The 72,089-nt window shown below is 41.4% G+C and overlaps 1 protein-coding gene across 1 annotated transcript; it reads right to left on the bottom strand.

Moving 5' to 3' along the window:
• Positions 1-35,693: 35,693 nt before the first annotated feature.
• TIMM44 (translocase of inner mitochondrial membrane 44) lies at positions 35,694-55,587 on the bottom strand. The gene is made up of 13 exons (XM_053463801.1): positions 55,507-55,587; positions 53,769-53,876; positions 52,166-52,336; positions 50,802-50,882; positions 48,223-48,372; positions 44,960-45,099; positions 42,612-42,697; positions 42,221-42,313; positions 41,804-41,928; positions 39,908-39,958; positions 39,118-39,207; positions 37,692-37,802; positions 35,694-36,258 (listed from the first exon to the last, which is right to left on the bottom strand). Exons 1-13 carry the CDS (start codon positions 55,534-55,536, stop codon positions 36,139-36,141), a joined length of 1,356 nt encoding a protein of 451 aa, XP_053319776.1. The 5' UTR covers positions 55,537-55,587; the 3' UTR covers positions 35,694-36,138.
• Between the last annotated feature and the right edge of the window lie 16,502 nt (positions 55,588-72,089).

Here is a 72,089-nt window from a genome sequence, read left to right as displayed (position 1 = left end):
GTACACTTGTGCTTCAGAAGATACCTCTTTAATAAATAATACCATCATAACATTTATACACATACACCCTGGTTCCACCAAAAGTATTCCATGGGTCATGGCAAACCAAAAAATAAAAACTACCAAGGGAGTAAAGCAAAATATAAAGCAATACATTTGATATAAGATACTTTATGTGTGGCTGTTACAAATTGTTGTTTCTTAGGATTTTGAAGAAAAATAATATTCCTTTCTGCACGGCATCTAATGTTCCTTATCTGCTGCTTGTCTTCTTTTTTACTAATAATAATTCCAGCACAGTTTTTTTAATTACTTGTATTGCTTAAAAACACCTACATCTTCACTTACAATGGTGAACTTCATATCTGCAGATAAAAAAAAGTTTATTGGAACAATATGAAACAAAATCAACTTTTTGTCAGTGCTTCACTACGTTACTGTATTTGCTCGATTAGAAGACGACCCCCCAAAATTTTAATATTAATTTTTAGAAAAAAAGAAAAAGCCTGAATATACTACTACTATACTACCCTACAGGAAAAACCTTTACTAGTAAATATTAATTCACATGTAAGCTATTTTTTCATATTTAATAAAAACTTTGATGGAGAGAAATGCATTTCTTGTTTTTATTTCCTTTTATTTGCCAACCTGCCCCATAGTTATGCACATCTGCCCCTCGGCTTGCTACTCTGTTCCCCAGATATGCCTTATACCCGCATATGCCACTATGCCCTCCAGACTTTCCAATGCATACCTATACTTGCCCCCGTGCTCCAGACTCCCTGATGTCTAGTGGGGGCAGCCAGTCAACGTCTGCGTGCATTGCACAGACATTCACCAGCTGCCAGAGAGGAGGATCTAGGTCCCCTGCAGCACTGCGGGGGATCTGAATCTTAGTTTTAAAGTCAGACCTCTATTTGAGGTTGAATTATAAGACAGCCTCGAATATAAGACAAGGGGTATTTTTCAGAGCATTTGCTCTATAAAAACAACAAACAAACAAAAACTTTGTCCTATATTCAAGCAAATAGGGTAATAGTATATTGAATGGTCAAAGATAATTATATTTTTTCATAGTGCTTCTTATTTTAAAAAGGCTTTTGATAAAATATTATCTATACTACTTGGCAGCAGGTTGTTTGGAACTTTACTCAAGCGGTCTTGTACATTTATAGCTTCAGGATTTCTACCCATACAAAGAAAAAAGGGTAATTTTCATCAAGCCAAATTGTAAAACAGCAAACAGGATCAGGATAAACCGGGGTTAAAGGGAATAAATATCAAAATAATACAGGAACAACACAAGAGTGTTACATCAAGTGAGAGCAGTCCAGCACGAAAATGAAGCTGGAGTCAGTGACATCATGCTCGTGTGCGTAGATTCGCAATCACATGGTCGTGCACAGCCAGAGAGGCTGAGGAGGGCCTACTGCAATATCAATTGCTTGTGCAAGGTAGCGGGGATGTGGTACAGTAGCCTACTACCTCGGAAGAGCCTCTGGCAGGGGAACGCTGTGGGAAAGTCTTGGGTGACATCCCCACTGCCATGGAAGTGTGTGTGTGTGTGTCTGGGTGTCGGTGTGACAGAGCCTGTCCTGGTGTGTGTGTTTGGATGTGGGTGTGGCAGAGCCTGTCCTGATGTGTGTGTTTGGGTGTCAATGTGGCAGAGCCTGTCCTGGTGTGTGTGTGTTTGAGCATCTGTGTGGCAGAGTCTGTCCTGGTGTGTGTGCTTGGGCATCTGTGTGGCAGAGCCTGTCCTGGTGTGTCTCTAGGTGTGGGTGTGACAGATCCTGTACTGGTGTGTGTGTGTTGGCTGTCGGTGTGGCTGAGCCTGTCCTGGGGTGTGTGTTTGGGTGTCGGTGTGGCAGAGCCTGTCCTGGGGAGTGTGTTTGGGTGTCGGTGTGGTAGAGCCTGTCCTGGTGTGTGTGTGTTTGGTCATCTGTTTCCTGGCACTTTACTTACTGTAGGAATAAGTAGAACTATTTAATTCTTACTTATCCAGAGATAAAACGCTCTCCTGAAATTGTAGTCACTTCAGAGGATAAAACTTTCTAGGCCCAGAAATCAGTTAGAGGAAAAGTAAAGGTTTTGTGTTACTTATTCTATTTCAATCTGCATATTTTATTGAAAAGGATTAGTGGCACTAAATTGTGGCGTCAGGTGTATCATGACATTTTTTAGTATACGGATGTACTCCCAATCCCATCACATAAAATTCTATCTCATACATCTGCTCAGCTCTGATGTCATCTTTATCCATTCCCAGGAATTTATTTGGGCTTTTAACACTTTTGGTTCCTAGGAATAAAGAATGAAAAAAGATTGATTTATAGCTATTTGGATGGTAAATAGTGTGGCTCAGATAGTGTGCCGTGTTCGCACAAGAGCTCGACCACGTGATACAATACATGGGGCTGGTGTCCAAATATTTCCAGGGCTGCTTTTCATTCCCAGTCTGGCCTTGCCGCCAGGGCCGTCTTTAACACAGGGCAAAAGGGACAGCTGCCCTTTGAGGAGCCGAGGAGTTAAGATTCTGTCTGTCCTGCCTATTTTATTTATTTCCATAAAAAGGCCCACCAAAATCCTCAGCGCCAGGCCCATGCTCTTAATCCAGCCCTGGCTGGTGGGCGTGTGGGACATTACTGAACACGAGGCCCGTCACCACTTCCTAATTTTGCACTATGCAAGGCATGGCCCTGAATTAGCCTCAAGGTCTAGCTTAGGTGTACAGTGGCTATATGTGAATTTGCCAGAAAACACAAAGAAAGACATATTCAAAATGCTCTCCTGCTAGACTAGCTGTTGGTACATAAGGGCAGTTTGCATATACTGTACTATTTGCAGAAAAAAAACATCAGTTACCAAAATATGCATGACCGTTTATTTAAAGACTGGATTAAAGCAATGTGATAACACTTTTTACTTTTATGGCTAAGGAAAAAAAATATGAAGCTTATTAATGTCAAAAAGAATCTCAGACCTTAAATCAGAATACAGCTCAGATATAAAAATAGCATTTTAAGAAAAACAGACCAGCTTTCTGGTCTTTTTAATCAATAAAGCATAAAATTATACGTATGGCCTTTCAATTTGGCTGTTGTGCCTGTTGCTAAAAATAACATTTATTAGACATAATCAAGGTAATCTAAAAGGTATGTCAGGACCAGTATGCACATATGTGAATTCCAGCATTGTGTTAAAAAAGACAAGCTCCTTTCTCTTGCTGGCCCTAAGCGATTTTAAGGGCCTGGCTATATGGTTACTGTAGACATCAGATAATGTAAAGATATATATAGATAAATGTGTGAACGCCTACAAAACAACAGAAGAAAGAGAATATACACTGCCCTCCATGAATATTGGCACCCTTAAAGTAAATATGAGCAAAGAATCCTGTAAAGAAAATCTTTTGTTTAACTCTGATTTTTTTCTACAAAAAATACACAAAACTTCTCTGCTCTCATGGATTTTAAACAATTGCACATACTACAAAGGTTTATCCAAAAAAATTAAATATATGTGTGGCACAATTATTGGTACCCCTATGATTTCATATGAAAAAAATATATTTGAAGTATGTCCCCCATGGATTTTTGTTTGGAAATGGAGTGTCTAAATTGTATTAATGTACCGTAATAAATCTCAAGGGATCACAACTAAAGAATTGCAGAAGTTAGTTGCCACTTGGGGTCAGAAAGTCCCCAAAACTACAATCCGACAACACCTACATCACTTACAAATTGTTTGGAAGACGATTATTCTCGGCAGTTTTTTTAAAAAACTTTAGGCATTTTGCAGGCAGATATATTTTGGCCATCAATATATCGGTGCATCCCCCTTTTCTGATGTGGCTATGTGATGGTGTGGGGCCAGCCCCGGACTGGGAAAAAAATAGGTCCGGGCATTTCAGACTGAGCAGCCCATTTTTATGAAAAAACATGAAACGTACACATACATAATACTTGCTCATTCAACATGGGAAGCCTGAAGCCACAATTTAGTGCGACTAATCCTTGAAATAAATATTATAAATAGTAAATAACACAATACCTTTTTTTCCACTAAATGATTTCAGGGCCTTGAATGTTTTGTCCCCTGAAGTCACTACAAATTCAGGAGGGCATTTATCTCTGGATAAGTAAAAATGAAATAGTTCCTACTGTAAATTAACCCCTTCGTGACAAAGGCTGATTTTACTTTTTGTACCCTTCGTGACAATGGCCGTTTTAACATTTCTGCGCTGCTCGTGTTTAGCTGTAATTTTCTTCTTTCCCGTTTACTGAACCCACACACATTATATATTGTTTTTTTTCAGGACAAGAAGGGCTTTCTTTAGATGACATTGTTTTGATTGTATCATTTACTATTAAAAAAAAGTATAAAATATGGTGAAAAATTTAGGAAAAAATGACTTTCTAACTTTTAGTTGAAAAATCTTTTACTCATCTATAAAACGTAATGAAAAAACCTGCTAAATAGATTCTACTATTTGTCCTGAGTTTAGAAATACCCAATGTTTTTATGTTTTTTTGCTTTTTTCTACACATTATGGGGCAATAAGTACAGGTAGCGTTTTGCTATTTCAAAGCCATTTTTTCCAAATCTGGTAATTCTTCCCCCCATGTGCCATTTCGGGTATCTTCGAAGCCGGCCAATGCAATTTACCCCATCAAGTCATTTTTTTTGAAAACTAGACAGCCCAGGGTATTCCAAATGCTAGTATTTTAACCCTTTCCAAGCACCAATTCTACCATCAGTCTTTGTCAAACTTTATGGTAGTATTTTTTTTTTTGCATTTGTTTGTTCACACACATTTTACTTCAGATATGAATAAACAGGTTCTGGTATATGTCACTATCATAAAACACCCCAATATGTGTTTAGCAACATCTCCTGAGTACAGCGATACCTCACATGAATGATTTTGCCTGGCTGTTTGGGGGCAAAAGGGCCACATTTGGAGAATGCGCATTTTCAATGTTGAACTTTGGCGTTTGGCGATCAGCTGCCCATGCCCTATTTGGTACATCTTTGAGCCGGGCCATTTCAGTATGCCCAATAAAGCCATATATTTTTGAAAACTAGACACGCCAGGGTATTTCAAATGCTAGTATTTTAACTCTTTCCATGCACCATATCTACCACCAGTCTTTGTCAAACTTTGTGGTAGTCATTTTTTTGCATTTGTTTTGTCACACACATTTTACTTCAGGTATGAATTAAAAGGTTCTCGTATATGTCACTATCACAAAACACCCCAATATGTGTTCGGCAACATCTCCTGAGTACAGCGATACCTCACATGAATGATTTTGCCTGGCTGTTTGGGGGCAAAAGGGCCACATTTGGGACATACGCAAAAAAAAAAGCAACGTTTCAGCCAAACAGGGCCTTTTGAGCTTGACAAAGGCCCTGTTTGGCCGAAACGTTGCTTTTTTTGTTTTGCTTTCTCTGAATAAAGTAACCTAAGGATTGGAAGCTGATTGGAGTGCTGGGGTTCTTTTCTGTGTTCACACACACACACACTAGGACAGGCTCAGCCACACCAACGCTCAAACACACACCCCAGGACAGGCTCTGCCACACTGACACCCGAACACACACACTAGGACAGGCTCTGCCTAAGGATTGCTGAACCATTTCTTATGACACCCAGACACACACATCAGGACATGCTCTGCCACACTGACACCCAGACACACACACCAGGACGGGCTCTGCCACACCGACACCCAAACACATACACCAGGACAGGCTCTGTCACACCAACACCCATACACCCACACACACACACACCAGGACAGGCTCTGCCACACCGACACCCAAACACACACACACCAGGACAGGCTCTGCCACACCGACACCCACACACACACCAGGACAGGCCCTGCCACACCGACACCCAAACACACACACCAGGACATGCTCTGCCACACTGACACCCGCATCTCAAGGGTTTCCACGGACGGTTTCACTTTGGTATTGATTTATGTGATGGTCGCTGCCACCAAAACAGCCTGCCTGTGACATCTTTGCCACCAAAACAGCTTGCCTGTGACATCTTTGCCACCAAAACAGACTGCCTGTGGCATATTTGCCATCAAAACAGCCTGCCTGTGGTATCTTTGCCACCAAAACAGCCTGCCTGTGGCATCTTTGCCACCAAAACAGCCTGCCTGTGGCATCTTTGCCACCAAAACAGCCTGCCTGTGGCATCTTTGCCACCAAAACAGACTGCGTGTGGCATCTTTGCCACCAAAACAGACTGCGTGTGGCATCTTTGCCCCCGCTTACACACCCGTGCTATCAGACACACATATTCATTCACTAATTCACAGATAATCATTCACTCATTCAGATATTCATTCATACATTGATACTCATTAATTCCCTCATTCAGATACTCATTTACATATACTCATTCACAAACATTCATTCACTCACTCCTTCACAGATACTCATTAATTCACTCACTCAATCTCACATACCCCTTCGTACGGCTTCCTTCCCTCCCCTTACCTGAACTGATGATGTACGCGCCGCTCACAGACTTCCGCGGACAACCGGTTCTACTGCACAGGGGAAGCAGACGTGCAGCAGGGTCATGTGACGTAGGTAACGTGACTCCGTTGGATTCCTGCGGCCCCCTGGCGGTAGAAGAGACGCTGCTCGCGCGCGTCTGCCAGGTAAGTAGCGGGCCCGCTAGTAGAGTGGCGGGTTCGGTCACAGTTGCTGCGGGCTTAAGGGGCAGGTGTCCCTTTTGCCCTGCGTTAAGGACGGCCACATAGGCCCAGTCAGTCCGGTCCTGACTGGGCCTATTTTAAGGTAGGGGCCTGGAGCTGCAGCTCCATCAGCCCCTATGTCAATCCGGCCCTGCCGCCGCCCGGCCCATCGGGTAAATGCCCGGTGTGCCCGATGGCCAGTCCGGGCCTGTGTGGGGCTAACCACAAACAAGGGCAGGGCTAGCTGCATAAGCAACATGGCTAGCCATATGGTGATTGATGTTAGCTGCGACAAGTGCGTGGCTACCCCAGATACCATTACATGGGATGGTTAGTGGGGCGTGACTAAACACTGCTCCTTTGCCAAAGAAAAGGACAGTGACCCGGAGACCCAAGGTATAGGCTCATTAAGCTATTTTTAATAGGCAGACATCTCTTTTAGAAACTACTGCCTGCTGAGAGTGTACCAATGAGTGCGCAACTCAGCAACAGTCACGTAACTGGGTCCTTCGTGCCGAGCCTAAAAGACCAAATCATCAATGATTTTTTATGGGATACAGCAGACGTTTCCTGTATGCTCTCTTAAAGTGCTTGGTGCTTTTCCAAGTGCAGTAGCCAATGTTTTTTTTTGTATAGAACGTATTTGATCAATTATAAGACGACCCCCCAAAATTTTAATATTTAGGAAAAAAAGAAAAACCCTGAATATAAGACTACACTATAAGAAAAAAACTAGTAAATATTAACTGACATGAAAACCATTTTTTTCATTTTTAATAAAAACTATGATTGAGAAAAATGCATTTTTGTTTTTATTTCCTTTTATTTGCCAACCTGCCCCAGTTATGCACATCTGTCCCCCAGATATGCTGTATACCCCCTTATATGCCACTCTGCCCCAGATATGCCTTATATAACCCTATATGCCACTCTGCCCCAGATATGCCTTATCTACCCCTATATGCCACTCTGTCTCCAGAAAGCCCTTATACCCCCCTATATGCCACTTTTACCCTCCCTGACTTACCATTGCATCCCTAGACTTTTCCCCATGCTTCAGATGTCTAGTGTCTCGTGGGGCAGCCGGTGGAGGTCTGTGTGATGCGTGCAGACAACCTCCGCTGTGACTACCGGCACTTCTGGAGAGGAGGATCCAGGTCCCCTGTAGCGCTGTGGGGATCTGGATCTTAGTCTTGTAGTCAAACCTCTATTTTAGATCTGATAAGAAGACAACCTCGAATATAAGACAATAGTTGTTTTTTTTCCAGAGCATTTGCTCTGAAAAAAATCTTGTATTAAAATCGAGCAAATAAAGGTATAGTGGTGTGGAAAAGAAAGTACACACTCTTTGAATTCTATGAAGTCTCATTCCATGTCTGACTTTCTGCACTATAAATTAATGCTACGTTCCTACTACTCTACGCTCAACCTTGCTAAAGAAACCTACTTCACCTCCCTGTCTCACACCCCTAAATGACTCTTTAATACTTGCTTCAACCGATCCTTACTACCCCTTCCACTAACCTTAATGCATCTGACTTTGCCACATTCTTCAATAATAAAATTCAAACTATCAGAGATGACATATCTGCACAGTCACCGCCCTGCCCTCACCCTCCCTCTGACGATGCGTCCCCCTACCCACTGACCTCTTCTCCCTTCGCTACATTAACTAATTTCTCTGCTGTCACTGAAGAGGATGTACATGTTCTTCTTCTTTCCTCTTGCCCATCCACATGCCCCCTTGACCCGATCCCTTCCCATCTCACCCAGTTCCTTTCATCTACCCTTGTCCCTACTTTAACTCATATCTTCAACCTTTTCCTCACTACTGGATCTGTCGCATCCTCCTTCAAGCATGCTAACATTACTCCTATCTTAAAAAAAAGTCCTCCCTCAACCCGACGGATCTCTCCAATTACCGTCCCATCTCTCTGCTTCCTTTCACCTCCAAGTTTCTTGAAAGAATTGTTTATATTCAATTAAGTACGTTTCTAGAGTCCAACTTCCTGCTTGACCCTCTTCAATCTGGTTTTCGCCCTCCACTCTACTGAGACAGCCCTTACTAAAGTTACTGATGTGTAATATAGGTATCAGGTAAGGAACCCAGTATGCATGGATCAGTGGACGAGAAACAGGGCAGGCACAACTGGAAAGTGATAGCGATCAGACTTTAATCAGCAAGCGAATCCAAACAGAAATACTGAGCCTTACTTAGGCAATAAGGCACGGGAGCAAACAAAGTACATATAGTAACAGGAACTGAAATGCTGAGTCTCGTTTAGGCAATACGGTACTGGAGCAGGCAAAGTTCATATAATAACAGGAGCAGGATTGCAGGACTCACTTAGGCGATAAGGCACTGGAACAGGCAAAGTCCGTATGTTAAAAGGAACAGAATTGCAGGATTCACTTAGGCGATAAGGAACTGGCTACTGTATCCTCCTGCAGGTACTGAGCAGCAGGCAGACACGACAACCGAGCACCGAATGAGAGTCAGTGCTCGGTTTTAAACGTACCACGCTCTCATGTCCCGCCACCAGCCTCTGACGTCACTCCGTGAGCGTCCCTCTGTCAGCATGGATGCAGAGGATAAGAGGGCGTGGTGAGCGTGCGTGTGTGTGCCGCCCTCCCTCTGGAGGACGGGGGAGGTATCGTGAGCCCCCGCTACACGCGGGCGCTCAATAGCGGGTACTCAGGAGAGGAGTTGCATTGTGGCTCGTGACATAATGACTTACTCACTGCTAAATCCAAGGGCCACTACTCCATGCTAATCCTACTGGACCTTTCTGCTGCTTTTTGGACCACCCTCTTCTCCTTCAAATGCTTCATGATCTTGGCCTCCGAGACACTGCTCTCTCCTGGCTCACTTCCTACCTCTCTGATCGTACCCTTCAGCGTCTCTGTCTCCAGTAACACTTCCCCTCCCTCTCTCAGTTGGGGTACCCCAAGGCTCAGTTTTAGGACCCCTTCTGTTCTCTCTTTACACTTCCTCACTTGGTAAACTGATCTCATCCTTTGGCTTTCAATACCACCTGTATGCTGATGACACCCAGATCTATCTATCCTCCAATGATCTCTCTCCCTCTGTCTTAGATCATGTAACTAACTGCCTTGCATCTATCTCTACCTGGACTCTGTCTGACCTTTCGTTTCCATCTTAAAAACATTGCCCGCACCCATCCCTTCCTAACACAGGATGCCACTAAGGCGCTCGTCCATGCCCTGATTATCTCCCTCTCACATTGCTTTACTAACGTCTCTCCCCTTCTGTCAGTCTCTTCACTGGCTGCCTGTGCGCTTCAGGATTAATTTCAAAATCCTCACTCTTACTTTCAAAGTCCTTCACAGTGGTTCCCCTCCCTACATCTCCTCACTCATCTCTAAATACACTCCTAACCGGTCTCTCCACTCATCCAATGATCTCCTTCTATCCTCTCCTCTGATTTCTAGCTCTCATGCAAGATTTCTCAAGGGTTGCCCCTATCCTCTGGAATGCTCTCTCTCGGCCTATCTGTCTTTCTCCATGCCTTTATTCCTTCAAAAAATCCTTCTTTAAGGACGCTTACAACAAGTGTGGCTGGTCCCTAACAGCGGCACTTTTACCTAATGTGTAATACACCCTATTGTAAGCTTGTTTGAGCAGGGACCTCCTCAACTTTTGTCTCTGTTGGTCAATTTGTTATGTTACATACTACTTGTTATGTCCTGTCTACCCATTGTACAGCGCTATGGAATTTGATGGCCCTATATAAAACAAAACAAAAATAATAATAATAATTATAGAGTCAAACGTGAGGCCATCTGACAGCTAAAGCTTGGATGAAATAGGTCATGCAACAGGACAATGATCCCAAGCATGCCTGCTAATCTACAACAAAATGGCTGAAAAAGGTGGTGTAATGACCCAGTCCAAGTCCAGAACTCAACCCGATTGAAATGCTATGGCGGGATCTTAAGAGAGCTGTATATAAACAAATGTCTGCAAACATCAATGAACTGAAGCAACATTGTAGAGTGGGACAAAATTTCTCCACAACGATGTGAGAGGCTGATAAAGTCATACAGAAAATGATTACTTTAAGTTATTACTGCTAAAGGTGATTCTACAAGCTATTGAATCATAAAGCGTACTTAGTTTTTTACACATTGCTTCTCTATTTTGGCTTTTTTTTTTGTTAAATCATGACACTGTAATATGTCATGTGTTGGTGTTTTTCTGAGGTTGCATTTACCTTTTCTTGAGACCTGCTAACGAACGGATGATTGTTATTATGTCCTGATATGTAAAACCATAGAATTCAAAGAGGGTGTACTGTCATGGACCATAAACTCTCACTGTACATTAGCCAAAATAGCTAAAACTCTGAGTGCGAGTACATTACATTTTATTGTACATTTATCTTGCTTACTAGGCAGTGTAATTGTTTTGGTGACATTTAACTGTTTAGGGAATGTAAGGTATATGGCAGAACCTGAAATGTAAAAACAATTTGTGCGCTTAAGTATTAATCTCCACAATTACAAAGTCTGTTGCGACTGATCAACAACAAACAGCAATTTAACTGTAAGGCTTAGATTTCTGTTTGGTAAAACACACTGATATCCTCAATAATCGGCCTTGAATGCTTTTTTTCTCCTGTTACAAGTCCATGCTCCTAATTTGTCAAGTGTTAAATCACAGCAGTATGACAAATATCCTGGATCAATTTTAGTTATTGCATTGAAGATATTTAATGAACCATAACTTCCTTTTATATGATATTACTATGAGACCACATTAGCTAGTCTGTCCTGTATCCATGCTGATAACAATCACATGTGATGTACTATCCTGCAGTAAGAGAGAAGAGTATCAGATTCTTAGTTGCACACCACATATATTGTAGGGTAGCACCTCACCTGGGTTGACCAGCAACAAGTTGAGAGCATGTGTGTCCCAGAAAAAATGGCTGATGCAGTGGCACTACAGGATGTGCATTGAGGATGCAGAACAAATATTTTTTGCACATAAGTGGTTACATTAATGGAAATTTTAGTTCCGTTAAGAACTGCCATCCACAACAAAAAATTTGATCTTTAAAACACATGGATTTTCATCTCAAAGTAGGTTTATCCTCTCTCTCTCTCTCTACTCTTTAAGAAGAGAAGTAAAATTGTAATATGTAAGAAAAGCCATAATAGCACAAAGCTGATAATTTGGCTGCTGATTTTGTGCAGATGCTTAAAACTCTGTAACGATAATGTATTGTACCGTTATACAGTGATTTTCTGTGTTTGAAATAAATAATCAAAGTGGGGCTATCCTTCTCAGATGTGACATAACCCAAGCTGGTAGTCTCGCCATATGTACCACACATTATTTCCTTCTAGCATGTCTCCACAATATTCACAGTTTCACAATATTAACATTGAGTACTATTGCTCAATGTAAAAACAGCCTTTTTATCTTTTAACAGTGCTCTTCTTAATACTTTTTGTATTAGTTTTTTGTTCAAATCTATGTTTCTTATATACATCACTATTTAAGCAACCCTTTCTAATTATACACTGTGATGGGAAATAAATCCGATTAAGCATTCTACATTGTTAAAACCACTCCCTATAGACAAATGCATTACACATAAACTTCAAACAGGCACTATATTACAGTACTGACCATCTTAAGAGTTACAAATGGGGTCTTTGCTGAAATTTTATTTACATGTTTTCAAAGTAACAAATATTGTACTGGGCTTCCTTTTTTATGGTATTAATACCAAATATGATTGTATACACATGAACGTTACACTGAAGCATTTTTATTTTAAATAATATAATTAAGTAGATTAATGAGGAACATGGAAAAAAATAGTAAAAAAAAAAAAAAGGAAACTATAAGGGAACATATAATTGGCTTTATAGGGTTTGTGTTTCACAAGAGTTTTATAGCTGCCCAAAGCGGAGTGTGATTTTGATCACAAAGGGTTATCATAGTAAATACACGACTAATCAAAAACCAAACAAGAAATAATTATGTTAAGTCATGCATCACTAAGGTCAAATAGTGTTGGATATGTGATAAGCCAGATACAAGCATGATTTACTAGCAGAAATCTACTTATGTTATTTCAGTTCACTACTTACCAGATGTCGAAGCTTTAATATAGGTGCAATATAGGTATTCAGTTTGTCCACAACTTGTTTATGAAAGGGGAGGAATAGCCAACTCCCTTATTACAGAAGCCGCGATCCACCACAGCAGATTCATTTTGGCCAGTCATCTGTTACACAGTCAGATAGTCTGCTCCCAGCCCTTTAAAGAAACACGCGCATTCAACCAACCGCAAATATCAATTCAACTAAAAGAAAATGTAAAAAAAAAAACAAAACAAAAAAACTACAAAATCCACAAAATATAACAATTCGAAAATTAGTCTGAGGAAACATCCTGACATATCTTCCTCATCTCATCTGGCAGTCAACTTTTTCAGAAATGTGTTTTCTATCCGGTGCATAACGAGTTAATCGCGTTATTATGAGCATAACAAATGCATCTTTTTTTTATCAAAGAGATCAATCTATAGCGATAGAATGATTTATTGCACGAAATGGAGCAAGACAAATACAAAAAAAAACTTTGCATAGATACACCATTTAACTCAACCGTTCAATTTAGTTGTCAATTGTGAAGATCTGCTGTTGTGCTGAATTATACATAGGAAAATATATCAGCAAGCATCTCTGAATCAGTGGATTATGCCAAAAAATAATAATAATAAAAACAAATATATATATATATATATATTGGACCACCCTACAGCATTGGATTAAGGTGACCATGTAGGCTGTATTTTCCAGGAAACATAAGTATCACAGATTTCTCACCAGCACAGGAAAAGTGCTGCTCTGCAGTATGTGGAATGGATAAACTTGTGGAAGGGAATCAGCTAATCAGGTATACATCTCACACACTGAAGGGCAGTACTTTACATGTGTTTGTTAGCTAAGCGTGTCCTGAGAAACATAGTTGATGTGGTCACTTAATAGATGGCGAACACAATGGATAGGTAAAAATACTCTTTTTGTAACACACAACAACTGGATTTAATAACCTGATGTCTATTAAGCTCAGGTAACTAGATGTCAGTTCCCACATTAAATGTGATAGGGAATTTTGAACTAGCAACAAGAAACAGCTTATAAAAATCAATAAATAAGGACAGAATTATAGATGTACAGGCCAACATCCAGTATGAATATTTAAAAAAAATATTAAGAAAAAATAATTAATAGACATACCTCAAAGTATATTAAGTGTCCTTATTTCAGAGATATTTTACAGAATGCCAGATTAGCCCATTCATGACAATTGCTGATTTTATTTTTTGTACCCTTTCTGAAAATGGCTGTTTTAACATTTCTGCTTGCAGGACAAGGAGGGCTTTCTTTAGATGTAATTATCTTGATTGTATCATATCATGTACTATAAAAAAAGTATAAAATATGGTGAAAAATTTAGAAAATAAGGACTCTGACTTTTACTTGAAAAATCTTTTACTCAAATATAAAAGCTAATGAAATAGATTCTACTATTTGTCCTGAGTTTAGAAATACCCAATGTTTTTATGTTTTTTTTGCTTTTTTTCTGCACGTTATGGAGCAATAAGTGCAAGTAGCATTTTGCTATTTCAAAACCATTTTTCCAAATCTGGTAGTTCTTCCCCATGTGCTATTTCGGGTATCTTTGAAGCTGGCCAATGCAATTTACCCCATCAAAATTTACCCCATATTTTGAAGACTAGACACCCCAGGGTATTTCAAATGCTAGTATTTTATCTCCTTCCATGTACTAATTCTACCACCAGTGTTTGTCTAACTTTGTCGTAGTCACTGCCACACAACATCCCAATATTTTATTAGTAACATCTTCTGAGTACAGTGATACCACCCATGAATGGGTTTGCCTGGGTGTTTGGGGGTAAAAGGGCCACATTTGAGGCATGCACATTTTTCAGTGTTGAACTTTGACATTTAGTGATCCACTGTCCATGCCCTATTTAGTACATCTTTGAGCCTGGTATGACCAATAAAACCATATATTTTTGAAAACTAGACATCCCAGGGTATTTCAAATGCTGATATTTTATCTCTTTGCATGCACACTTTTTACCACCAGCCTTTGTCAAAGTTTGCAGTAGTATTTTTTGTATATATTTTTACGACACACATTGTACTTTAGGTATGAATTTACAGCTCCTGGTATATGTCACACAACACAACAATATGTATTCAGCAACATCTCCCGAGTACAGTGATACCCCACATGCATGGGGTTATTGGGTTATTTGGGGGCTAAAAGGCCACATTTGGGCCGTAGTTAGGGTGAGGTAAGTGAGGCACTTGCCTCGGGCTCAGCTGCGAGGGGGTGCACAGCCGCCCGATCAGCAGCTGCAGCCTCCAGGACTGGTTGGGGAAATCACAGTGTTTCCTGGGGTGGGGTCACAGTGTTTCCTGGGGTGGATGTTCGGTGTCGCTGAATGCCTCGCTATAAATCTGAGCAAAAATGTTCACAGTGCTTACTAGGATATTGGTAACAGAGGACATACAAAAATACATACAACATAGCATTAACGTAAACAAGGATCAAACACAGAAAACTTACACAAAACACAGTCTCAGTGATAAAAAAAATAAATATAACTTCCAAATGTTAATCTAAAAGACTGTCCATCTGCTCTCGCAATGCTCCTAGTAAGTTTTGTCATAAAAACCTGACAGGGAACTCCTGTCTGATACTTTGAAATGCCATATTTTATTGTTATGGCACCTTAAACACGTGATCATGTTCCCCCTGTTATAACAAATGTGTTATCTTCTCCTCTACAAGAAATAAGACATTTGGGTGTCAAACTGTGGAAGAGAGGAGGCTGTGAGCCTTGTGCCCAGAGACCTTATAGACAGTACTGTGTGAAAACCTCTTGTAATATTTACCATGTTTTCTAACTGAGAACCGGAGTAGCCAGTCAGTGTACCTGAGAGGACAATTTCCGTTTGGTTAGACTCCAAGCTGGAGTAGGATTTGATTTTTTTTCTGTATAATTGGGAAGCCTAGTTTAACCCCTTAAGGACAGAGCTTTTTTTTGTGCCCTTCATGATAATGCCCGTACACATTATATATATATATTTTTTTTTAAGTACAAGAAGCGCTTTCTTGAGATACCATTATTTTGTTCATATTATCTAATTTACGATATATATGCAAAAAGTTACAAAAGTATAAAATATGGTGAAAAAGCACTTTTTCTGACTTTTATTTGAATAATCTTTTACTCATCTGCAAAAGCTAATGAAAATACCCAATGTTTTTATGTCCAAAATAAGCCATGGGGCAGAATGATGCCAATTCCAAGTTACAATACAGAGTAAGTATCAAACAGGTTTTCACACAATACTGTCTATAGGGTCCTCTCTTCCACAGTCAGACATCCAAATCACTTTAGAGCTGTCTTTTTTTTCTTGTAGTGGAGGAGACCATTACATGCATCTGAGAAGGGCTGTATTTACAGTATTAACCCCTTCAGGCAGGGAATAGAGAGAGCTCCAGACTTTGGCTTACATAAAAATGTCTGTCCCATTGCCACGTATCCTCCCCCCAGTGCAGTACAGGAGTTTGAATCAGTCTTCACGGAGAGGCAGTGCACTCTAGACAAAGTATCAGTATTAGCATGTAACAAACCTGTCCTATGTCTGAAGGGCTGAAAACCTGAAAGCAGGGCCGGCCCTACAATGGAGCCGACTGGTGCAATTGCCCCAGGCGGCACTTTTGAAGGGGCGGCACTTTGCCGCCCCAAGCGCTTTAGCGTTTTTTTTTTAAGCGGAGGAGAGAGAGGGGCGCCGAGTGGTTTTCGCTTACCCGCTCGGCGCCTCTCTCTCCTCTGCGGCGAGTCTCCCTGTTCGGTCTCGGTGCCGGCTTGTAATGCCGAGCGCCGGAAGTGACGTCAATTTGCTTGACGTCAAAGTGACTTGCGTTTTTACCAATCCCTTCCCTACAATATAAACAAGACACACTTGATGGACAAAAGTATTCAATGTAGGTGATTCAGCCACACCCATTACTAACAGGTGTATAATATCAAGCATATACGCAGCCATATCCATAGACAAACATTGGCAGTAGAATGGGTTATACTGAAGAGCTCAGTGACTTTAAACATGACAGTGTCATATGATCCCACCTCTACCACAAGTCAGTTTGTGAAATTTCTGCACTGCTAGATCTGCCCCTGGTCCACCGTAAGTGCTATTATGGTGAAGTGGAAATGTCTAGTTGTAGTAACAGCTGAGCCAAGTGCTGAAGACCATAGTGCATAAAATTAATCTGTGCTCTGTAGCATCACTCACTACAAAGTTCCAAACTGCCTCTGGGAACAACATAAGCACAAGCACTGTGTGTCAGGAGCTTCATGAAATGTGTTTCCATGGCTGAGTAGCTGCATGCAAGGTTTGGAGCACTAATCTGGGTTTGGCAGATGCCAGAAGAATGTTCCCTATTGGAATGCATTACTGCAGACTTTGGTGGAGGAAGGATAATGGCATGGGGCTGTATTTCAGGGTTTTGGTTAGGCGCCTTAGTAAAGGATAATGGTAATGCTACAGTATACAAAAGAAATTAGAAAATTGTATGCTTCCGACTTTGTTGGAAATGTTTGGGGAAGGCCCTTTTCTATTCCAGCATGACTGTGCCCCTGTGTACAAAGCAAGGTCCATAAAGACATGGTTGGATGAGTTTGGTGTGGAAGAACTTGACTGCCCCACACAGCCTAACCTCAACCCCATGAAACACCTTTAGGATGAATTGGAAATTGTAAGCCAGACCTTCTTATCCCACATCAGTGCCTGACCTCACAAATGCTTTTCTGGATGAATGGGCTAAAATGCCCACAGAAATACTCCAAAATCTTGTTGAAAGCCTTCCCAGAAGAGTGGAAGCTGTTATAGCATTTATTGAGAATGCAATGTCATAAAATTCTCATTTGATGTTATGGTCAGGTGTCCCAATACTTTTTTCTTAGTGTATTTTGTATAGGGTATTTTGCTTCCATGCGACCAATAGTGCATTTTGCAGGATTAGCAGTAATGACAGCTTTCCTTTATCTGTTTAGTATTGCATCTACCTTTCCCAAGTGACAGTCCCATTCTTGGCTATGGATGACTACATGTTCAAGGTCTAGCGTACAAGAGGCAGAAAGAGCAGCCCCACCTATAAAATATGTGTGTGTATATATAGTATATATATATATATATATATATATATATATATAAAGCACTCTCAAAGGATGGTCAGCACTTCAGTCATTTATGACTTTCATCAGGACATGGTTGAACCCCGGGTTGCCTTCATTCTTCGTGGCATACTTTCTACAAGGTGCTGGAAATATTCCTCAGAGATTTTGGTCCATATGGACTGTTACTGTCAGGGCTGCAGAAGACCGTTTACCCCGTTTGTAGTTGTTTCCCCCTGTTTCTTCAATTTCCCCTAGTAGTACAATCACGCCCTGATGTTAAAAACCCAGCGGATCATCATTTCCTGTGCACTGCGATACCCGCCGAAAATTGAGACTGTGTCACTACGGACACCCGTTGTTCCACCACATCGCTCTTTCGGGGTAATGCTGTGTTCGTGGTGGGCAACAATTGGTTACATAGAGGAAGCTCGTTTGAGAACCCTAGATTTATCACTAATCATTAGGACTGGCTTCCACGCAGACTATTCCTGGGGAAGTTTCTGACGCTGACGTTTAGGGTCCCGACGTCGGATCACGTAGCTTTTTGGAACATAACATCCTCGGACCCTGAGCTATTGTACCCTGGGATTGACGCTGCTTCCTCTGGATCACCTCAAAATAGTGACTCTTTGTCGGATGGGTATTGTTGGCCATAGAAATACATGGAGGCGCCAGGCTTTTGTATGGCAGGGTAATGTTTGGTTGATGTGATTATGCCGCTTATCTGATAGAGTTCGGTGTATATAAGGCTGTGTGTTAGGGTGAGCTGCTATGATAACTTATTGTCCTTTTTAGGACAATAGCAACACTGTGTATCTCAGCTTCAGCTAGCCATTGGTCCTGCTCCATCTAGTCAGCGCTAGACCTGTCCAGCGCTGAAAGGGTTAACCACGGAGTCTCGGGTCGTGGGAAGCATGTTTTGGCAGGTGTACCCTGTCGGGGTACAGGTCGTCCCATCACATGAAAATAATGGCATCACGCAGTTGCTGCAGATTTATCGGCTGCACATCCATGATGCAAATCTCCTGTTCCACCACATCCCAAAGGTGCTTTGGGTGACTGTGGACAGTGGGAGTCTCCAGCTTTCATATTAAGGGGGGCATATGGGGGGACAGGGATCAAAAGTAGGGGGGGCAATTATAAAATTATTTTGACTTCATGTATAAGTGACTAGTGTTGTGAGGACAGCATAGCCAACTCAGGCCTGGGAAAACTACTTATCACATTAGTAAAAGATAGAATTGATGAATAGAAGTAATCCATAATTTAATACAAAACCATTTTCTCAATAAATTGCATAAGCTCATATTTACTATAGAATTTGTTTCTTTGGTGTATTTCACAACACCATGTGATCCTGTTGAATTCCACTAATATTAACTTCCACCAACCAAACAGTTACTTTCGCACACATTAGAAAAATGGGTGGGAATTTAATGGTGTATAATGTCAACCAAAGGAGAAATACTTGAGTAACTTTGAGTGATGAAGATCACTAGCTTTGCTCAACAGTGGACAGCGTTGTTGTACTGGTTTTGTATCAAGGTAGAGCGTACAGTATTTCTGTACTAAAAAGCTTTTTTTTCCATACAGAAAAGCAAATGAACATCTAAATCAAAATATTCTTGTTCATTTTGTACTTTTGCCTTGCGTAGGAAAGAGAAATAAAAGGTTTTTTACTTATGTGCTTTGGCAAATGTTTGTCAGTTGGAAGCTACAGAGAATGAAATAGCAGCAATTAATTACAGCCACCGTGTGTCATCTCTCCAAATAGCTGTTTCAAATGTTTTTGTCAGGAGTATTCTGTTACTGACAGAAAACATTTCGGTTAAACTAATATTAAAAAGAGCCCAAAACCAGCAGCAGAATACCAGTGACATTTGTAATTGATTAGAGTAGAGATGTTCAGTGTGGATGTAATGGGCTCACAGGATATCAATGAATACAATCACTATAATACACATCTGACACAATAATACCAATGTGCCCTAGAAGGCAAATAGTACAGGCCATCTGGGGCATACCGGCTTCTCTTCTTCCCTCAATTCTAGTAGATAGTGATAACTGATATGTGTGGGGCTCATTAGACTCAATAGCACATTCTGGCCTAAACTCACTAGGGGCACTTACATAATGGACTTTTACAGAGACCAAAGATCTCCCATATAACCAGAAAAGATAACATTCAGCTAAATTTAGGACCTACTGGGACAGTAGCTGGGGGAGCTGCTCTGGGTCAGGCCTAAGGCAGTCAACTCTTATCAGACCCTCTGGAAATCTGTTCCGCCTATCCCCTGGTTGGTTGGTGCGCACAGCCGCCCGATCAGCAGCAGCAGACTAGCTGGGAGATGGCAATCTCCCTCTAGTCGGCTCAACATTAGGGAGTGCGAGGTCTGTCACTTCAGACCTCGCTTTACTACTCCCTCACCACTAAGCGCCGGCTATTGCTGCAGAGTGGGATACAGGATGAAGGCAGGGTACATGTATATGTGTGTGTAAGGACAGTGTACATGTATGTGTGTGTGTAAGGGCAGTGTACGTGTATATGTGTGTGTGTAAGGGCAGTGTATATGTGTGTGTGTGTGTGTGTGTAAGGGCAGTGTATGTGTATATGTGTGTGTAAGGGCAGTGTACGTGTGTGTGTGTGTGTGTAAGGGCAGTGTACATGTATATGTGTGTGTGTGTGTGTGAGGGCAGTGTACATGTATATGTTGCCGTCATTCACAGGATGGCATTAACAATAGATCTGAGGTCAGAGGGTCTATCCAGACCCTCTTGTGAACTCTCGAGCTCCTCCTGCAGGTTGAATGCAGGTACTGCATCCAACCATGCAAGGTCAATGGAGCCCAGCTCACTAATGAGTGATTAGTAAAAAAAAAATAAAAAAAAATTTAAAAAAAATTTAAAATTTTTTTTTAAAAAAATGTTTAAAAAAATAAAAATAATATGGTAACATATAAAAATCCCCACTGTCACCAAAAAAAAAAAAAAAAATTAATAAGCAAGTCCTAAAATTCTTTATCTTTACAAAAATTCCAGCATGGAAAGAGTTAAAATATTGGCATTACAAATGCCCATAGGGTGTCTCGTATTAAAAAATCCATGAGTGGATGGGGTAAATTGAATTGGCCGGGTTCAAAGGTGTCCCAAATATGGGACATGGGGGCAGTAGGATCAGATGTCTAAATGGCCAAAAAATACACACCTCACAAAGGCGGCCTTTTACCTCCCAAATAACCCAACAAACCCATGCATGTGGGGTATCACTGCGCTCAGGAGATGTTACTGAACACATATTGGGGTGTTGTTTGACACGGACATATACCAGGAGCGATAATTTTATACCTGAAGTACAACGTGTGTGGAAAAAAATACAAAAAAATTTACTACCATAAAGTTTCACAAAGGCTGGTGGTAAAATTAGTGCATGGAAAGGGTTAAATTACCAGCATGTGAAATACCTTGGGGTGTCTAGTTTTTAAAAATATATGACTTGATGGGGTAAATTGCATTGGCCGGCTTCAAAGATACCCGAAATGGCACATGGGGGGAAGAATTACCAGATTTGGAAAAAAAGGTTTTGAAATAGCAAAACACTACCTGTACTTATTGCCCCATAACGTGCAGAAAAAAGCAAAAAAACATAAAAACATTGGGTATTTCTAAACTCAGGACAAATAGTAGAATCTATTTAGCAGGTTTTTTCATTCGTTTTTGCAGATGAGTAAAAGTTTTTTGTTTAAAAAGTGAGAAAAAGTAATTTTTTAACAAAAAATCCCCATATTTTATCATTTTTTTTATAGTAAATTAGATGATATGATAAAATTAATGGTATCTAAAGAAAGCCCTGTTTGTCCTGAAAAAAACAATATATAATATGTGTGGGAGCACGAAATGAGAAAGAAGAAAATCACAGCTAAACAGGAACACCGAAAAATGTTAAAATAGCCATTGTCCCACAATATACTACGAGGAATAACCCCTATTGTCCTTAAGGGGTTAAGTGGCGATGCAAGCACGACGTTGTAAAGTGCAATTGCTTGTATTGCACTTTAGTTCCGCGAGATTTTAAAAAAAAGTGTCCTTTCACATTTTGAAATGTTGGGAGGTATGCCCTCCTCATGCTGCCCTGCATAAAGGGAAAAACTGCCCTCTCTCATGATTGCAGTGTGAACTCCAGAGTCTGTGTATCAATGATCATTGGCCTAAATGTTTCAATTCAAAGTGATTTGATTGCAATTACAGACTTTGTAATTTAAAATATTTATTTTATTTTTAAAATCGGATGACTGGTTAATGACTCTTTAGGTCACTGACTATTGATCAGTTTCACCAATCAGAAACCAGTGATCTAATCATTCCTATGACTAACAATGTCCAATAACTCTAACTTAACCCTAAAATCTAACTCTACTTATCTATAAACAGTGCCCCAACAATACCTCTTATGTTATCTCCTAACCTTTAATCAAACTGCTAAAGATAAGCACTAAGGTGTTTTGGAAATTATTTGTGTGCAAGGTGGTTTATGGATGCCAAAACATAATTAATTAATTACCCCCAAAGCCAGAGAAGGATTTCTGGCAAAAAACATGCCATATGTGCAAAAAAGGTGGGACTCCAGTGTGCACCATTAATCCTGAAATGTGCATAAACTGTGAAAAGGTAGAGGAAAAAAAACCTCAAAACCCTGGGTTCCCGTTTGTGGCTGTGTTAGTTTACCTAGATAGGTAGGTTTGCTGACTTTGAGATCCCTCAGGTAAAATGCTCTTACCGAATGTATAGATTGTCGGATTGTATGGGTAGACCTTCCCCTCCAAACAAAACAGGGACCACATTCCTGGTTCAAGTGTAAAACAAAATGAAAACCACTTTGTTTGATTTGGGGGCTTCTTGTGATCTATGTGCTCAGGAGAAGAGAGAAATTAACATATTTTGCTTTACTCATTGTTCCAGAAAGCTCAGCATGTATCATTCTTTCCAAAACGTGCCTGATACGTGAAAAGGTAAAGAAAATATCCTGAAATTGCGTGTTCTCATTAGATTTGTGTTTGTGGTGGGCACCTAGAAAGGCAAGTAAGGTGCTACCTCCACAGGGCATTTTTGGCTCATCTATGCAAATTCTTCAGCTACAAATGTGGCGTAATCAGAGATTTATAGAATAAGGGTCACTGCTCCGTACTTCTCACATTCTAAAACACTTGATACAAAATCATGAAGATGCAGGGGTGTAGACAAAACCCATATGATTTAACATAAGCATATATTTATGTGCATTAAATCTTTGTGTTTGAGAAGCCCCTTCTTTGATGTACAAGTATGTTGATGTTCTGAAAGTGGCCTATTGCATGCATTCATGAGTGCTGGAGCCAAGGAATTATTCCAAAAAGAGATACTGAGATGGTGGAACATTTATACCCTCCACAATGTTGGGTGTCCTGAGTATTTGTAGGTCATAATCTGCAGTAGTGTCAGGAATAGTTGAAGTTTGATTTACATGGCATGTTAAATCTGAGAGGTTTTTTTTAACTATATGATATTTGTATTGAGAGATAATTTTGAACCTTTCATAACTTCATACAAGCGAACCAAAATTGTATGGGGTGCAGGTACATCCTACCTTTTGGTGGACTTTTATCCCAAACGCCTGCATATGCACTTTTGTGCTTGAAAAATTGTGAGTGCATTTTTATTGGTATACTTGTATTTTACCTTGAGATACTGCACCATTTTAAGTTTGTTTTTTAGATTTTCATATGAAGAATTTTAAAGATTTTACATAGTCCATGCTGATGGGTTGGAATCACCTCCTTTATTTGTGAGTGCAATATACCACTTGACCACTATATTGGACATACCATCTACACTATATTGTGTTGTTTCTTTTTTCCCTTTATATGTACCTGCGCCCCATACAATTTTGGTTTGCTTATACTTTTACACTTTGAGGAAGAGTGTCCTTTGGGTAGCTGCGGTCCATACTTGGGAAGTATTATTTAGCTTATTACTTTACTTATTATTCACCACATCTCACCATAGTAGCACGTAATTTTGTTTTTTTCACGGTGTCATTTATAACTTCATACAAGAATACATATTTACCTTTCAAATATTTAGAGCTTCCTTGTTAACCAAGCAATCAAGCAGCTACACAATGTGTTTCTGTATGAAACTGCCAAATAGGCAGGATGGACTGATGCAAAATGTACAAGTCAGCTTAAAACAGGATATCAATCCACAGAAAATTAATATTAAATGGGACTAGATGTTAAGAATCAGTACTCTTTTTTGAGGAACTACTTGGATTCTGGGATTTGTCCATACCATGTCATTAATCCATTCTGTAAATGCAAAAGCATAAATTACAGATACACTTGCACTAATGTATATTAATATTGAAATGCTGTGATTATAGTTAAACACTATTTATTGCACCTCATTTTTTGTTTTAATACTAATATAGAAAAGTCAAGAAACAAAAATGGTGAAACCTATGTTATATAACATGTCATTGTAACATTGAGCTTTGCTGTCTTTTTTGCGATACTAGTCATGTAAATAAAATGCTAATAATAATACTAAAAAAGAAATATTCTTCTATTCCCAGAACAATAAAACACAGTGAGAAAGCGAAATATACAGAGGGTCCTTCACCGTCATCCCAGGTCTGTTCTCTGCCAGTTCTAAACGTGAGCAGTTTAAATTAAAGAAATTAGTGTTCTCTTCCTATATATTCTCACATTTAGCAAGGGTATCAGGCCACTCAAGCATCCATACCCACTTAATTACTGTGATTATGCAGTTTCTCATTCCAGAAGCAGACATGCCTCTGAAAGGTCATTCTGACTTTTATTGGCTTTTCAGAAGATTATTTTTTTCTGTTTAGAAGTTTCAGCTGCAAAATAGTCGATGCACCACAAGGTTAGTATCTAACTTTGACCCCCATGTATAAGTACTTGCATATTGAGTGCATATTATTTGTACACCAGATGAACCCTAGGCTAACTATATCAGCAACAACTTGAAACTGGTAGCACATAAATGAATGTTAAACCAGATGTGGAAAAGTAAGGGTAAGCACTGGCACAAGCTAAACCAGACTCCAGCTCAGTTTGCAGTGCCCGAAAGGAGCCTGATAAAGTCATTCTTAGCCAACATAGGTGGCTATGCATGCCAACAAGGACCCTGGAAGGGCTGTCCACCAGAAAATAGTTTGAAGTTATTGTCAGATCAAGGATGAAGGTAGAGGGGAAGGAGATTGAGTGACCCCTAACAGTAGCTAGGATATAAGTAGGGAAATGGAAGGGGATAAATGTGGATGAGGTTGTGGGCAGATGGAAGTAGTTTGCCAGGACAGAACAGACCTCTTCTGGGCCCCTGCTCTCTCTCATTCCGAAGGTAGGGTCTGCTAACTAATTCGAACAAAATGATGCTGCCAGGCAAACAACATCAATAATGTGACAAACCTCTCCAAATTCCTATTGGGAGCTCTTTTGGGGGCATTACCACCTCCAAGCACTCAGCTGCAGCCTCTCTCTCAGCGTTGCAAGGAAAGAACCAACCTGGCCCTGGAGCCATCCTTCACCTTGCTGCAGAGCAATATACTTCAGCCATCTCAAAAAAAGAGCTGAGTCTTATTGTGCAGCTCCCGTGCTATCACAAACTCCCCAATACCCCACCCTGTAAGTGGAACCACGTAATGACTTCTTCTGTTTCATCTGTACTGCCTTATTCTGTCATGCTGTCTTTTGTGCACAAACACAAGTAGTTTTATTTTTAAAAGATGCTTTATGTCTCTATTTTCCAGGAGAGGGCAAGGTTCAACAGGCTCACGTAACGTCTCATTATGTAACGGTGCTGTAGTACCACAGCACCTAGCACTGTGTACCAGCTGCATTGAACACAAGCTGGGGCTTCATAGAGTAAGATTGGGTATGTTAGTGTGTCTGTTTGCCTTTGTTAGTTTGGGAGTACCCCTCCCAAGTTCAGGCTCTGGGTACTGCATACTAGACTCGCGCATTTGTTTTGTACGAATGCGTCTTCGTTACGAATGTTACAGTTTCATCCATCTGTCGAATAACGAACCAACAAATGCAACATCGGACGAAAGAAACTGAAAAACAAATGTGCGCAATATGAAAATGTGTGTTCATTCATTCCGTCGCTGTGGTGCCATTTTAACTACACTAAGAGGAAGAGAATCTGGCCATTTTGCCTGCACTAAGAGGAGCAGGGCCGGACTGGCCTACCAGCAGACCCACCTTCAAAACAGCCGCTGAACGGCTGCGAGCGGGATTGAAAGCGGCACCTGTCCTCCCGCCGCTGGCGCCATATGAAGTTAAAGGGGCCGACCTACACAGCCGTGTCTCAGCAATTCGTCACATGTCTTAAAAGGGGTGGGACGAAGAGCTGAGGCACGGCCATTGGGCGTCATGGTGCGTGCACCGGCCCCTTTATAATGCCAATATTTTAATTCTTTCCATGCAGGAATTTTTGTGAAGATATAGCGTGAATTGTAGGACTTGCTCATAAAAAAAACTTTTTTTTTTTGGTGATAGTGGGGAATTTTTACATATTACCATATTTTGTAATTTTTGTAGAAAACATTTAATATAAAATACCAGCATTTGAAATAATTTGGGGTGCCTAGTTTTAAAAAATATACGGTTTGATGGTGTACACTGAATTAGCCGGCTTCAAAGATCGTCCACTTAGGACATGGAGGCAGTAGGACCAGATGTCAAACTTCCAAGTTAAAAAATGCACATTTCCCAAACATGGCATTTAACATTTAACCTCCCCAACGAGCAGCATCACTGTACTCGGGAGATGTTGTTGAACACATATTTGGCTGTTGTTTGACAGTGACATTTACCAGGAGCTGTAAATCCATACTTGAAGTACAATTTGTTTGATTAAAAAAACACAAAATTATTTACTACCACAAACAGGGGCCCCCGGGTCACCCTGAATCTTATGTAAATGGCCGCATGACCACTGGGTGTGTGTGGGTATGTTTGGGTTTCGGTGTGGCAGAGCCTGCCCTGGTATCTGTGTTTTTTGGTGTTGGTGTGACAGAGCCTGTCCTGGTGTGTGTGTGTGTTTGGTGTGGCAGAGCCTGTTCTGTTGTGTGTTTGGGGGTCGTTATGGCACAGCCTGTCCTGGTGTGTGTGTGTGTTTGGGGGTCGGTGTGACACAGCCTGTCCTGGTGTGTATTTGGTCATCTGTTTCCTGGCACTTTACTTACTGTAGGGATAAATTGAACTAGTTAATTTTTACCTATCCAGTGATAAAACGCCCTCCTGAATTTGTAGCCACTTCAGAGGACAAAACTTTCTAGGCCCAGAAATCAGTGAGAGGAAAAGTAAAGGTTTTGTGTTATTTCAATCTGAATATTTTATTAAAAAGGATTAGTGGCACTAAATTGTGGCTTCAGGCGTCCCGTGTATGATTACTTTTTTTTAGTGTACTGGGGAACTCCCAATACCATTACATTAACGTCAATATGCGTTAGAAAATTAGGAAAAGATTGGCATGGATGGTGGGCTGATTCGGTGGCGCAACGGACCACTTGATTAGGCCTGCCCCCCAGGCCTTAGGCTGTCAGCCCTCCCCTGACCACAAAGTATGACAAAAGGTGGTAGTAGAATTAGTCCATGGAAAGAGTTAAAATACCAGCATTTGAAATACCTTGGGGTGTCTAGTTTATGGTTTGATGGGGTAAATTGCATTGGCTAGCTTCAAAGATGCCCGAAATAGCACATGGGGCAGAATTACCAGATTTGGAAAAAAAATGGTTTTGAAATAGCAAAACGCTACTTATACTTATTGCCCAATAACTTGCAGAAAAAAGTTTTAAAAAAAAACATAAAAACATTTCTAAACTCAGGACAAATAGGTTTTTTTATTAGCTATTTTAGATCATTAAAAGATTTTTTAACCCCTTCAGCACCGGGACGTACCTGGTACTTCCTGGTTACTGGTCACCGGTAGACCGGGACGTACCAGGTACGTCTCCTCCAAAAAACGCCCCCACATCACCACGATCGCGGTGATCGTGGAGGCGCTGCTGCTGCTGTCTGCCCAGGAGTCCTGGGCAGACAGCACAGCCTCTCTAAACCCGCCCCCAAGCCTACGATCACTCCCACGGAGTGATTTTGTAGGCAGAAACAGCAATTGCAGAAAAATCTGCAATCGCGGTTTCAGCTGCCACAGGCAGCTTCAGGGAAGGGGGGGGTGTTGAATGGGTCCCCACACAAGTGTGGGGGCCTGATCCAACACCCCCCTGCTGCCTGATCGCTCCATGAGAGCGTCAGTGCAGTGTTAACCCCTGGCATTGAAGGGGTTAATTCCCGTTTTGTAGGGGGCTCTGCTGCTGGTGGTCTGCCTGGGAACCCAGGCAGACCAGCAACAGCAAAAACGAGCCCCCAGAAGTCCTCTGATCAGTCCTGTAGGACTGATCAGAGAGACTCCTCCCCTACAATCTCCAGTCTGTTGGAGATTGTGTCCCAGCTGCCAGAGGCAGCTTCAGGGACAGGGAGACAGGGTTCTTTGGTCTCCACATGAGTGTGGAGACCAGCCCCCCCACCCTCACCCTTCCTCAGTTAACCCCTACCCCCCTCTTCCTCAATTAACCCCTTCAATGCTGCGATTGTGTATGACCCCCATCGCAGCATTGCAAGGGTTAATATTAGTCCCCACAAGCTTGTGGGGACTAAATACCAGTCAATGCTGTGCTTCAATGGAGCATCAGCATTGAAAGAGTTAAAAAAAAATGTAAAAAATAATAATAATAAAAAAAAATTAAAAAATAAATTAATTTAAAAAAATTAATAAAATAATAATAATAATAAAAAAATAACAGCACTGGCCTGAAAGTCCAGGGTGCTTCCAGGTCAAATGCTGGGCTGATCAGATCGCTCCTGGCCAATAGGAGTGATCGGATCATTATGGCAGCCCACGGATGACCCTGCTCTACAAAGAGAGAGGGGTCATCTAGGGTAATTATGAAAAAACACAAATTGAAAAATCATAATTATTACCTGATCACTTGTCGGTGACATTTTAAGTCGCTGAGTATTGATCGGTCTCCCTGATTGATGTCAGCGGCCTAAACCTGTCACTTACAAGTAATCTGATAAAAAAAAATATTTAAAAAAATGTAAATGCACATGTTCCAGTTTTGCCCTCATAGCTTCCTCAAAAAAGGCATGAACCATGCATGTGAGGCCTTGTTGGACTCATGGGATGTTGGTGAACAAAATGTGGTGCTTTCTTCCACTGTTGCACTTATGCTGTGCAAGAAATTCAGTGCAACATTGAAATGTATGCGTTAAAAACGCAATAAAATAATTTCCCTGTGAAGTTTGGCAGACATCAGTGAAGAAATGGCTAACTGAAAACTGTCAAAACTACCCTAGTTGAACACCTTGACTTGTCTACTGTTCATAAATATATACTTTTATGGGGTAATTTACAGTGGGGGGCTTCCAAAATGTCCCAAATGGGATATGGGCCCAGGAAACCAATTTCTGAAAATTCCAAATGTGAAAAAGAAAATGCGCATGTTCCAGTTTTGCCCTCATAGCTTCCTCAAAAATTGCATGAACCATGCATGTGAGGCCTTGTTGGAACCGGGGGATGTTGGTGAACACAATTTGGTGTTTTTTTCTGCAGTTGCACATATTCTATACAAAATATAATATAAAATCTAAAGCAACATTGCAACATATGCAAAAAAAACAAAAAAATATAAAAATACCTCAAAATTTGGCAGCAATTGGCGATAAAATCCCTGTTTGAAAAGTGTCAAAATGACCCTAGTTGTACACCTTGACTTATCTATTGTTCATAAACATATAATTTTGGGGGGATAATCAGTATCTGTGACAACTATTGCAGTTATTAGCCTACCATGCCAAATTTGAAAAAAATTGCATTTCAAAAACGTAATGCATGCCTTGCAATATTTGCCTTATACTGGTCAAAATAGATAAAAATCCTGGCCGTGTTGGGTGGTTTCCAAATCAGGACAACTTAATGAATATATTTGGGATAATTTTTTCCCATTGGTTCAATGTGTGTACAATTTGTATGTATACAAAACTGTAAAAAAATGCGTTTTTTTATTTTTTCCCCACTTTTTCCAGTTTATTTCAAATAAAACAATGTACTACCCAGCTTAATATGGTTTCAAATGAAAGCCCTACTTGTGCTGAAAAAAACAATATATGATTTGTGTGGGTGCACCAATTGATAAGAGAGAAATTACAGTTGAAGAAAGACATGGCAAAAACACAAAAACGGCTCCGGTCCTTTAGCGACACCCTAGCTTAAAAATCCCGGTCCTGAAGGGGTTAAATAAAAGTGAGAAAGTGTTTATCATTTATTATTATTATTTTTTTTAAATAGTAAATCAGATGATATATCACAAACGCCCGTCTTGTCCTGAAAAAAAACAATATATAACTAAATATACACTAAATGGGAGTGGAGAAAATTACAGCTAAACACGAGCACCACGAAAGCGTTAAAACATCCTGGGTCACAAAGGGTACAAAAATAAAAAACAACCTGGTCCTTAAGTGGTTAATGTCCAGCTCATGATCTAAATCTACTAAGCAACAGTATTTCAACAATTAAAACACAGTCACACCCTGACCAATGCCTAATTTTGTCACTAATATTTATCAATGAGTATAATAATAATCATGTTGTCCACAAACTAGGTTTTGCTGGTAGCGTAAATGGACACCTGTCTTAATAAATTCTACTCAGGAACAGTATTTCAACAATCCAAGTTATTGTTTTGTGTTCTCTAAAAACTAGAGGTTTTGCATACGTAAATTTTTACATGAAAAAGGTCTGCTGTAGTCCCTGTACCTCAATAATAAACTAATATGCAGTACACTAGAGCTTCTCAGATAGCACTACAGTGTTGAATTTACTTGCAGTATGGTAAATGAGCAATGATTGAGGATCAGTCTCTACACTGTCGCGGACTGTCTCACACTCCCACTCTTATCTGTCTGCCACTGACAAGTTAAAATGGCATCAGCAAACTTATATATCTAATACTTCCCTTATCCTTGTAAATGCCAGTTGCCCAAAGTTGAAAAAAGTAAGTGAAGAACCCCACAGGCTGTTGGGCCTGTCAATCACAACCATAGCCATCAATGACACCCCCTGGTGACTTTTGGCTACCTCTACCCTATTTATATGTACGCTCCTACACACAGTCCCTTCCCACTTTACTTCATTAAAAAGCACCAAATGGTGCACAACCAGCTTGTAATAGGCGGCAAAACATGGCAAATGAATGGATAAAAAATTACAGAAAATTCTGCGATTTTGTAATTCTTTTTTGTTTCATGGGGAACCTCCTCGCTATCAGAAATTCGTATCAATGCACAAAACAGGCAAATTTTATTAAAAATCAAAGTTCATATGGATCCAAATGCACAAGTCTAGTACTTATCAGTTAGTCTGGATTTGCCGGGTCCATTGCTCATACATTTGAACAGCGAAGTAATCTTGAGATACCTGTTTACTACTATGTCTAAAAATGCTTTAATGAGCTGGCTGCTGTTCATTATTATATGCACTCATTTTGTATTGGAGCTGTTCCATGATAAAGGCTATAGCGAGTTGGAAAGTTGGATGATTGTACATGTTTTCCGCTTAGAGGAAGTCCCATGATGCACTAGGTTCATTGAAAATAAGAGTGTAGTTTTGATGGGGTGTTTGGGTGTTTCTAATAAAGAGAAAAAAAGAGGGGTTGCTATGCTGCTGTAGATATATTTATATAGGTTTTATTAAACTGAGCAAGTGAAACAGCACACTTAATAGGAAAAATACCCTGAAACTGAAAATAAGCTCCCTGAAGACCAACAGATGCTTAAGCACTGTATAAAATATAAAACAAAGGGGTCTATTCATTAAAAGGAGAGATGAGGAGAGTTTGCAGTAGGAGTTGGGGTTTCAACTGCTTCATACGCATTATTCAAATGACAACTCTCACTTTAATTAATAGGCCCCGAAGTGTGGAGGGTCTAAATAGTTATCGCATACCCATGCAATTTTAAGTGAGGATCCAGCCATAGACCTCATTAATACACCAGAATCCACACCCTTTGAAACTGCAAAAGTTTCATAACACAAAGGCTAATGCTGAGGTTTTTAATACTTTTCCTTGCTATAGCTTCATTTTTTTTATGGAGGCTAAGATCAGCAGTTTTGAAATCATAAGTTGTGAACACCAGGTAGGCCACAATAACATATCATACTTCAGTTACACTTTAAGTCCAATGGCGGAAAAAAGGTCATAATAGCGAGGTTAAAATCAGTTAAACCGCGTATATATTTTGTCTTCTGCCACAGAGAGCCACAGACCCCATACTTATCCCCCTCCCTGTCCTTTGATAATACCTCTTGTTTCACAGACGATTACTAAAATACAAAATAATTCCTTTATGATATCCGGTCTGGATTACTGCAACTCTCTACCTACTACCTCATCCTCTCCAGCCTTCCACCATTCCAATCCACTCTGACTACTGCCAGAATAATCTTCTAATCACAATATTCTCTCACTGTGACAGCCCCTTCACCATTGGTCCAAAGAAGATGAACCAGCAGAAGAGTCACGGGCGGTTGTGGAAGTAATGGGGCACAACCCCTGAAAAGCAGCCCCAAACCATTATGCCTCCTCCACCAAACTTTACAGTTGGCACAATGTAGTCTGACAGGTAACGTTCTTCTGGCATCCCCCAAACCCAGACTTGTCCATCAGACTGCCAAATATAGAAGTGTGATCCATCAATTCACAGAACAAGATTCCACTAATTTAGGTCCAGTAGCAGTGTGCTTCACACAACTCGATTCAGCGCTTGGCATTGTGAGGCTTGCATGCAGCTGCCCGGTAATAGAAACCCATTCCACGAAGCTATTGCCGCACAGTTTTTGTGCATATAATAAGGGCATTGGTAGTTCAGAACTCTTCACCTATGGAATCAGCAGGGCATTGACGACTTTTAGTCATCAGGCCCCCAGCATGACCGTGACTTTACATGGTCTTCGGCTTCGTGGCTGAGTTGCTGCTGTACTTAATCGTTCCCACTTAAGCCATCAGTGCATACAAATTACATTTGTTTGAATCACAATTTATAATAGTAATTGTCATTGTGATAAATAATTGATAAACCTTTTTAACACTTGCTAATGTTTTACTTACCATTTGCAATTGGGGACTAAGCAGCTGTTTACAAACTCACAAACAAAGGCCACTAAACCCAAGTTAAGTTTCAATAAAAGGATACACTGTGGAAACTAACTCCCTAGTGATCGTTCAAAAACAAAATAACAAAAATGAGAAAAAAAACCTTAAAATCTCTGTTTATTCTAAATTCAATAAAACTGAAATAAATATATAAAGTAGCGGGGGAAATCTAATCATCCCTAGTATGAGCTGTAATAAGTGAAAGAGGGGAAATCACTACCCTCAGCCAAACACATTCAACCAGAACCCTAACACCGTAAAATATCAGATCACATGCAAGATTCATTAGGCTACATCTTAATCTGACCTCTCTAAAATTAGGGAGCGTCGGCCCAAAGAGCTAGTACGGAATCATCCCATTGATGTTATGGCTAAGATCCCATAATGAATCAATGGAATTACATATAGTAAATTGATACAAAATAGAGTGGCTATTTTCCCACTACTTTCTATATTTATTTTTATTGAATTTAGAATAAATGGAAATGTTAAGTTTTTTTTTTAATGCTTGTTTAAGACTGCCACCTTTTAGAACTTGCATTTATCATACGGATGGATGACAATACACCGCTTGACAGACTGTTCAAATAAAGTCAGAAATCATTTAACCATGGAAGAATTACCATCTTAGTAAGGCTGAACATCATACTGCCAACATAGTACCGTATTTGCTCGTTTATAAGACGACCCTCCAAAATCTGAATATTAATTTATGAAAAAAAGAAAAAGCCTGAATGTAAGATGAACCTATATGAAAAAAGTTTTACCAGTAAATGTTAATTCATGTAAACCATGTGAACAATTTTTTTAAATAAAAGCTATGATTGAGAAAAATATTTTGTTTTTATTTCCTTTTTTTTTTTTCAACCTGCCCCCTCAGTTATGCACATCTGCCCCCTGGCTTGCCACTCTGCCCCAGAAATGCCTTATACCCCCTATATGCCACTGTGCCCCATGATATGCCTTTTAACCCTCTAAATGCCACTGTGGCCCATGATATGCTTTATGACCCCCTATGTGCCACTCTGCCTCCAGAATTGCCTTATACCCCTATATGCCACTCTGGCATTTAGGGGGTTAAAAGGCATATTACGGGGCAGAGTGGCATATAGGGAGGTATAAGGCATTCCAGGAGGCAGAGTGGCGTATAGAGGGTTAAAAGGCATTTCTGGATGCAGAGTGGCATTAAGGGGGTTAAAAGGCATTTCACAGAGCACTCTGCCTCCAGAAATGCTTTATGCCCCCCATTTAACACTCCCTCCCTCCTCCAAACTTACCGGAGCTTCTGAGTCCCCGGTGCGTAGTCCGGGCAGCGTGTAGAGCTCTAGGCGATTCACGTACACAACTTCCGCTGCAGCCGGGAGGAGGTGCGGCTAGCAGTGTGGGGTTGTCTGCGTCCATCGCTTAGAACTTCTGCAGATCTTCATCACACACATCCCTCGCTGCTAACCGCACCTCCTCCCGGCTGTAGCGGAAGTTGTGTACGCGAATCGTGTAGAGCTCAACACGCTGCCTGGACTAAGCACCGGGGACTCAGAAGTACCGGTAAGTTGGGGGGGGGAGACAGGAGGATCCAGGTCCCCTGCATCGCTGCGGGGGATCTGGATCTTAGTCTCATAGTCAGACCTCGTTGAGGTCTGATTATAAGACGCCACCGATTATAAGACGAGGGGTATTTTTCAGAGCATTTGCTCTGGAAAAAACCTCATCTTATAATCGAGCAAATACGGTATACTACTAAAATGTGAAGCAGCATGCATTAAACATTTATAATTACAGGTTTTTGAGGCAAATCATACCAAAGCAATCATTGAGATCATTACTTTACCTGAAAATATGAGTTGTTCTGTGGGTCTTATGTACCAGAGATCACTTTGTGATTTGTTTACCCTCAACAAAGCAGAAATGAGATGGTATGGTTTTGAGAACAATAAACTCCTCCAGATAATAATTCATTAACCAGTATGATATCAGATTATCTATTAATTTATATAGCACGATCATATTCTGAAGTTCTGTACGCTGGGTATTCTCCAGAGTTTAATTCACATTTTGAAAATATTTGTTGTTTAAGGTCTATCTAAATCATTGAGCTTTACATGTCAGAAGAAGATATTAGTCCATCCATTTAGAATTCATCATCTTTGTCCATGTATATATGAATGTGTCTGTGTACCTTTTTGTTTCCATTAATCTAAATTATGCAATGTACTACTTGTTATGTCCTTATTATACAAAACTACAGAATATGACAGCAAAATAATAAAATATTTATATATATATATATATATATATATATATATATAATATTGGCCTTGACTAGTAATATTTTCTTTACTTAAAGGTGTGTATATAATATAAAGTTGCCTGGATACTGCAGGGATGAGCACATATACTAGATATGAAATCAAATTCACATATATGTTTAAGTTTAAGTCAACATTTAAAGTTTAGGAATTATTTATCAACAAAGTAATTAGTCTTTAAACATGTCTCAGTAAATAAACATAGTTTAGTTCTAGGGAGCATTCATCCTTCAAACACATCGCCAATATTAGTAGATTTTGGTCCTTGGAGATGGACATCCATATACATGGCACTGACATCAATTTATTGAGCTTAGGAACAATTACTTTATGGACTAGTCAGACAATAAATGAATAACATGTGTTTCTTCACATTGATGCAGTCTGTTCTAACCAATATGGCAATAAACGGTACTCTCTCACGAAAGGAGAAAGTTTTAGCGTCTTTGAGTAACTAGCATTATAGAAGGGTGAATCTGAATATCAGTACCCCTTCAGACTCCCTGATTTTCTGTGGCATGAGGGAGAGGCACAGAAGCTAGTTCCAGAATGATTGTCAGCTCTCAAAGGATTTGTTCAGAGGCAGATGAGGATATATCTAAAAGTCTCCAGGCTGCATATGGATTAAGTTCATCTTGATCTCGGCACAGAGCCCATACATACAGCATCCGTAACACTTTGTCCTAGAAGCAGAAACAGCCCAATGTAAAACACTTAAACAAGATAATTACAGGTAAATACACAAAAAAGAGATTAGACAAAAAGGCCATGTTTGGTTCTGGTATATAGAATGTAAGGAATATTATGTGTCAAAAGGAAAACTGTATCCTAAATGTGAGTTAACTGCAAGACTTGTTAATTAAATACTGCATTACAATAGTGTTCCTAACAGAGATTTATACTTTTAAATTATTTTATGGTGTTTTTTTCCTAGAATGGAATTACCACAATAAAATGCCATTTAATTAGTAATTACCGTATTTGCTCGATTATAAGACGAGGTTTTTTTCAGAGCAAATGCTCTGAAAAATACCCCTCGTCTTATAATCGAGGTCGTCTTCTAATTCGACCTCAAAAAAATGTCTGCTGGGGCCAGGCTGCTTACCGGTGCTTTGGTCCCGAGCAGCGTCTCTTCTATTAGCAGCAGGAAGCTAGCAGAGTGTCACATAATTCTGCCTCCCCCTCCTTCCTCTGGGGGCGGGGCCAGAGAAGTTGCTCGCACAGCCGGGCCCCTGCAGAAGTCTGCGAGTGGGAGATCTGCAGTTCAGGTAAGGGGGTGGGGGGTTTGAGTGTGTGTGTGTGTATGTGTGATTAATGGAATGAATGGGTATTTAAATGTGTGTGAATGAGTGTGTGTGTGATAGCATGGATGTGTAAGGGAGGGTGGTGGTAGCATGGCATAGGGAGGCTGTACTCAAATTCCTATCATCCCCAGGTTCCAGCATGTAGCAGTTTGATTGCTGTTAGCAGTTATATATATATAGAAATGCCTTTTAACCCCCTAAAAGGCATATCATGGGGCAGAGTGGCATATAGGAGGGTATAAGACATTTCTGGAGGCAGAGTGGCATATAGAGGGTTAAAAGGCACATCATGGGGCAGAGTGGCAAATAAAGGGGGATTAAGGCATTTCTGGGGGCAAATGTGCATAACTGGGGGGGCAGGTTGGCAAATAAAAGGAAATAAAAAAATATATATTTTTCTCAATCATAGCTTTTATTAAATATGAAAAATTGTTTACATGAATTAATATTTACTAGTAAAACTTTTTTTTCCTATAGGGTAGTCTTATATTCAGGCTTTTTGTTTTTTTCCTAAATTAATATTTAGATTTTGGGGGGGTCGTCTTATAATCGAGCAAATACGGTACCTATGTTCATAGACAGTATACAACAGTAACAGAAGAACCTTTTCAGTTCTGACATTTTCTGACAAAGACAAACTAGGCTAGGCCTGCAGATTAGGGGAAAATGGCAGCCCCCTAGAACTCTGTAGTAACGTTTGACATCATATCCTAGCACTCTACATAGTGCAGATGGGGATTCTGCCTTGGGTCACCACTGCATACATACACACAGGATAAATGTATACACATAAATATATATGTTATACTTACAGGGTCTCCTTCTATGACTTCACCCTTCTGATTCCTGATTACCATAACAAGCTGCGCCTGGAATGTTATAATGAGAACAGGTCCTTGCTCCATCATCTTTCCCATAGCCAGCTAAAAATATAAAAACGTGTTGTATCAGTCTCATTGGCTTTTATAAATCTGAATTCTAGTTCAAACAGATTGAGATTTTGTTGTTTTATGTCTGACAAAAATGGTTTAGATTTGCTGGAATAATTAAAGAAATGAATGTCTGGAAGATGAATGAACTATTTGGAAAAAGGATAAATGTGTTTTGTTTTCCCATGATGCCTCTCTACAAATTACAACAGACGTCAGCTGCAGTGCAAGTCGGTTGAAAGATCTACTTGAAAATGTGCTTATAAAATATATATTAATTGTACTTTTAAGTAAGTCTTAGCATAACAATTTTATTCTGGATGTTTAAGCACATAAAAACAACTGTGTGTTAATTAAGCGTTTCTGGCAAAAATGACACTTTTTACTTAAATAATTATTTCAGGCAAGGGTTATAAGGTGTAAAAATCAGAAGAGGGGCAACAATGCTTACGTTATAAGGATCAGAAAGTACACAGATCTACTGGGTATCTATGCACACAGGACAAACAATGGAATGACACATTTGAGGCTGACGATGCATGGATTAGGAAAGGAGTTTAGGCACAAGAATGAGTCTTCTTGGTTACAACAAAAAACATCACTATTTTAATATAAAACCAAGATAAATAATATGCTTGACTTTCCCATAAAATAACCAAAGGCAAACCTGGAACCTGCCATTGTTACACAGTCATGATATTTTGTGTGAGTTTCCTTGCTTAAATACCACACTGAGCTTATTGTTGACGGTAACGCTAATTAAGTATGTTCCTCCACAGTCTTTTATCCAAGTGTCTGGCTGGGTGATTTAGACAGAGATATTCCATTGTTCCACAAGCAGTATGATAGAGTCAGGCTATCTAATAGACTTAAGGTTAAAATAGCAGAGCTAGGACACATACACCTTTCAAGTTTTTGCATGATATAATAACTATTATTTTTACAAACTTATTTTTAATCTGAAACTAGTGATGATTTTATTGAGAGTAAGCTTTATAGTCACAGGTTTTCTCTGGCCAGTATAGGACCATGCTCTCCTTGTGGCTAGAGTCTTACGAATGGCAAAGAGTGGGAACAAGTCTACTGCAGCTGTAGGTATCCTAAACAAACCTTTTGTGGTCCCACAATGCAGTGCACAAAATACTTTTCCAGCTCAAATTATGTATAAAAGTAAATGTTTTTATTTGGGCACATGCTAATTTCTCATAGTCCTCTAGGCTTTACTGAAGCAAGATTAACAAAACAAGGCAAAATGTATGTGAATGACAGCACGACGTTTGGTTAAAAATAAGAGAAAAGATAAACTTACGTCAATATTGTCTATATCCAGAACCTTAGAATGGAATAGTAGGCCCATAGTTTTGGCTTGTTGGATAGGGTGAGCCAACTGACTATATGTCTAAAATGAGAGAAAGCAATGAAAGATGTACAGTGATGCTGAAACACAATCCATCGTTACTAGAAATTAAACTACATTTGCATAAACACATCTTCAGATATGACTCCTGAGATCCTGAATGCTTATGTGACTCTACATCTTTTTCTGTATTAGCTCAATGAGAGGTATGACCTAATGGTCTTCCCTTGGGCAGGTACATCAATTTTACTTATACAAGGATGAGTCAAACATATAGAAATAACATCATCCTCGCATCACTGGTTAGACAATTTAGGAGTTCTACATTCAAAGATTTTGACAAGGTCTTTTCCAAGGTGAAAAATACTTAACATTTCAGAATATATTCTTTAGGGTCTTATCCCTTGAGCTCACCAGCTTCATTGTACTTTATGAAGGGCCAGGCCCCTTTGAGCTTCTCATAAAAGATGGGCTGAGTTGGCCATGTATAATGCATAGTGAAATTACAGATTTTATGACCACCACAATTTTTAATACAGATTCAGCTCAGTCCTTTGTGCATGAAAGACTTGCTGCTGGTATTCCTATGTAGTGCACAGTGAAGTTATCACAACTGTTCTGTAAATTCTTGCATTAGTAAATAATCCCACAAAATGGTCCGTCGACACAATCACCAATGTTATTATGTAATAATAATACATAAAAGGTGTACATCATAAATACATTTATTGTGACGACTTACTGCTTCATAACACCAGTCTTTAAGGACATCAAGATCACCTCTAATCATGGCCTACAAAGCAAACAAAGATCATTAACAGTTCATTGCACACATAAAACTATAAACAAGTCGGTTAAGTAATTACAACATGCTTATATAATGAAATTCTACATTTACTGTGTAGCATAGTGTTCAATGTAGTACTCTAAAAGAAAGAGATATGTTTCTTGCGCATATGTGGAATATAGTTCTCTTTGTGACACTATTTACAATCGGTATCTCCCTTTCCTTTCATGACTCACATTAACTTAATTTTAAATTACACAACACAGACAGTAAACAAATTGTAAATTAAAGGTCTGCGAATACCACGCAAGCTACTCAGCAACTGTATATTTTGGATGCGTTGATACACCCTGCTTTGTTTACTAAACCATAAGCTCAGACATGTTAAAAATTTAACCACATCTTTAAGTTTCGACCATGGAAACAAAGAAACTGACACTGCAAAAAACTGTTAAAGGTATGAGATTACTCAAATAACCAGTGCACTATACAAGGCTAAGCCAGTCATTCATAATGCACAGGCATCTCTGATCTCTGGAAAAACGTATGATTTGTCAGATAAAAACAAGCATTTGTAAAAAAAAAAAAAAAAAAAAAAAAAAAAAAAAGTAAATAAAGAAGGAATTGTTTGCAGGATAAAAAAAATGATTAGGAATGACCAAGGGATCTCAATATGTATAGTTTGGAGAAAAGAAGAAAGAGGGGAGGTATGATAGAAACATTTAAATACAGTGAGGGAATTTAAAGATGCATGGGATAGGCATAAATGTATAATGACTGATTAAGATTCTTCACATCAGGAAAAGTGTGCAGACTAGATTGACTGAGTGTTTTTTTATCTGTTGTCAAATTCTTTTTTTTCTGTGTAAGTCCCATCTCAACAGACAAGAGAATATTATAACAAAATAATACTGTTTACCTTAAAACAGGGCAAAATGTCTTTACTTTGTAAATGCTATGATCAATTTAAATTTACATTCTTCTCTCACTCATTCACATCTTCCTTTTTCCTACCAGTTTTTTTTTTCTCACAAACCTCCTGATGTAATAATCTTTTTATAATAATTTTATTATAATTCATTTATAATAGAACAATAAATCATGCTTTTTAGCATGCACCTTGTGTAACATCCTGGGGATTGTGAAATTTTGAGTTTAGTGGTGGCCTTGAAATTTGGAAGCACATGTAAAAATACCTCATTTAAAAAAAATCACATCTAGCTCAATTAGTCCAAATTTAGTAAAATAATTTTTGTTTAAAATTACTCAAAAATATTTTTTCCAAAGGAAAAAATATCTAAATGCTTACATCTAAATGTAAAACGGCAAGTAAGAGCGTTATGATGTGTCTTGGAACACTTAAGCCTAGAACTGTCGGTTCTCTAGCATTGTTTATACCTAAGGACATACAGTAACTTAAACTTTATTTTAAAATAGTCAATAAATTATGCTAAAATGTATTTTGTCCAGAATACATCTTTGTGTAGCATTTAGAGGACACAAAATGGTTCTGCCTGTAATTACTGGTTAAATAAAGTGAATCAAATGTCACACAAAAAACTCTTAGCATTTGCCTAAAGCCACCCTGTGCAGAGCATATGGATTCCTGTACACTTAATGCCCTAAGACATTATTTTGATAAAACAGTCTGAAATCCAATTACCTGTGTGATTAAACTGAAGTGGTACATGACACCACTGGTAATGTGCTAACTGGGATTGCCATCAATTGCTACATGCACCTACATACAGGGTAAACTATGGACTCTCCTAGTCAGTATACAGGATACCTTCTAATGAAAATCCCCCTGTAAGAAAATAGAAGATAAAGACCATACAAGCTGAACAGTACCTCCAGTATGTTGGGGATAATGTCTCTCTCGCACAGTTTTAGGAACTTATCCTTGTCGAAGCTCGGGTCAACTTTCAGGATCTCTGTCAGGACTTCAGACATTTCTGTCTTGGAAAACAGCCCACCTAAAAAATATGAATTTTATCAAATAATTATGAGACACCCATAAAATTACATGTTGTTTATCTGACAAGTTAACATTATGGTTTCTCAACTTGCTTTGTATGCAAAACATCGGTTCATTAGTTCAGAAGCATCTTAATTTCAAACGTTAATGCTACTGCATTCACCTTTATGATTTACGCAGCTTGTGCCCCAACATTCAGTACCACTGCAATGATAAACCTTTCTCCTCAAAGCACCATCACCAATGGTAGTAATCTCACTCACCAAAGATAGTCAAATACCTTTATTTACCTATAAGGTCGCTGACTTTGTCTGTAATTGTGCGTGATGCTCTAATGAAGGCATTATCACTTTCGTCGTATTTCATTTTCATCTCAAAAAATCCTATTTTTTTTAAAGAGAAAAATAAGTATAGGATCAGTCTTCTCGCGCTGAAAAAATACAGGTAAAACTACTAGTTTAAACTGCTATGATATGATGGTATACCATAGAAATAAGACCCAAGCAGGAAAATTACTCACAAGGCAATACATCAAAATAGTGATCTGTAATTACCTTCAGGAACAGTTGCTGGAATCTATCAAAAATATAAGAAATGTACAAGAGGGTTTTGTTTCCTATAGCACAGGAACTTTATTCATCTTCTGAATTAGTTATCTGTTATTAATTTGATTTTACTTACTATTAAATACCACATTGTTGTCCTTGAAATCTTTCCACTGTTGGTACCACTTGGAATCCTTATGCAACACAACACCCATAGCTTCTCTGTTAAAGTAAACAAAACCAGGAGCAATTATAAAAGTTCCAACATATACATATACAGAATATGTTCTATATTCCACATATACATGAAAATATTGTAAACTGAGGTACTTGGTTGTACAAGCACTATACTTAAGGTACTCAGCTGAGAAACATCCCAAATCACTTTTTACTATAAAAAAAAAACCACATTATCCTTCATATTTGTAAAATAGCTCAACTGTCTTAAAGGAAGGACCCTAAATTCAGAATCTAAAAAGTGTATGTAGATAAACTTCCTTGTCACACCATAGCTTTAAAATATGCTCAAAGTTACTTTCATACACCCCCTAATTTGGGATTTAACTGGATGGGCTTATGCTTGTGACACAATGATATTCAAACAGATTAAATCGTTAATAATCGATAATGAAAATCGTTGCCAACGAATTTCATTATCGATTAGTTGAATCGATTTTTATCGATTATAAAATGAGGGTTTTTTCAGAGCAAACGCTCTGAAAATACCCCTCATTATATAATCCGTTTAGTCTGACTCACAGCTGGCCCCGCCCCCTTCCTTCTCCCAGAAGGCCAGAACCACATGGCTGTGACACTCATCTAACAGTAAGTATAAAATTAATATTTGGGCTGCTGAAAGTTAGGGGAGGTGGGGGTTAATTTAGGGGCAGTTATGGTTAATGGGGTGTTTAGGGTTAATTTAGGGGCAGTTATGGTTAATGGGGTGTTTAGGGGCAGTTATGGTTAATGGGGTGTTTAGGGGCAGCTATGGTTAATGGGGTGTTTAGGGTTAATTTAGGGACAGCTATGGTTAATGGGGTGTTTGGGGTTAATTTGAGGCAGTTGTGGTTAATGGGGTGTTTAGGGTTAATTTAGGGGCTGTTGTGGTTGATGGGGGTCTTTAGGGTTAATTTAGGGGATGCTGTGGTTAGTGGTGTGTTTAGGGTTAATTTAGGGTAGTTGTGTTTGATGGGGTATTTAGAGTTAATTTAGGAGTAGTTATGGTTAATGGGGTGTTTGTGGTTAATTTAATTATGAGGACTGAGGGTTAATTTAATTTATTTAATAAAGTTAACTTAAGGCGCAGTTAGAGATAAAGGGGGGCAGACTAAAGGGAATCTAAATCCTGGGGGCAGTGAAGATTAACCCAGTACTTATTTATAAAAGTATGGTGTCAGTGTGATGTGAACGGTTCTGTGACTCTGAGGGGACTATGAGATATCTGGGGGGTATAAGGCATATCTGGGGAGGACGGAGTGACATATATGGGGGTATAAGGCATATACGGTATATAAGGCATATGTGGGGAGGGCAGCGTGGCATGTCTGGGGAGGATGGAGTGGTGTATCAGGCGGTATAAGGCATATCAGGCACAGTGGAATATGTGGGGGTAGAGTGGAGTGGCATATGTGGGAGGCAGCGTGGAGTGGCATATGTGGGAGGCAGCGTGGAGTGGCATTTGTGGGAGGCAGCGTGGAGTGGCAGATGTGGGAGGCAGCGTGGAGTGGTATATGCGGGAGGCAGCGTGGAGTGGTATATGCGGGAGGCAGCGTGGAGTGGCAGATGTGGGAGGCAGCGTGGAGTGGCAGATGTGGGAGGCAGCGTGGTATATGTGGGAGGCAGCGTGGAGTGGTATATGTGGGAGGCAGCGTGGAGTGGTATATGTGGGAGGCAGCGTGGAGTGGTATATGTGGGAGGCAGCGTGGAGTGGAATATGTGGGAGGCAGCGTGGAGTGGAATATGTGGGAGGCAGCGTGGAGTGGTATTTGTGGGAGGCAGCGTGGAGTGGCATGTCTGGGAGGCAGCGTGGAGTGGCATGTCTGGGAGGCAGCGTGGAGTGGCATGTCTGGGAGGCAGCGTGGAGTGGCATGTCTGGGCTCAAATGTGCATAAATTGGGGGGGCTGGTTGGGAAATAAAGACAAGAAATGCATTTTATAAAAGTTTTTTTTTATTCTGCTGTTTGTATTTAACATCATTTGTTTATTATATTATTTTAAATAAATGAAAAACGTACATTCATTTTTTTATCCGATTAATCGAAAAAATAATCGGCCAACTATGCGATTATGAAAATAATCGTTAGTTGCAGCCCTAGTATTAACCATATTTAAATATTTAGTTTACGCACACTCAACAGTTTGCCTGTAAGTAAAAGGCATCTAAATGGACCTTGTAAGTCTATGCTCAAACCAAGTCTATGCCCATATTTTGTGTATCTACCCATACGCAAAATATGATAAGGTTATGTTTAATGTAATACTCACTCATTAGCTTCAAATATCTTCTGTCCTTTGGCTCCATCTCCAGAGAATTCACTTCTTTTTCTTAGCCGAGAAGGTGGGCGATATGGTCCAGTCTCTCCAAGAACACTTTCGTCAATTTCTTTTTTGACAGTCTCTACGCCCTGTGAAGAAAGCAGTCAAGTAAATGGGGTAACTGCGCAGGTTGCTTGAGAAAAATTATACACACTACTAAGTGAAGTGCCTCATACATTAGTTTAGGGCTGAAACAACTAATCGATAAAATCGATAATGAAAATCGTTGTCAACGAATTTCATCATCGATTAATCGGATCGATTTTTATCGATTATGAAAAGAGGTTTTTTTCAGAGCAAATGCTCTGAAAAACTCCTCTCCTTATATAATCCGACCTCAGAGATCGGATTATAACACCGGAATCCAGATCCCCCGCAACGCTGCAGGGGACCTGGATTCCCCTCACTGTCGGCCGGTCTCTCACTTCCGTCTCTCTCCCCCTCCCATCTGCCTCCTCCCCCCTCCCATACATCACTCTGCCTCTCTACCCGGCACCGTTACTGCTAGGCACTTTCCCTGCAGCTTCATAGAAGCCTCAGTGTAAGTGAAGGTGAGTAACGGAGTCTGTCTGTGCGATGCAGACCCCCACCGGCTGACAGAGAATCATCCTCTCTGATAGCCGGTGAGGGTCTGCATCGCACAGACAGACTCCGTTACTGCCCTTCACTTACACTGTGGCTTCTATGAAGCTGCAATGAAAGTGCCTTCAGTAACGGAGCCGGGTAGAGAGGCAGAGCGGTGTATGGGAGGGGGGAGGAGTCAGAGGGGTGTATGGGAGCCACCCTCCAATACACCACTCTGGCTCCTCCCCCTCTCATACGCCACTCTGCCTCTCTACCCGGCTCCCTGGTGTCTTGTCAGAAACGGAGGTTCACAGGAGGCAGAGTGGAGTATGGGAGGGGGAAGGAGGCAAAGTGATGTATGGGAGAGGGGAGGAGCCAACGTGATGTATGGGAGGAGGCAGAGTGGAGTATGGGAGGGGGAGGAGCCAGAGTGGTGTATGGGAGGAGCCAAAGTGATGTATGGGAGGGGAGGAGGCAGAGTGGTATATGGGAGGGGGAGGAGGCAAAGTGATGTATGGGAGGGGAGGAGCCAAAGTGATGTATGGGCGGGGGAGGAGGCAGAGTGGTGTATGGGAGGGGGGAGGAGACAGAGTGGAGTATGAGAGGGGGGAGGAGCCAGAGTGGTGTTTGGGAGGGGGAGGAGCCAGAGTGGTGTATGGGAGGGGAGGAGCCAGAGTGGTGTATGGGAGGGGAGGAGCCAGAGTGGTGTATGGGTGAGTTATAGTGGTGTATGGGGGGTATTATGAATTTTTAGGGCATATAGGGGGTATAAGGCATATGGGTATTAGGCATATCAGGGGGACATAAACATATCTGGGGGTAAAAGGTATATCAGGGGGCTCAGTGGCATATAGGGGGTATAAGACATCGATATTAGGCATATCAGGGGGGCATAAAACAAATCTGGGGGTAAAAGGTATATCAGGGGGCTCAGTTGCATATCACTGGCATATAAGGAGTATAAGGCATATCAGGGGCACAGTGGCATATCTGGGGGCACAGTGGAATCTGGCATATAAGAGGTATAAGGCATATATGGGGGCAGAGTGGCAAGCTGGGGGTCAGATGTGCATAACTGGGGGCAGTTTGGTAAATAAAAAAATTTAAACAAGGCTTTTTTCTCAGTTTTTATTAAATATGAAAAATAGTTAACATATGAATTAATATTTACTAATAACTTTGTATTAAAACCTAGTTTGAGAAGCACTGTGTTTGGGTTCTTGTAGCTTTTATTATTATGTCAGTAAAATAAGAAGGTGAATAGAGAGAGGCCATTGCAATAAAGAGATGAAAGTGTAAATTGTACGTTTTTTATTTTAATTTTTCTTCAATTTAAAATGTATTTTTTTTATCCGATTAATCGATTGATCAACAAAATAATCGGCCAACTAATCGATTATTAAAATAATCGTTAGTTGCAGCCCTACATTAGTTTTAAAATTAGGGCTGAAACAATTAGTCGATAAAATCGATAACAAACGATAATGAAAATCAGTGTCAACGAATCTCATTATCGATTAGTTGAATCGATTTTATCGACTATAAGACTTATAATCCGACCTCAAATAGAGGTTGGATAATAACATTAAGATCCAGATCCCCCGCAGCACTGCAGGGGACCTGGATCTTCCTCTCTGGCAGCCAGCTGGCGTCTGTGCGATGCGTGCAGACAACCCCCGCTTCTGCCCTCCACTTCCACCGGGGCTTCTATGACTGAGCGCTGGCATCACATGACCTTTCGGTGCTCCGTCATAGAAGCACCGGCAGAAGCGGAGGGCAGAAGCAGTGGTTGTCTGTGCGCAACACACAGATGCCCACCGGCTGCCAGGGAGGAGGATCCAGGTCCCCTGCAGCGCTGCGGAGGATACTCCTATCTGGCAGCCGAAGTGCGCAGACAACCTCTGCTACTGCCCTTCACTTCTGCCGTGGCTTCTATGATGGAGTGCTACATTATTTTAAATAAATGAAAAATTTGCATTTTTTTTTTTATCCAGTTAATTGAAAAAATAGTCAGCCAACTAATCGATTATGAAAATAATCGTTAGTTGCAGCCCTATTTAAAATATTTTATTAGAAATAGAAATGTAGTTATCCTTATGAGCATTTGAAGGCTTTCCAATGCTCTAGAACTATCTATGTGTATGTATGTATGTATGTATGTATGTGTACATATTTACATACACAAAAATATTGGCATACTGACTGCCTGAACTTCCTACGTTTGGATGCTGACCAACAAGTGGTTGTAGAAACTCAGCAATAGAGACCTAAAAAACAGAGCAGAGCTTGCTCTGCACCCAGTAAGCAGCTCTCTTAGCCTTTATATTAAATTGTTTACATCTGACAATGTCACACTATTGACAACATTATTTTTCACCTTTTAGTTTGTTCTATAAGATATTAGTGGATAATTATCTCAGGTGAATCTGCTGTACTTTCTGTACACCGCTAATTAGGTATTTATCTTTTGTTAACTTGGGCTTGTCTCACCAAGATGAGTGATTTTGTAACAAATTTAATTAGATTGAAGGTTCCCCGTGTATCAGCAGTGCTCCTGTGCCCCACCTGAACTTTGTCCCTTGTTAGCCCTGGATTAAATAACACTGTCCAAAGTCCATAGAAGACATTTAAAACCTCCATAAAGTTACCTGAGAAAAGGCTTTAAATGCAGCTGTCTTGCCAAGTTTCTCTCCTCCTCTTGAGACTGACTCCGCTGAGTGTTTGGCAGTTTTGGCTGCTTCTTCTACCCCTTCCCGAATCTTGCGGCCAAGGTCACTCTTGCTGACTTCATCAAGGCCCTGTAGAAGATACAGAACATACCAGGTTGTAATACAACTACTTTTGTCCAAGAACAGAAGCTCTGGAAACCCCAATCTAAATACTTTAATTGCATTCTATGAAGAAGTAAGTAGAAGTGTAGATCAGGGTGTTGCAGTGGATGTAATCTACTTAGATTTTGCCAAGGCGTTTGACACGGTTCCACACAATAGGTTAGTATTCAAACTGAAGGAAATTGGTCTAGATGCAAATTCTTGTTCTTGTTATTTTTTCCAATTACTTAACTGCAGATTCTCCTGGAATCTGAGCGATATGCCAATAATCTTTTCTTGACATCAACGGAAGCTCAAAAATCCAAGCTGATCTGGACCAAAGATCCTTCTTAGCATAGTTACTTGAGGTAATATGAAAGCCAAGCCTGTCAGCATACCGACATGGCATCCAGAGCTAAATTGTTTAGTTTTGCATTTTGTCTCATTGTCTTAAGATCTAGGTCTCCCCATATGGTCTACACTCTGTTGGAAGGTCTGGAAGCTGAGGACCCAGTTTGTACAGACTCTCATGAAGTAGATTAGATGATCCCCAATTTATAACTCAACCATGGTTAAGGAAAAGCCGAATGTACACCATTATGAGCCATTCATTTAGGTATAGAAATATATGCATACTTTGCCTTCTCAGCTTTGCAGCAAATACAAAGATCTGTTTTGGTGGATGCTCCAGGAATTTTATTGTATAACCATCTATTATAGTTTAAATCAACCACTTGTTTCATGTTGTAGTTTTTCATTCCAAAAGGAAAGGTGACAGCCTTCCTCCTAACGGTGGGTATAAATACCTGGCTTCAGAAATGCCTAGTTTTGTCCTAAAATGAAGCATTGCCTCTGCCTCTCAGTATACTTCGGCACCTGGCCTTTGTGCTCTGGTACTATAGTGCTTAGAATGTATGTCTTCAGGATATATTTGTGTCCTGTGGCAGTGCTTTGTCACCTTCAGAGATCTTTTTCAGTAAAGTGTGAAGGTAAGCAAAGCAATGATCCTTCTTCAAAAGAAACATTACAGAAGCCTTTGGCATTTGAATCAGCTGCCCGGGGTTTCAGCCATAATGCTCTTCGGCAACTTTAGATAGCCCAATGCTTTTGCTGCAAGTTTCAATGATCAGTTGACATTTTTATGTTAGACAAGATGTGCAATAATTGTTCTCTTGGAAGCATAGTCCTTATTGCTCCTTCAAGTTGAGAGACCCAAATACCCGACAGGACTTCTAGAGGTATAGTAGTGCATCATGTAGTAGCCACATGCACCTTAGGTGGGAAATCCAGGTATTCTTTCTTCCCCCTTTTCCAATGGAAATAGTGTCCTAAATATCTTAGATATTTGAGGCTTTTTATCAGGAGATTTCCACTACCAGGTCATAAGTTCCTCAAACACAGGATGTACAGGAAATGCATAAAGTGAAGAAATAATCTAGTGAAGATGATTCAGTTTCAGGTTCCATAGTACCTTTGAAAGCTTCAATTAGCTTGGACACGTCTTCCTTAAGAGAATTTTCTTCCTCAAAAGATTCAATACAATCTAACATAAAGTATAGCTCCTCTTCAATATCAAAGTCAGATTAGTGCTCCATTTTTCTAGAGAAGCTTTGCTTCATGGGGCTGGGGGGGTGGTTGATATTGCATTGGTCTTTTATCCTAGAAGGCTTTTTTTTCCCCTGATCCTCCTTCAGAAGCCTCTCTTACAATCCACACAAATATTTTCATATCCATTTCCCCGCCAAACTCATTCAAATTAGTATTAAAAAAGAAATCTGCTTTTCAAAACACTCTTTGCAGTGTTGCTTTGGATTTCTTACCCAGGATATGTGCAACTGCAGAATATGTATTCAGCAACATTCCTGCACTATAATGCCCCACATGCATAGGTTTGGCATGCTACAGGGCCAAAATTCACTTACCATTAATAACTGTTATAGTCATACCATTTTCTCTTAGTTTGGTCAGAAAATGTGTTGTTACATTTATATCACAAAATATACACGTGAAACACGTTGCAAACATTTTACACTACATCTAAGATTCCAGTAAGTTGTTTTTTTTCAACCCTTAAGAAAATTAAATTAGGCAAAAAGATTAGGCAAACCTTGCCTATATAAAAAAGGTTTTCTCCGTCTTTCCGAACTTAATAGGTGGAATTAAAAATGCAGAGAAAATTACAATCAAATGCTGACTTCCTTCTGTGTCTACACTTTCTCCCAGTGGGCAGAACTGGTTGTCAACAGTACAGAGGCTGATACAGTGCCCATACACACTGTTGAAAGAGATCCACCAGCTCATTTTTGACCAGGACAGCACCAGCACTGTACTAATTTTTCTAAGGGTTGAATAAAACTTTACTAACACTTTAAGAACGAATCTCAAGTATCATTACAGTATGTATGCTTATATCATACCTCCTTGACAGTGCCCGATAACTCTTCCAATTTCTTTTTGAACACATCAGATGTTTTCATTGTCTCCGACTCAATAGTTTTCTAGAAGGATAAATGTCAGATATAAAGGCATGCTATGTGTAAGCATTGTGATTTGTAAGTAGGCATGCTGTGTGAGCTTACTTAACATATATGAAGTCTGCTTGTGTTATACAGGGCCATCCTTAACACAGGGCAAAAGAAGAAGCTGCTGTGGACCCAAGCTTACTGCAGCTGTTCTTTTGACCCCCTCAATATCCACCAAAGATTGGAGGTGAGTAAGGAATTCTACGGGTTTGCACAGCTACCAGAACAGACCTCTTTTTTTGGCTTTTCGCTTCCTGATATTGCTGAGCACAAGGATATAACGTCATATGTCAGAACCTGGCATCAAGAGGTGCACAGTGACAGAGGAATTAATGGTGTATATCAGCGGTTTCCAACCCAGTCCTCAAGGCACACCAATGGTCAGTGTTTTGCTTTTGAATTAGAATGTGGCATAAACTAAACCTCGCAAAGGACAAGGCTGGATCCACTGGTGTAGAGGTCTAAGCCGATGGCTGCATGGGCCACTGCTGCACTATAACACCAGCAGTTACAACTGGGTTAGCAGGGGACCACTAGGGTAGGCTATGACTATTCTGTTTTCCAACGAAGTATGTCACACAACAGTTTTCATTGCTCATTTGGATTTGATAGGATAGGTGAATTAGATGTGGAGAGTCATGTGCTATTAGAGAAGCTTGATACCATGAAAATGACTATATGCAACAGACACTATGGGTATTTTCCGATAGCGCAAAACAACAAAAAAGCCTTGAGGGCCTGTGTGTGACACAATGGTAGCTGATCAAGATTCCAGCTATGAAAGATATGATCACTATGAGCCTAAGGTAGTAACAGGCATAGAATAATATCTGTCACAAATGAATACAGCAATGGTATTAAATATAATTTAATTGTGGTAAATCCCTTAACAAGTGTAAGGGAGGTCTGCATTAAACAACTACTTACCGCAAACTGAATCTCTATCCTTACTAACAATGAATAAATGACCACATACTTATAAAACAGTTGCTTACTATAGTTAATTTTCTATAATACATGTCAGTTTAGTAAAGCACACTAATTCCTCAAGAAAGTAAGATCAATTAAGGAACAGTGATGATTTTTTTGGGGTCAGTCGTTTAAACAATCTATAGATGTCTGGAAATAAAGATTTTTCTTGTTTTTCTTTATTTACTTGCATCTTCATTAGAAATGGAATTGACCATTCCTGTAACTTTCAAATAACAACTGCAATGGCACGTAACTGAAAAGGTTGCAATAAACACTTAAATACTTACAAATTTTCTGCGAGCTTGCTGCAGAGCGTCAGATTCTTCAAGCTTCTTTGCCTCTTCCCTGAATTTTTTTATATTTTCTGTCATTTCCTTGTTTTTCGACAGCTCTTGCTTAATATTGTCTAGGAGCCCAGCAAGAAATCCTCTCCTACCTTCCGATGCATAGTACCGCAGCTAAAGCATATAGGAAACACAAAGTGATTAGTTGTTTCCAGGTGCCTTTAGAGAGAAACAAAAGGCATTATCACCAGTGGCATTGTGACACATATATATATAAAACAACACTATCTATTATAGCGATCTGCTCTATGGATCTAAAAATAAATTTACCACAAGTCTGCAGAGAGAAACAGGGTGAATAATTTACGGCAATAGAAGTTACAATGAAATGAAAAATACATCAAGGCTATTACATACATCGATCAGCATTACATTATGCCCACTGAAGTGAAGTGAATAACACTGATAATCTTGTTATCATGGCAACTGTCACTGGGTGGGATATATTAGGCAGCAAGTTAACATATCATCATCAAAGCTGTTATGTCAGAAGCAGAAAAAATGGGCAAGCGTAAGGATTTTAGTGACTTTGAAGGGCTTAATTGTAATGGCTAGACGACTAGCTCAGAGCATCTCCAAAACTGCAGCTCTTGTGGTGTGTTTCCGTTCTGCAGTGTATCAAAAGTGGTCAAAGGAAGGAAAAGCGGTGAACCGGTGTGAAAAGGTCATGGACGTCCAAGGCTTATTGATGCATGTGGGGGGCGAAGGTAGGCTCATGTGGTCAAATCCAACAGACAAGCTACTGTAGCTCAAATTGCTGAAAAAGTTTGTTGGGTATGGGGCTGTGTAGCTGCAGACCAGTTAGGGTGCCGATGCGGACCCCTGTCCACTGCTGAAAGCGACTACAATGGGCATGAAAGCATAAGAACTGGACCACGGAGAAATGACAGAAAGTGGTCTGTTCTGATGAATCACGTGTTCTTTTACATCACGTGGATGGCCAGGTGCATGTACGTCGCTTACCTGGAGAACACCTTCCGCCAGGATGCACTATTGGAAGAAGGCAAGCCAGTGGACGCAATGTGATGCTTTGGGTAATGTTCTGCAGGGAAAACTTGGTACCCGCCTTTCACCTGGATGTTACTTTTACACGCACCACCTACCTAAACATTTTTGCAGACCATGTATAGCCTTTTATGGACATGGTATTCCCTGATGGCATTGGCCTCTTTCAGCAGAATAATGTACCCTGCCCCAAAGAAAAAATGGTTCAGGAATTGTTTGAGGAAACAACGAGTTCAGAGTGCTGACTTGGTCTCCAAATTCGCCAGAACTCAATCCAATAAAGGATCTGTGGGATGTGCTGGACAAACAAGTCCAAACCATGGAGGCCTAATCTCACAATTTACAGGACTGCTGCTAACATTTTGTTGCCAGATACCACAGCACACCTTCAGAGGTCTAGTGGAGTCCATGCCTCGAAGGGTCAGGGCTGTTTTGGTGGCAAAAGGGGGACCTACACAATATCAGGGAGGTGGTCATAATGATATGACAATGCAAATTATCAGTTATTTTATATATATGTATGCATACATATTTCTTTTACCTGCTGGGACTCTGAGGCGGGTCGGCATAACCGATAAACACTACCATTATTCGTCACAGACAATGGATATCTTGCAGATAGGACTATATGTCTGCTAGACATGCACACCTAGGACAGAAGGGGAAGATAACATCAGCAAACAGGAACACAAATCTTAAAGCAGCTTTAAATTCAACTTTATCCAAAATTAATCTTAATAAAATATAAACCACATAATTGTGGTTGTTTAAAATTCCTTTTTTTTTAATTTAGTGTCAGATGCAGTAATGCAGGAAAAACATGTTATATCATCAGTCTCTTTCAGTTTTTCTGTGGTGTAAGAAGTACCGTATTTGCTCGATTATAAGACGAGGGTCTTATAATCGGGGTCGTCTTATAATCAGACTTCAAATAGAGGTTTGACTATGAGACTAAGATCCAGATCCCTGCAGCGCTGCTGGGGACCTGGATCCTCCTGTCTGGTACCCCCCCCCCAACTTTCCGGTGCTTCTGACTCCCCAGTGTGTTGTCCATGCAGCGGGTGGATGTCTACGCGATTCACGTAGGCAACTTCTGCTGCAGCCGAAAGGAGTTGCGGTTAGCAGCGGGGTTTGTCTGCGTCCATCGCGCAGACCTTCCCCGACTGTCAGAGATCAGAGTTCCCCGCACCGCTGCGGGGAATTCTCTCTGACGGTCGGAGGGTGTATGCGCAATGGACATACCGGGGAGTCAGAAGCACCGGTAAGTTTGGGGGGGGTTAAGTGGGGGGCATAAGGCATTTCTGTAGGCACAGTGCTCTATGATATGCCTTTTAACCCCCTTTATGCCACTCTGCCTCCAGAATTGCCTTTTTAATCCTCTATACGCCACTCTGCCTCCTGAAATGCCTTATACCTTCCTATATGCCACTCTGCTTCATCATATGCCTTTTAACCCCCTAAATACTAGAGTGGCATATAGGGGTATAAGGCATTTCTGGGGCAGAGTGGCAAGCCTGGGGGCAGATGTGCATAACTGGGGGGGCAGGTTGGAAAATAAAAGGAAATAAAAACAAAAAAAATATTTTTCTCAATCATAGCTTTTATTTTAAAAAAAATAGTTTACATGAATTAACATTTACTAGTAAAACTTTTTTTCTATAGGGTCGTCATATTCAGGCTTTTTCTTTTTTTCCTAAATTAATATTTTGGGGGGTCGTCTTATATTCGAGCAAATACTGTAATAAACAAGCAGGATTTTTTTCTGGTTGGATACATGTGACAAAATCTAAGAGAAAAGGTTTGTACTTCATGTTGCCAAAAGACATACATCAGCTGCTTTAAGCAAATTAATTATACATATAACTGTATGGATTTGGAAACGCAGAAAATATCCCTGATAATGTATATCTTCAAGGTTATTACAACTCATCGAAATGTTGTAAGAGAAGTGTGCTGGTTGTACAGCTAAGCAAATAATTAAATAAAATGATAAGATATGTACTGCCCAATTAACTTCCTGTGTATCAAAGGATCAATATAGAAAAAAATCTAATTCAGCACATTTAGATACATCTTCAGAGCATTTTAATGTAGGGGCGATGCAATTAAGCACACGAGGTGACAATGACAGGGGTAGATGCGTTTTTCAGAGCACCATTACTAAGGCTAACCTTTCTTATAGACATATGTTGAAAAGGGTGATCTTACAGTTCTTCGATAACGTGATGACAAAGGTATCGCATGTCGCCAATAATTTCATAATGTTCTGTTTTACTCACCCGGTAACAATGACATAAGGCCGCTGCCATATTGGTAGAGGAACAACCACTGTGACCTTCCCCTACACAGTATGCCGTGCGTAACAGGTCGCATGTTGATTAGGTCACAGAAACACTGTTACTCGGCTGTTGGGAAGCTACAATGCGCGTGCGAGTTTCGTCATCTTAGGTCGTCTCTATGGAAACTGTAAAGGACACCATAGCATTTGCTAGTTCCGTGATACTTAAAATGTGCTGTGTATTAAATAGTGTGCTTTTTTCACAAATTGTAGTATGCGCATTAAAAAAACTGTAGCGAGGGACAGTAATTTTTATTTAGTAGTTTTAGTGGTGGACTACAGTCGCGATTATTTTTGTGTTTTTATTTTTTTTACACTTGTTTTCAAACCATATATTTTCTGTGTTTATTTTTTATTATGGACTGAAAGAGAGCGGACAGGATGTGACTTATTACTAGAGATTTTAGACCCACATTCCAATCTCATCGATCTCTTTTGAAACAAGGGAAACCCCTTTGATGTCATGATGACGTCATTAGGGAACGTTTCTGTTTGCCACAGTGCTCATAGAGCAGTGGACATTTTTTAAGCAGTATAAAGCAAGCTGCTGCCACAAACTGCCACAGTGTTTGCAGAGATCTCCCTCTGTCTAAAGAAACTTTCTCTGAAGCACATCTCCCTCTGTCTAAAGAAACTTTCTCTGAAGCGCAGTGACAAATGTGAGGAGCAGCAGGACGTCTCCTTCAGAGCAAGGAGATCAGAGTGCTCAACGCAGGTCCATATATTTTAGCCTCTGCAAACACAGGGGAGACTTCAAAGATGGCCCGCATAGGACATGAGGGCAGTAGGACAGATATTAAAGTTCCAAGTTGAAAAATGTGCACTTCCCAAATGTGGCATTTCAAATCCCAAACAACCAGACAAACCCATGCATTGGGTGGTATCACTGTACCTGGGGTCTTGTTTGAAAGTGACCCACACTAGGAGCTATGAATTTATACCTGAAGTACAATTTGTGTGAAAAAAAATACAAAATAAATTACTACCACAAAGTCTGACAAATGGAAAGGGTTAAAATACCAGCATTTGGAATACCTTGAGGTGTCTAGTTTTAAAAAAACATATGGTTTGATGGGGTAGATTGCATTGGCCAGCAATAAAGATACCCCAAAAAGCATGGGGCAAAAAAAATTGGTTTTGAAATAGCAAAACACTATTTGTACATTGGATATTTCTAAATCTACAATCTATCTAGCAGGTTTTTTCATTAGCTTTTTTGGATGAGTAAAAGATTTTTCAAATAAAAGGGAGAAACATTTTTTTTTAATTTTCATATTTTTTATATGATATTAGATCATATGGTATCTGAAGAAAGCCCTTCTGGAAAAAAAAATATATAACTTGTAAATGGGGAGAAAATTACATTTAAACACGAGAACCGCAAAAGTGTTAAAACAGCCTTGGTCCCAAAGGGTACAAAAAATAAAAAACAGTCCGGTCCTTAAGGGGTTATATATTGTAATGTCAGGTTTTGTCACCAATATTTATTTCTCAATGAAGTATAATAGATGATATGATAGATAATAAAAAATGACTTGTTCACAAATTCCAGGTTTGGCTGGTAGCATAAATGGGTCTTAATAAACTAAACTTTACTCAGGAGCAGAGGAAAAAAAGGCTGCTGCAGTCACTGTAATACACTACAGTAGCTGATACAGCTTCTCCAATGAACCTCACAACAGTACATTTTCTGCACTAAAATAAACTATTCATTAACTTGCAGTATGATATTCAGCTGTGATAATAAATATAATAATTGAACAGGGAGGGAGACCAGTGGGATGTGCCGGGTAAGTTGCAGCATTGGGGTTTTAAAAGTCTGTACGAGCGACCAATAAAGTCGCTTGTACGGACATTTAACTGATAGAACAGGGAGACCAGTGGGATCTGCTGGGTAAGTTGCAGCATTGGGGTAAACTTTTAAACTTTCATTAGGGGTTAACTTTTTTTTTAAAGGGTTAAGGGGCCGTGCGAGTGAGCCTATTGGTCGCTTGCACGGCCCTTTAACCTACGGATTTCCACTCCCGTTATCTATCGCAGCATCGAAGGGGTTAGCGGGAGCGGAAATCCTTAGGTTCGCTGTCAGGGGTTACAACTTACAAAGGCCATGCGAGTGAGCCTATTGGTCACCTGCAGGGTCTTCCTCTGGCATCAACCAATTGGTTGATGCCAGAGGAGGTCCCTGTAGGCGACCAATAGGCTCATTCGCACTGCCCTGTAACCCGTGACGGCGAACCTGCGGATTTCCACTTCCGTGAACTGCCGCGATGCCGCAAAGACAAGGTAAGTTAGAAGGGGGGGAGAATGGTAGACGAAGACGATCAAGAAGATCTTCGTGGTGTGTGTCTTCGTCTTCGCCTACGTTTTACCGTCGCTGTCTTCTCTTCGAAATGCACAAGTCTAGTAATGAGCGTTGAGCTTGCTCATGCAAGCTTTCAGTCTGTTTTAGTCCCTTGTCATCTGTCACATATTCCCAGTGCATTCCTCTGTGGAATTCAAAGGTGAGCTTAGCTTTATCTGTGTAAGTGTCACGGATGGCCCTGAGACAAGCTTGTTAACAATTCTCTTCCTTCTCTCAGTAGTCTTTATTTTGGTTGCATTGTATATTTCCATGGGAAAACCAGAGTAATGTTATTTCATTAACCCCTTCCGTACCGGTGACGTACCTGGTACTTCCTGGTTGGGTGTCACCCACAGACAGGGACGTCCCAGGTACGTCATCGATGATGCGCGATCCAGTGTCACTATGGACGCTGGGATCGCGAAGGACGGCTGCTACTGGCTGCTGGGTGTCCCCAGCGATCTGTAGCAGCCACTTCCCCTCAATTCCGTGCTTGTGATTCGCTTCAAAGCGATCACGTGCACGGAATTGAGGGGGAGTGGCTTTTTATTAAAATATTTAAATAAAACTGTGGTCTTCAAGGGAAGACGCAGTACGAGAACGCTGGTCGTGAAGGGGTTAAATAATGCAGCATTGTAATGACTAGCATACCTGGGAACTTTTCGGCTCCGGCTACCCGGAGCCTTCCCTTGCGGGACGCAGCCAGGACTGCACACTGAGCCCCTGCCGGCGACCAATAGAGTCGCACACACGGACCTTTAAATCATGGCGCGATACGAGGTGCGCAGAAGTGTGCTGTACCCTAAAATTAAATCCCCGTTCCTCCCAGGCCAAATTGCTTAAAGCAGTTGACTGAGACTTAGAAGTTTAATAAAAGAATAATAGGGGATTTTAGACCACTTTTACATACTTGGCTAACATTTTCAACTTATTTACAATGGCATACTTTCCAACAACCCCAATTTGATGTGACAGAACTGGGGAAAAAACAGGACTGTCCTGGAAAAGTAGGGGCTGTTGGCAGGTATGCGGATGGAAGAATGTGGGGTAGAAACTCAAAAATAACATAGACGTATAGGGTTAATGTACGGTTAATTTTAAGAATAGTAGTAGTGCACTGGTTTGGTTAAAGATCTATTATTAATAAATAATAATGTCTGATGTTAAATTTAATGGGTGTTAAAAATAAGGGGTACATTTCTTATATTAATTTTATCATATTATAAAAGTTGTTTTATTTTATTTATTTACAATGGCATACTTTCCAACAACCCGAATTTGATATGACAGAACTGAAAAAAAAAAACAGGATTGTCATCTTGTCATAGACAGTGTACAGGAAGACTTGCTCTTCCCTCAAAAGTTGGCTAGCCTTAACACTGTGATGGAAGTGCCCAGCGATCTTTCTGCAGCGTGACAGAACCACTGCTGCTAAATTACTTCCTCCTTCTGACATTGCTGCCTTGACTATAAGATGGATGATGTGGGCTGCACACCGCACACCAACAATATGATCATCGCGCAGCGCTTTCACCATGTTTGCATCTCCGTCAGTTAACACAAAACCAACTTCAACATTGGTGCCTGCCTCTGCTCCCACCCAAAGGCAAAACATTTTCCTTATTGCATGCAGAATATTTTCGGAAGTGTGCTTGTCATCCATCACTTTTGCATGGAGAAGGAATGGTCGGTAGCATGCTGCAGCAGCTTCCTTCCCTAGGCACACCGGGCTGCCACCAGTGTGCTGTCAAGGAAAGAAAGGCATGCTGCCAGCTGGGTGTACACCACAAATATGTTGTGAAATGTACACACTGACCAGCAGCCTTGGAAAGCTCCTCTTTCACTGCTGAAACACAGGACCGATACAGTGAGGGGACAATAATCCTACTGAAAGTGGAACGTGAGGGAACTGTGTATTGTGGAGCCACAGCCGCCATCAATTGTTTGAAAGGCTCCCCTTCAATCATGGAGACGTATACTACTCCAACAGCAATGAACTGACCAATAAGTCTGGTTATTTTATTGGCCTGCTGTTTGGACATTGACCTCCTGGAGTGTAATAATCCAAATTCTTCCACGGTGGGCAGCGCTCCAACCTGCCTTGGTCTTTGGCTGCCAGCACTAACTGCCAGCTGTAGGGGTTTTTACACTCTCTCTGGAGATGGTACTAGTTGTTGTTGTAGTACCACGGCCACCAGCTATACTGCTTGCCCTATGTTTTTATGCATCTTTCCCCAATAACACAGCGCTGTGTTGAGCGCTGAGGTGATGCTTCCTGCCAGTACTGGTGAAATGCCCAGACACTTTCCCTCTGCATTTTAGCTTCCCACAATGTTTGCACTTTCCAAAGCGCCCTTCTTCTATACTTTTATAGTGCTCCCAAATTGGGGCGCAGAGAGCCCTGGACACTGCACTTTTGGTTGCTGCTTCTACTGCTCTGGGTGGATGATCAGCAGCCTATACCACCTGGTAAGGAGCTTATAGGCAGACTCTTGCAGTCTGCTGGAAAGTATTTTAACTAATTCTACCACCAGTCTTTGTCAAACTTTGTGGTAGTCATTTTTTGCACTTGTTTTTTCACACATTTTACTTCAGGTATGAATTAACAGGTTCTGGTATATGTCACTGTCATAAAACACCCCAATATGTGTTCAGCAACATCTCCTGAGTACAGTGATACAGTGATACACATGGGTTTGCCTGGATGTTTGGGGGCAAAAGGGCCACATTTTTCAATGTTGAACTTTGGCATTTGGTGATCCACTGTCCATGCCCTATTTGGTACATCTTTGAGCCCGGCCATTTCAGTGTGCCCTATAAAACCATATATTTTTGAAAACTAGACACCCCAGGGTATTTCAAACGCTGGTATTTTAACTCTTTGCATGCACACATTTTACCACCAGCCTTTTTCAAAGTTTGTAGTAATATTTTTTGTGTGTATTTTTCTTTATTTTTTTTCTTTATTTTACTAATCACTAGACTTGGGCACCAAGGGGCTCTTCGTGTTCGTCTTCGTGCTCGTCTTCGGGGGAAAAAAAACCTTCGTATTCCGCGAATATTCGCCCGTTCCTGTCTTCTCTTCGGGCAAATATTCGCGGACATTCTTTGTGCTCGTTTAATCTTCGTTTCCTTCCCGGTTGCCTAGCAGGGGTTAATACGGGGTTAACAACACATCGGAGCAGCAGCAGCTGCCGTGAAGGAACGTGTGTGCAACTCTATTGGTCGTTTCGGCAGGGGGCTGGTCTGGCATCAACGAGTGAATTGCAGAACGCACTTCATTCGTTGATGGCAGGCCACCCCCCTGCCGAAACGACCAATAGAGTTGCACACACGTACTGAGGTGTACTGTACACAAAATGACCTAGAGACAAATGCTCCAAGGAACTTGGCCTCCGTTTATCATACACAATCACACATCCATAGATGTTTAATAAAAGAATAGGGATTATTTTACATTTTTAAATTGATTTTGGACCACTTGTAATACATGCCTAACATTTGCTACCTATTTACAATGGCATACTTTGCAACAACCCAACTTTTACTGGACAGGACTGGAAAAAAGCAGGACTGTCCACCAAAATCTTGGGTGTGTTGGCAGGTAAGCGGATGGAAAAATGTTGGACAAGAACTAAAAAATAGCTTAGGGTTAATGTACGGTTATGTTTAAGATTAGTAGCAGTGCACTGCTTTGGTTAAAGATGTATTATGTCTAAATAATAATTTAATTTTAATGGGTTTTAAAAAAAAATTAGGGGTTTATTTAAATGTATTTTAAAGTTAGATTTATTATTTAGTACTTTATTATATTTATTTAATGTTTATACTAGTGCTACCTACCGAGCTATAACTACCAACGTGTATTTGCATACCTAGTTTAGCTAAATTAGATGGGACAGGACTGGAAAAAAGCAGGACTGTCCCTGAAAAAGTTGGGTCTGTTGGCAGGTATGTGGATGGAAAAATGTTATAGTATGAAGTGTGAGTTATAGCGTTAATGCTAGTGAGTGTAGAAATGAAGGCCAGGACAAATAACAAGAGGAAAGGTCCTTGTGATTTGTGCATTGTACGTGTATGTGTTATGTGTGTTATGTGTGTTGTCACTTGTCACTGTGTTATATGTGTTATGTGTGTTATGTGTTATGTCACTGTGTTATTTGTGTTATTGTGTCTGTTATGTTTGGTTGGTTGGTTGTGTATCAGAAGGAAAATAATGAAATGGAAATGGAAAAGGAAATGGAAAAGGCGAATGAGTGGGCAATTGGCGACCCACTCACCTGTTTCACCCCAGAGCAAAGCATCCAAACACTGTCAGTCCTAGACGTTTGGCAGTGGACTTCCAGAGCTCAGACACAAGGCCCTAGCGTAAGCTGGCCACTCCGGCGGAGGTAGCAGGCATTGCCACACCGCAAACAGACGCAGCCAGGGGGGAGAAACTGCCCTTACCACTAGGGACATTTTGGGCATGACTCTAGCCAGGAAGCGAACTGGCACAGAAGAGATGCTGGCACCACCACCACCAGCAGCAGCATTGAAAAATGGGAAAGTCGAATGAGTGGGCAATTGGCGACCCACTCACCTGTTTCACCCCAGGGCAAAGCACCCAAACACTGTCAGTCTTAGACGTTTGGCAGCAGACTTCCAGAGCTCAGACACTAGGCCCTAGCGTAAGCTGGCCACTCCGGCGGAGGTAGCAGGCGTTGCCACACCGCAGACAGAGGCAGCCAGGGGGAGAAACTGCCCTTACCATTAGAGACATTTGAGGCATGGCACTAGCCAGGAAGCGAACTGGCATCGAAGAGACACTGGCACCACCACCAGCAGCAGCAGCAGCAGAATTGGGAAAGGCGAATGAGTGGGCAACTGGCGACCCACTCACCTGTTTCACCCCAGGGCAAAGCACCCAAACACTGTCAGTCTTAGACGTTTGGCAGCAGACTTCCAGAGCTCAGACACTAGGCCCTAGCGTAAGCTGGCCACTCCGGCGGAGGTAGCAGGCGTTGCCACACCGCAGACAGAGGCAGCCAGGGGGGAGAAACTGCCCTTACCATTAGGGACATTTCAGGCATGACACTAGCCAGGAAGCGAACTGGCATCGAAGAGACACTGGCAACACCACCAGCAGCAGCAGCAGCAGAATTGGGAAAGGCGAATGAGTGGGCAATTGGCGACCCACTCACCTGTTTCACCCCAGGGCAAAGCACCCAAACACTGTCAGTCCTAGACGTTTGGCAGCGGACTTCCAGAGCTCAGACACAAGGCCCTAGCGTAAGCTGGCCACTCCGGCGGAGGTAGCAGGCGTTGCCACACCGCAGACAGAGGCAGCCAGGGGGGAGAAACTGCCCTTACCACTAGGGACATTTTGGGCATGACTCTAGCCAGGAAGCGAACTGGCACAGAAGAGATGCTGGCACCACCACCACCAGCATTGAAAAATGGGAAAGGCGAATGAGTGGGCAATCGGCGACCCACTCACCTGTTTCACCCCAGGGCAAAGCACCCAAACACTGTCAGTCTTAGACGTTTGGCAGCGGACTTCCAGAGCTCAGACACAAGGCCCTAGCGTAAGCTGGCCACTCCGGCGGAGGTAGCAGGCGTTGCCACACCGCAGACAGAGGCAGCCAGGGGGGAGAAACTGCCCTTACCATTAGGGACATTTCAGGCATGACACTAGCCAGGAAGCGAACTGGCATCGAAGAGACACTGGCACCACCACCAGCAGCAGCAGCAGCAGAATTGGGAAAGGCGAATGAGTGGGCAATTGGCGACCCACTCACCTGTTTCACCCCAGGGCAAAGCATCCAAACACTGTCAGTCCTTGGCGTTTGGGAGCGGACTTCCAGAGCTCAGACACAAGGCCCTAGCGTAAGATGGCTACATTGGCGGAGGTAGCAGGCGTTGCCACACCGCAGCAAGTGCAACCAGGGGGGAGAAACTGCCCTTACCACTAGGGACATTTTGGGCATGACTCTAGCCAGGAAGCGAACTGGCACAGAAGAGATGCTGGCACCACCAGCAGCAGCAGCAGCAGAATTGGGAAAGGCGAATGAGTGGGCAATTGGCGACCCACTCACCTGTTTCACCCCAGGGCAAAGCACCCAAACACTGTCAGTCCTAGACGTTTGGCAGCGGACTTCCAGAGCTCAGACACAAGGCCCTAGCGTAAGCTGGCCACTCCGGCGGAGGTAGCAGGCGTTGCCACACCGCAGACAGAGGCAGCCAGGGGGGAGAAACTGCCCTTACCACTAGGGACATTTTGGGCATGACTCTAGCCAGGAAGCGAACTGGCATCGAAGAGACACTGGCACCACCACCAGCAGCAGCAGCAGAATTGGGAAAGGCGAATGAGTGGGCAATTGGCGACCCACTCACCTGTTTCACCCCAGGGCAAAGCACCCAAACACTGTCAGTCTTAGACGTTTGGCAGCAGACTTCCAGAGCTCAGACACTAGGCCCTAGCGTAAGCTGGCCACTCCGGCGGAGGTAGCAGGCGTTGCCACACCGCAGACAGAGGCAGCCAGGGGGGAGAAACTGCCCTTACCATGAGGGACATTTCAGGCATGACACTAGCCAGGAAGCGAACTGGCATTGAAGAGACACTGGCACCAGCAGCAGCAGCAGAGTTGGGAAAGGCGAATGAGTGGGCAATTGGCGACCCACTCACCTGTTCCACCCCAGAGCAAAGCATCCAAACACTGTCAGTCCTTGGCGTTTGGGAGCGGACTTCCAGAGCTCAGACACAAGGCCCTAGCGTAAGCTGGCCACTCCGGCGGAGATAGCAGGCGTTGCCACACCGCAGCAAGTGCAACCAGGGGGGAGAAACTACCTTCTCCATTAGGGACATTTCAGGCATGACACTAGCCAGGAAGCGAACTGGCAGAGAAGAGACGCTGGCACCACCACCAGCAACAGCAGCAGCAGCAGCATTGGAAAAGGCGAATGAGTGGGCAATTGACGACCCGCTCACCTGTTTCACCCCAGGGCAAAGCATCCAAAGACTGTCAGTCCTTGGCGTTTGGGAGCGGACATCCAGAACTCAGACACTAGGCCCTAGCTTAAATTGGCTACACCGGCGGAGGTAGCAGGCGTTGCCACACCGCAGCAAGTGCAACCAGGGGGGAGAAACTACCCTCTCCATTAGGGACATTTCAGGCATGACACTAGCCAGGAAGCGAACTGGCAGAGAAGAGACGCTGGCACCACCACCAGCAGCAGCAGCAGCATTGGAAAAGGTGAATGAGTGGGCAATTGACAACCTGCTCACCTGTTTCACCCCAGGGCAAAGCATCCAAAAACTGTCAGTCCTTGGCGTTTGGGAGCGGACTTCCAGAACTCAGACACAAGGCCCTAGCGTAAGCTGGCTACATTGGCGGAGGTAGCAGGCGTTGCCACACCGCAGCAAGTGCAACCAGGGGGGAGAAACTACCCTCTCCATTAGGGACATTTAAGGCATGACACTAGCCAGGAAGCGAACTGGCAGAGAAGAGACGCTGGCACTACCACCAGCAGCAGCAGCAGCATTGGAAAAGGCAAATGAGTGGGCAATTGACGACCCACTCACCTGTTTCACCCCAGGGCAAAGCATCCAAAGACTGTCAGTCCTTGGCGTTTGGGAGCAGACTTCCAGAACTCAGACACTAGGCCCTAGCTTAAATTGGCTACACCGGCGGAGGTAGCAGGCATTGCCACACCGCAGCAAGTGCAACCAGGGGGAGAAACTACCCTCTCCATTAGGGACATTTGAGGCATGATTTCAGCCAGGAAGCGAACTGGCAAGAGATGCTGGCACCACCACCACGTGCAACCAGGGGGAGAAACTACCTTAAACATTACAGAGAAAAAAAATTAACTTTCCAAGCTAAGAGCTGGGTAACCCAACTTGGGCAGATTGAATTTAAGGAAGGCAATCTGCTCCATCAGATGAGGTGCCATGCGTGAGCGCTGTGGACTCAGTATGTTTCCAGTCATAGAAAACACGTGCTCACTTTGAACAGTGGTTGGCGGACATGATAGTAGCTGCTGCGCAACCCATGAGAGTGCAGGCCACACACTCTTCTTTTCATCCCAGTAGCTAAGAGGATCAACATTAGGCGCAGAAGGAACTTCACAGAGGTAAAGTTTGACCATTTCAGCAGCACTACTCTCCTTTCTGCTGCTGGCTCTGTCAGATGGTCCAACTATACTCCCAAGTGCCTCTTCCCAAAACGCAGCTGCTCCACTCAGCTGTATTGTGCTGCTTGTGGCACTGCTGCTGATGCTGTTGCTAGGAGTAGCAGACCACATCATCTCTTCCTCCTCCTGCACCTCTCCCTCCTCGGACAGCATTCCCATTTTACGCTGCCAGTCACGCACCTTGTTGACCAATTGCTCCCGGTAGCTACTGAGAACATTAAATTTCAAAGCTAGCTTTCCCTTAATTCTTGGATCACAAAGGCACGCTAGCATCATTTCGGGACTCTCTTCCATTCGTTTGCGAAGGTGTACTTTTAGCAGATCCTTCAGCTTCCTGACTATGGCTGCTACGTCAGGATGTAGAGTGCCACCTTGAACAGCCTCACGGTTTCCAAGGAACACATCCATCTTGCTGCCTAGATGGGAGAACACTGGGATTACCTGGGCCAGACTGGCAGTGTTTGAGCTCAAATTTTCTGTGGCATCCCTGAATGGTTTAAGGACTGCCACTAGCTGGGCGATCACTGTCCAATTCTCCCTATTCAATGGAGAGGTAATCCCAATATTGTGCTCTGAGGCAAGATTATGGATTGCCCTCTGCTGCTCCAAAATCCTCTCCAGCATGTCTAACGTGGAGTTCCACCGTGTACTGACATCCTGACGTAGGCAGTGTACGGGAAGACCTGACCTCTCTTGCTCTTCCGTCAAAAGTTGGCTAGCCTTAACACTATGGTGAAAGTGCCCAGCGATCTTTCTGCAGCGGGAAAGAACTACTGCTGCCACATTAGTTCCTTCTGACATTGCTGCCTTCACTACAAGATGGATGATGTGGGCTGCACACCGCACACCAACAATATGACCATCTCGCAGCGCTTTCACCATATTGGCACCTCCGTCAGTTACCACAAAACCAACTTCAACATTGGTGCCCGCCTCTGCCCCCACCCAAAGGCTAAACATTTTCCTCATTGCATGCAGAATATTTTGGGAAGTGTGCTTTTCATCCATCACTTCTGCATGGAGAAGGAAAGATCGGTAGCCTGCTGCAGCAGCTTCCTTAGACACACCGGGCTGCCACCAGTGTGCTGTCAAAGAAAGAAAGGCATGCTGGCCGCTAGGTGCACTCCACAAATCTGTAGTGAAATGAATAGACTGACCAGCAGCCTTGGAAAGTTCCTCTTTCACTGCTGCAACACAGGACCGATACAATGAGGGGACAATGTTCCTGCTGAAAGTGGAACGTGACGGAACTGTATATTGTGGAGCCACAGCCGCCATCAATTGTTTGAAAGGCTCCCCTTCGATCATAGAGAAGGATGCCCCTCCAACAGCAATGAACTGACCAATCAGTCGCGTTACTTTATTGGCCTGCTGTTTGGGCATTGACCTTTTGGATTGGAATGCCACAAATTGTTCCAGGGTGGGCTGGACATGCAGTGCTCCAACCTGCCTTGGTCTCTGGCTGCCAGCACTAGTTGCTGCTGCTGCTGCTATTGGCTCAGAAGAAGAAGCTGTTGGGGGTTTTCCACGGCCACCAGCTATGCTGCCTGCACTAAGTTTTACTTCTGCATCTTTCCCCAATAGCACAGCGTTGTGTTGAGTGCTGAGGTGATGCTTCATGCTAGCACTGGTAAAATGGCCAGACACTTTCCCTCTGCTTATTAGCTTCCCACAATGTTTGCACTTTCCATAGCGCCCTTCTTCAACATTTTCAAAGTGCTCCCAAATTGGGGCGCGCATAGCCTTGGAGTGTGCCTTGGGTGCTGCTCCTACTGCTCGGGGTGGATGAACAGAGGCAGAACTAGTGGTGGTGGGACTGGTGGTAACAGTACTGGCCATAGTGGGACTGCTAATTGCTTTAGATTTGCTAGGTTTTGCTGCTGCTGCTGGTGGTGGTGATGGTGATGATCGTAGCGGAGAAGGTGGAGGCTCAGGGGAAAATTGTGCACTAGTCATTTGGACACTGCTCCCTGAGGAATCTGATTCCTGACCACTCATCTCCTCTACTTCCTCTGGCTCATAGTCTAGCTCTTCATTAGCCAGATCGAATGGAATTCCTGCTAGGCTGGAGCTAAGACTGATATCGTCATGAGACTCGTGACTAGTAGTAGTGCGAGCAGGAAGAATAGACTCTGCACTTGGCCTCTCAGTCTCAGGCTCCTCTGCTACCTCGCTAGGTGGAGTTCCACTATGTGTAGCCCTCTCTCTAACTGTCTTTACAAAAATTTTGTAAGGACTTGGTGGCTTGCTAGAGGTACTAGGAGGACATGGCGTGGCGGTACCAGTGGGAACAGTAGGCGCAGCACTAGTGGTGGTAGAGGCGGTAGAGGTGGGGGTCTTGCTGCTAATTTGGCTCTGCTTGGTACCTTGCATGCTGCTTGTGGATGGGGAAGATGCTGCTTGGGGCAAAAGGCACTTCTTTTTAGTCACTGGGCTGGTACTACTTGTGCTACCCTTTAACTTTGAACGTGCTTCTGGTGCTTTAGGCTTTCCGTAAAAAACCATAGAGCTTGTGGGCCTAGCCGCACTACTACTGCCTGCTTTTGGTGCCTTTCCTTTACTTGATGATCCTTCAAGCAATGCTTCCCCAAATGATAAGCGAGAGCTTGGCCTACTTGGCCGACTAGACTGACGCAAAGGCTGCATCTTAGAACTGGTGGTGGTGCTGGTGGTGGTGCTGGTGGTGGTGCTGGTGGTGGTGCTGGTGGTGGTGGTAGATGGAGCTTATCCCTCCTTAGTCCCAAAAGGAGGATCCATTTCAAATTTTGTGTTGTGTGTATAGTGTAGTGTAGTGTAGTGTAGTGTAGTGTTTAAAAAAACTATAAAAAAAAAAAAAAAAAAAAAAAAAAGGAAAAACGAATTAAAGACAAAAAAATTAGAGGAAGTTCTCTTCAGTGCTACTGCTTAAAAAGTAAAACAATGCACTACTGCACTGTGCTGTTGTGTGCAATCTGCCAAACTGCTAAAGTTATTTAAATTATTAACTCAAGATTAACTATTTAATAACTAGCAGTATTTTATTTTTTATTTGAATTTATACGGGCCTAAGAGCTTAGCCTACTACTATGCTAGCCTAAAGCTATATTTCCTTACTATAAGTCTACCTCTAGGCAGACGCTCTCAAACCCACTAAGCTAACGTGAGGTTAAATCAGATTCAGTATATGATTTATTAATTAATATTAAGTTATATAATATTAATAGATTAGAAATAATTTACTTATATATTATATATTATAGATAGAAGAATATAGATTATGAATTAGAATTTAGAATTAGAATTACTTATATTATAGATTATGAATTAGAATTTATATTGTTATATATTATTTATAATATATTATAGATTAAGATTAAAGAAGATTAGAATTATTTTAGTACTACAGCTAGTAGCTGGAAGCTTTGCTTAGTACAGCTCGTCACAGTCAATTTTTCTTGAAAAGAATTAGAAATAAAATAAAATGTCACAGCAAAACAGTTAGCTTCACTGCTTGCTGCACTCACTAGCCCAACAAGTTCACTTCACTGATGGACTGAGGTGAGCAAAACACTAAGGGTACTTTTAATAAAATTGAAATAAAATGTAAAATAAATGAGAAAATCTTTGCAAAACAGTTAACGTCACTGCTTGCTGATCAAAAAAAAACACAGCACTTATGCGGCTGCACTCACTAGCCCAACAAGTTCATTTCACTGATGGACTGAGGTGAGCAAAACAAATGAAATAAAATGAAAGATTACTATTACTAACTATAACTGACAAATATATATATAATTTTATAATGAATTCAATTATTAATTATATTAATTAATATTACTGATTTTAAATTAGACACTAGTAGATGAATGTCTACAGTACACTCTACACTAGTATACTATAGTATATATATATATATATATGACTGACAAATATATATATATATATAATAATGAACTATTAAATTATAGATTCTATTAAATTATTATTTATAAATTCTATTTAATTTATTTAAGCAGGACAGGCAATAGGCACTAGTGCCAGCCCAGGGCAAGGGCACCCCAGTGCCACTGAGGCACTGGGTGCACTGTCAACTCAACAGCACTTACAGACAAATGAAATTTGAAAAAAATTAAATTAATCAAATTATTATTATTAATTATATTAAGTAGCACTGAAGTGAGGATGAAGTACACTATGAGAAATGGCAGGCTAAGGCTTACCAGTCTCACACAGAACAGAACAATCAAGGCGCCTTCAGAATTCAAAAAACAGCAACACAGGCATTGGACGAGACCCTTAGCGTGACGTCACAAGAGTGAGCTGATTGGACAGACGAGATCAGCTCACTCCTGTTTGAAATTTTGGCGGCTGCGCGGCAAAAACGAAGACGATCACAAAGAATCTTCGATTCTTCGTGGTTGTGAGTCTTCGTCTTCTCCTACGTTTTGCCGGCACTGTATTCTCTTCGGCGTGTCTTCGGAACGAACAAAAAAAAGGCCTCTTCGTGCTCGTTTTCATGTTCGCCCGAAGACGAATGCGCAAGTCTACTAATCACTAATTTCCAGTGACTTGCATGGTTAAATTCAGTACCTGTATTCGACCTGCAAGTGGAGCCAGATTCTCAGGTGGGTCTGGAGAGACACTCCTGAGAACTCTTCAACTCCATTTTTTTTTTGTTTTAAATGGCGCCACCATCTTGCACTGGCAGTAGTGACCACTCTCTACAGCAAGTCCAAAATAAAGAAGCAGAGGCTCAGCACTCAAATCATAAGGAGAGTTAATTTCACGTAGGCAACATTTCGACACAGAGGTCTTTCTCAAGCTGTGCACCATCTCACTACTGAGTGCTGTATTCCTACCTTTTTTTCCTGTATACACTCTGCAGCATTCATGGCACGTCCAGGGGTGGGAGTTTGGTGTCACTGAATGCCTAGTTATTGAGGCATTTCAGCTACACCTTTGAAGTTTAGGAGACGATCATCATTGACGCCCCAGGGAGGGGCCAGACACGGCCCCTGATGCCAATTGCGGCGTTGCTGAATGCCTTGACATCGAGGGATTACAGCAACACCGTTTGGGTGCAGAAAGGGAACGTAGAGTCATCACGGTCCTTCGTTTTCGGGTGACGTGCCAGGGCCGTCAATTGTCATTAAGGGGTTAAAGGAGCAAGCTGATCTAATATAATGTAGATAGGATAACAAAAACAGAAATTTTACTCACTGTAAAAAAAAATTCCCTTAATATAGTGGCAGTACACATGGGTGTTGCTCTTCCTTAGGGACAAGGATCTGAAATACAAAGAGTTAAAACCCTCCCCCTTCCCTAACTCCTCCTCCTCCTTACCCATAAGACCACACCGGACCAAACACAGCCAGTAAGTACCAAGAATACAAACATGCTTGAAAAAATATCTTTAATGGTAGACAACATGAGGGAGGGAAACATGTACTGCCACTATATTAAGGAAAAAAGAATTTCCAGTGAGTAAAATTCTTGTTTTTCTTGGCATATAGTGGCAGTACACATGGGATATAGCAAGATAACCAAATGGGAGGGGAATACTTAAGAGGCCACTGACTGGTGCATCCTGCGCCAGAAAAAATGCCACAGAGGAGGAGAAGATGTCTAGTAAGTAATGCTGGACAAATGTATCGAAGTAAGACCGGGTAGCTGCCTTACACATATTTTTCAGGAGATGAGGACGACTTTCCAAACCTAGACCCAGACATAGCTCTTGTGGAGCGAGTCGAAATATGATGACTTGCCTGCTGCTTGAGTGAGCTAGTCAAATGGTCTCTGTAAGCTACCTCAAGATGGCTAGCGTGATCTGAATATCTACCAAAAAAGGACAAATAATTGATCCGTATAGCGGAAAGCAGTGGTGCAATCTGTAGAAATGTCTAGAGCTCTTTGGACATCCCAATGTGCCATTGTCTCCTCCGGAAATACCTGATCCTGATGGAAAAATGGTGACCATAGCAGCTGAAGACAGAGCTAGTAGTTACCCAGTTGCCTTGCTGAAGTGAGAG

Source organism: Spea bombifrons, chromosome 1 (assembly GCF_027358695.1).
Source record: "Spea bombifrons isolate aSpeBom1 chromosome 1, aSpeBom1.2.pri, whole genome shotgun sequence".
Taxonomy (NCBI): Eukaryota; Metazoa; Chordata; class Amphibia; order Anura; family Pelobatidae; genus Spea; species Spea bombifrons.
This window is presented reverse-complemented; position numbering and strand designations above follow the sequence as displayed.

Coding starts and splice junctions, on each gene's coding strand:
- TIMM44 (XM_053463801.1), bottom strand. CDS start 55,536: ATGGCAGCGGCCTTATGTCATTGTTACCGG. Junction 41,929..42,220: donor CAAAGTCAGCGACCTTATAG/GTAAATAAAGGT, acceptor CATATTTTTTAG/GTGGGCTGTTTTCCAAGACA. Junction 37,803..39,117: donor TGGATATAGACAATATTGAC/GTAAGTTTATCT, acceptor TTATATTTTTAG/CTGGCTATGGGAAAGATGAT.